This window comes from Medicago sativa, chromosome 7 (genome assembly GCF_051527215.1).
Source record: "Medicago sativa cultivar Bolivia chromosome 7, Bolivia_mono, whole genome shotgun sequence".
In the NCBI taxonomy this organism is placed as follows: Eukaryota; Viridiplantae; Streptophyta; class Magnoliopsida; order Fabales; family Fabaceae; genus Medicago; species Medicago sativa.
The window spans coordinates 65966732-66032339 of record NC_140755.1 but is presented as its reverse complement, the minus strand read 5'-3'; the positions used below and the strand labels follow the sequence as shown (position 1 = coordinate 66032339).

The window sequence follows — 65608 nt, the reverse complement described above, 5'->3', positions numbered from 1 at the left end:
AGGATAACGTTAGTTTTCATGGATCGAACCCGGAACCTCTGACTTCAATCTTCTTTAACTGAAAACCATAACTTTTTTTTTAGCAAAATTGAAAACCATAACTATTATTTCATCTATTTGCATTCCTACATATTTCATATCTTGCTGACCAAATTATTATTTTTGTAGATATATTTAACTCATTTCTTTTTTAGGAATATGTAACTCATTTATCACCCATCAAATTATTTCCCCTAATTTATTAATCATAAAAATGTCTAATAAGCATTCATTTGTGAACTCAACATAACAAATTTTTTTTCGATGGTTAGATCCCAACAAAGACCAAACATGAATGAATTTGAAAAAATATAAAAATTGAAATAATTGTTTATATTTAATAAAAAAATCAAGCAAATGGAATCTAAAAACTAACAAATCAGTTCATTATAAAGTTCAAAGTTCCGAGGCTGTCTACAATGGGTTTGATGATCATATTTGGCTAAGAGAAACCCTCCAAGTGATATTGACACTACATCTTCATCCAAAAACTTAAGACATTTGTTATGTTGGTCATCTCACTTATGTGTTGCTCAATATCCACTGTTGCATCTAATATAGAAGTTTAACTCGCACATTACACATTAACATCTCTTCTTTAAATGTGAGACCCTTTGTGCCTATGATATGGTGTCAGATGTACAAATGGTAAAGGAAAATATGGATTGATGGCGGTTTTAAAAAGGGATGTTTTTGCTCCTTTCTTTCATGAGAAAAGAGAACTTAAATTAGAATATGAAAGAATATGAAAAAGGAACTTGAACTTGAAAGAAATGATAAGAGAAAATATTAAGTTACAGGTAATTTTATGGTTTTGTTGAGGAAGTTGGAGATTATGGGGTAATTATACTACGAATATATTAGAATCATTAAAAGAATGCCACATCAATTTCAAATGTCATGCATTTTGTCAACTCAACATAACACATATTTTGTTAACTTTCAGATTGACACCACATTTCTTTTTAAATTCTTAGGTACAAGTTTATATGGATCATCTCACTTATATGTTATTCAGCATCGACTCTTTCATCCATTGTAGAACTTTAACTCAAATTTGACTCATTAACATCTCTCTCAAGTGTGAGAATCTTTGCGTCTGTAATTATGTGACATAGTCAAATAAGGTGTAACGAAGACAAAACATGGTCTAAAAGGTGATATGATTGTATTTTAATATAGTGGGATTTATGTTCTTTTCTTTCATGAGAAGAGAAAATAAAAACTAGAAAAATAAAGAAGATGAAAAAGAAATTTGAGATTGAGAAATATGTCTAATAAAAAGGAACTTTAAATTGAGAGATCGAGTGAGTTGTCAGCAATTTTATGGGTTTATTGAAGGAGTTGAAGATTTTTTGATGATTAATTTACTAAAAAATTAGACAAAATTAAAAAAAAACCACAACATTTAAAAAATGTCTAATAAGCACATATTTTGTTAACTCAACATAGAACATCAATATTTTTATTTGGTCAAATTCTAACAAAGATCAAAAGTGAATGAATTTAAAATAATAGAGATTGATTAAAAAAATATTGCATTAAAACAAATGACATCCAAAAAAAATTAAATTGAATCATAATGGGTATGCTAATCAATGCAATTATGTTATATTTGATCCTTAACCAGTGTCCCGACGGCATTGGTTATCATTTCCCTAAAAATTAAACTAATGACATTAAAAACTAACCAAATAGTTAATCATAATGTTTTGAGGGAACCTACAATACATTGTATCATCACATTATGCCTATAATACATTGTGTCATTACACTAATATGATCATCCAATCATATTTTAGTAAACAGATAGTTGTGAGTGACTAATATATCACAAAGACATAAAAAAAGACTGAATAAATCAAAAAAAGAAAAATAAGACATATTGACCCATGACATAAACAGATTGGGTCAGACTTTAAAATGTCTGGCCCAATTACAATTAGAATGGGTTATGATAGCTCATTTATGTAGTCAGGCCTCCCGGAACAGGACTGGGTCAAATTAACAAAACACATCTACACTATTTCATTGTCACATCCTACGAAAGACCAAAAGTAAAGCAAATTAAAATAACAGAGGTAGAATATTTTTTTTCCATGAAAGCAAATGATATCCAAAAACTAAAATTTAAGATAAAAATTTAATCTAATGAGACCAAAAAACTAACAAAACAAAATATAATAATTTCGGGACTTCCATAGTAGACTACATTAGGTTGCATAATCATGCTAGGCTAAGAGCAACCACACAAGTGAGATTGACATCACATCATCATCCAAAATCTTAAAACAATAGATATATGGGTCATCTTACTTATATTTTGTTCAATATCTACTCTTGCATACACTGAAATTTTAAGTCACTTGACACATTAACATCTCTCCACTAAGTGTAAGACTCTTTGTGTTCGTGTTCCACTACCAAGAAACACTCCTGCAATGTTAAACCGAGACATCATACAATAGTTAGGCCTTATGGGCAACCAACACGGTTGTGGATTGAGACATTTGAGAAACAGCAACCACACAAGTAAAAATAATACCACATCTTCATCCAAAATTTTAAGACTTAAGTATAAGTTTTGTCACCTATTTGTTGTTCAACATTCACTATTTTATCTAATGTTGGATTTAAATGACATTTGATACATCACAATATCATATCCATTAAATATGACGAATTTCTAGCCCGTGCTTGGCACGGGTGTCCATACTAGTAGAATAGAATTTGAGGACCATGTGGTGACATCAATAACGGGTCAAGATAAAACAAAATACTCTTTTAACCTTTTTTTTTTGGAAAACCTTTTTTTATTTATAAGTCACAATCTATTTCATCATCAAAAAAGAGTGGCAATTCATTTTATAATATTCTCCTTCACATAGCAGATATAAGAAATTTATTGAATTTAATTACTTTGGTTTCTGATACTTTTTAAATTGGTGAAGTTAGATTTTCTAGTCTACACTTCGAGTTGGTCTGTTTTGCTGTGTATAGTTAGTTACCCATATTAATGTAAGCAATATGAATATTTTTTTTGTCATGTAGGCAATATGAAACTTAAATCAATAAGTGACTAGTGACTTATATATTAAGAAAAACGTAAATCAAATAAGAGCTTCAACAAGTTCATTCTTGGACCAGTTTTAATCAAGGTTTAGTAGTTTGGTGGTTCAATAGTGATTTTGTCCCAATTCAAGCGGTTTAAGGAGATTGAATTATGACTCCTTGATCGGTTTGGTCTTCTCCGTAAAACAATGGGAAATATCTCACTCAAGGAAATCACATACATCATATATAACTCCCTGAACAAAATTTTCCTAGCGGACGTGCGATAAGTGAAGAATAAGCATAAAAAATAATTCTCACAAAAAACGAGTATATTAAAAAAAAATTGAGTTGAAGATGTCTGTCATACCCCAATTTTTGACCTAAAGTCCCACTGACACATGTCCTCTGACCCGGAATATTCTCGGTCTTTTCAGTGAAAATTTCGGCAGAGAGGTATTTTAAAATACCTCATATTTTGTTCCGAGTTCAAGCCCACTTCTCCTTTATTTTATTTTATTAGTCTTTTATTTTAATTTCCATCTTTTATATTTTTATTTGATTTTGTCTTTTGTTTGTAGTTTACACCTTTCCATATTTATTATTATTATTTATTTAGTTTTATCATTTCTTTTCCATTTCTATCCTTTTAGTCAAATACGTTTTCTTTAGTTTTGATTTTTGTTTTGTTAACTTTTTAACGAGTCAAAAAAATGTCCAAAAAATATTGTCAGGGGTCCAATTTTCTTGTTCTCTTCCACGCCTCAATTACAGGCAAATTCATAGGAAGTCCACTTTCTTCTTTCCAAATCCAGGCAGTACGCGTTCTTGGCTTTCAATTCCTTTCAATGTCATTCAAGCAAAATTCAATTCCCTTAACATTATTTCCTTTTTTCTAAAATTATGGTGGCCTTAAAAAGAAATGCATTTTCATCAGAAAAGGGGACCCAAAATTTTCGACCTCAAACCTACAGCAATTTCGACACACATCACAACAACACACAGTAGCGCAAGCTGCAATCTTCTTTCTCAAATTTCCAGCAACAAACCCCGCTTCAATTCATCCAGAACCAATTTTCACAAACCCAATCAAAACCATATCACCATTTTTCAGAAGCCAGTGCATTGCAAATCATAAATCCAAGCACACCTAACAGTCACGGATCAGTACCGTAAAACCGCAAGGCTCGCACACAACCACACCATAATCGCTACCAATCCAAAAATTCAACAAACCATCTCAATTCAAAACCTTGCACAAATCTTAACGACCCCAAGCCCAGCAATCGAACCACACAGCTATGAAACACCAAATTCGGAACAGATCCGAATCTTAAGGTAAAAGGGTATATCACTTTCGTTATTGTTCCCCTTTGTACATATAACTCTTTTTTTGTTTTGTGTGTGTGAAAGAATTGTAGGGAGAAGAGGAGATCGAAAACCATAAGAAAAAAGAAAGAAGAGAGAGAAAGATGAAGGGAAAATGAAAGAAAGAAGGACGTTGGGGTTATATGCAATCCTATGATCCAGTGCTTGACGGTGCATGTGTTCCCATGCACCCTCACCCTCCTAGCCCCTTTGATTCCGATCTAACAGCCTGCATCATCTACCTTCTGATCTGATCAGGGCCGTTGATCAAATCAACGGCCCATTTTGAATCTCCAATCTTTTTTACTTCCTTTTTTTATTTTTTTATTTTCTTTATGCATTTTATTTTATCATGCATTTTTATTTTTATTTTTATGCATTCTTATTTTATTGTTTATCATATCATCATGCATATTTATTTTCCATCATTTATTTTTTTATTGCATAGATTTAGAATGTAATTAGGTCAATTGTACAAATATAAATGAGAAAAAGTGTGTGTGTGTGTGTGTGTGTGTCCTTTTATTTCTTTTACTGCTTTATATATCGAAAAATACAAAAAAAATTAGATTAGGATAGGAGATTTTGTGGTGATCCAACGTCACTACAAAATTCTCACGCTTTTATTTTATTGCTACGTTAGTTTATTTTTATTTTTTTATTATTATTCAAAAAAAAACAAAAACATTCAAATAACCAAAAATACAAAAAATATTTTCATAATAAACCTTGATTTCTCAATCAAGTGAGCGTCTTTTTTTATTTTCTTTCTTAATCAAACTTTCAATCAATTTTAATTATATTTTGAGTATATTTTCTTTTAATATAAAAAATACAAACCAATTCTTATTTGCCACTTGGCTTTTTACTTTAAAACTTTTTTTCAAAACCAATAAAAAACACAAAACCAATCAAACGTCAATTTCAACCCCGAACTACGAGGTTTTGATCCCTCACGGGTACGTAGGCAAAGGACACTCGTCCTTCCAAATCAATAAAATGTAGATAATTAGGTTTTCCTTTTTTTTTTTTTTCATTTCAAAATTCCATTTTTTTTTTCAAAAAAAGCAAGCAAGTTTAAGCACAAAAAGTTAAATAAAATCAAGAGGTTCTCGTAGAGTACTACGAATATTTATGGTGCTAATACCTTCCCTAAATATAACCAACCCCCGGACCCCCCAATTTAAATAAATATTCAAAGTCGTGAAATAAAAAGTGAGTCAAAAGCTAATCAAATAGCCTTGATCTCCGAAAAATGACGCGACACAAATGGCGACTTCACTGGGGACTTTCGGTCAACAATGGGCTTTATCCCCAAGAGGCATCAGTTGCTACCTTGTGCCGGGTTTTACACCGCCAACGACTCGATTTGTTCACAATAATATCATCTCCAAGGAAGTTCGCCGAGTGTTTGTACTGCGATATCTATCCCACCTTACCAGTCCTGCCTTATTTCATCGAGTCGTCTGTCATATACAGTTCATACAATCATACAAGTTACATTCATACATCCATACAATCATACATTCACACAATCATACATAAATATTTTCGCTTATTCATACATTCATACATATCATATACGCGATATCAATTCATACATGATTGCATTAGTCACCAAAATCTTGTTTCGGTCATGTCTTTTCAATTTGGTCTCTACTTATCATTGTGTCAAGCCGCAAGTTTCTACACATGAACATCTGACATTTACCTTCTCATCGTCAAAAGTGCCATCGCCAGTGTGTCTGGTCAAGAGTTGTCACCTGTCAGTGTCAAGTGGCAAGTCCTAAATAACGGACAGCTTGAGTCTATCTTTTATCCTGTTTCAAGTGGCAAGTCCTAAACAACGGACAACTTGAGTCTACCTTTATCTTCTTTCAAGTGGCAAGTCCTAAACAGCGGACAACTTGAGTCTACCTTTATCTTGTTTCAAGTGGCAAGTCCTAAACAACGGACAGCTTGAGTCTATCTTGTTTCAAGTGGCAAGTCCTAAACAACGGACAGCTTGAGTCTACATTTTATCTTGTTTCAAGTGGCAAGTCCTAAACAACGGACAGCTTGAGTCTATCTTGATCTTGTTTCAAGTGGCGAGTCCTAAACAACGGACAACTTGAGTCTATCTTTATCTTGTTTCAAGTGGCGAGTCCTAAACAACGGACAGCTTGAGTCTATCTTTATCTTGTTTCAAGTGGCAAGTCCTAAACAACGGACAGCTTGAGTCTATCCTGAGTCTATCTTTATCTTGTTTCAAGTGGCGAGTCCTAAACAACGGACAGCTTGAGTCTACCTTTATCTTGTTTCAAGTGGCGAGTCCTAAACAACGGACAGCTTGAGTCTACCTTTATCTTGTTTCAAGTGGCGAGTCCTAAACAACGGACAGCTTGAGTCTATCTTTATCTTGTTTCAAGTGGCGAGTCCTAAACAACGGACCGCTTGAATCTACCTTTTAGTCTTGTTCAAGCTGCCAGTCCTAAACAACGGACCGCTTGAGTTTCCTTTTTATCCTGTTTCAAGCCGTCAGTCCTAAACAACGGACCGCTTGAGTTTCATTTTGTCTTATTGCAGGGTGTTAGTCCTAAACAACGGACCGCTTGAGTTTCCTTTTTGTCATATTTCAGGCTGCTAGTCCTAAACACGGACCGCTTGAGTCTACATTTTGTCTTATTTCAGGCTGCTAGTCCTAAACAACGGACCGCTTGAGTTTCCTTTTTGTCTTATTTTAAGCTGCCAGTCCTAAACAACGGACCGCTTGAGTTTCCATTTTGTCTTATTTTGAGCTGTCAGTCCTAAACAACGGGCCGCTTGAGTTTACCTTTCGCCAAGTTTCAGTTTGAAATCACATTTTTTTTTCTCTCTCGAGTGTCATCCCCAGTTTATCTGTTCAAGTGATGTCGCTAAAAAGTTTTGTCTTCATTAAGCTATCGTTCCAAACCGATACGGTAGTAGACAATCTCTTCCACAGTAAAACTACATTCCCCAGCAGTGTCAGATCCCTTTCTTTAACGAACATGGGTATCCCGTTGTTGTTTTCCAGTCCTAGTCAAGTCATTTTTGTCGTCCTGCATTCGTACTTGCATCATGAGCATTTCATAGCATCTTAGGTCCAAAATTGGTGTACTTTTATATTTAAGTCTCTTCAGTCCGTCAACTCAAAGATTCCATCTTCAAGTCTTCGGACGAAGAAACTTAAATAGGGGCATCTGTCATACCCCAATTTTTGACCTAAGGTCCCACTGACACATGTCCTCTGACCCGGAATATTCTCGGTCTTTTCAGTGAAAATTTCGGCAGAGAGGTATTTTAAAATACCTCATATTTTGTTCCGAGTTCAAGCCCACTTCTCCTTTATTTTATTTTATTAGTCTTTTATTTTAATTTCCATCTTTTATATTTTTATTTGATTTTGTCTTTTGTTTGTAGTTTACACCTTTCCATATTTATTATTATTATTTATTTAGTTTTATCATTTCTTTTCCATTTCTATCCTTTTAGTCAAATACGTTTTCTTTAGTTTTGATTTTTGTTTTGTTAACTTTTTAACGAGTCAAAAAAATGTCCAAAAAATATTGTCAGGGGTCCAATTTTCTTGTTCTCTTCCACGCCTCAATTACAGGCAAATTCATAGGAAGTCCACTTTCTTCTTTCCAAATCCAGGCAGTACGCGTTCTTGGCTTTCAATTCCTTTCAATGTCATTCAAGCAAAATTCAATTCCCTTAACATTATTTCCTTTTTTCTAAAATTATGGTGGCCTTAAAAAGAAATGCATTTTCATCAGAAAAGGGGACCCAAAATTTTCGACCTCAAACCTACAGCAATTTCGACACACATCACAACAACACACAGTAGCGCAAGCTGCACTCTTCTTTCTCAAATTTCCAGCAACAAACCCCGCTTCAATTCATCCAGAACCAATTTTCACAAACCCAATCAAAACCATATCACCATTTTTCAGAAGCCAGTGCATTGCAAATCATAAATCCAAGCACACCTAACAGTCACGGATCAGTACCGTAAAACCGCAAGGCTCGCACACAACCACACCATAATCGCTACCAATCCAAAAATTCAACAAACCATCTCAATTCAAAACCTTGCACAAATCTTAACGACCCCAAGCCCAGCAATCGAACCACACAGCTATGAAACACCAAATTCGGAACAGATCCGAATCTTAAGGTAAAAGGGTATATCACTTTCGTTATTGTTCCCCTTTGTACATATAACTCTTTTTTTGTTTTGTGTGTGTGAAAGAATTGTAGGGAGAAGAGGAGATCGAAAACCATAAGAAAAAAGAAAGAAGAGAGAGAAAGATGAAGGGAAAATGAAAGAAAGAAGGACGTTGGGGTTATATGCAATCCTATGATCCAGTGCTTGACGGTGCATGTGTTCCCATGCACCCTCACCCTCCTAGCCCCTTTGATTCCGATCTAACAGCTGCATCATCTACCTTCTGATCTGATCAGGGCCGTTGATCAAATCAACGGCCCATTTTGAATCTCCAATCTTTTTTACTTCCTTTTTTTATTTTTTTATTTTCTTTATGCATTTTATTTTATCATGCATTTTTATTTTTATTTTTATGCATTCTTATTTTATTGTTTATCATATCATCATGCATATTTATTTTCCATCATTTATTTTTTATTGCATAGATTTAGAATGTAATTAGGTCAATTGTACAAATATAAATGAGAAAAAGTGTGTGTGTGTGTGTGTGTGTGTGTCCTTTTATTTCTTTTACTGCTTTATATATCGAAAAATACAAAAAAAATTAGATTAGGATAGGAGATTTTGTGGTGATCCAACGTCACTACAAAATTCTCACGCTTTTATTTTATTGCTACGTTAGTTTATTTTTATTTTTTTATTATTATTCAAAAAAAAAACAAAAACATTCAAATAACCAAAAATACAAAAAATATTTTCATAATAAACCTTGATTTCTCAATCAAGTGAGCGTCTTTTTTTATTTTCTTTCTTAATCAAACTTTCAATCAATTTTAATTATATTTTGAGTATATTTTCTTTTAATATAAAAAATACAAACCAATTCTTATTTGCCACTTGGCTTTTTACTTTAAAACTTTTTTTCAAAACCAATAAAAAACACAAAACCAATCAAACGTCAATTTCAACCCCGAACTACGAGGTTTTGATCCCTCACGGGTACGTAGGCAGAGGACACTAGTCCTTCCAAATCAATAAAATGTAGATAATTAGGTTTTCCTTTTTTTTTTTAGTTTTCATTTCAAAATTCCATTTTTTTTTTCAAAAAAAGCAAGCAAGTTTAAGCACAAAAAGTTAAATAAAATCAAGAGGTTCTCGTAGAGTACTACGAATATTTATGGTGCTAATACCTTCCCTAAATATAACCAACCCCCGGACCCCCCAATTTAAATAAATATTCAAAGTCGTGAAATAAAAAGTGAGTCAAAAGCTAATCAAATAGCCTTGATCTCCGAAAAATGACGCGACACAAATGGCGACTTCACTGGGGACTTTCGGTCAACAATGGGCTTTATCCCCAAGAGGCATCAGTTGCTACCTTGTGCCGGGTTTTACACCGCCAACGACTCGATTTGTTCACAATAATATCATCTCCAAGGAAGTTCGCCGAGTGTTTGTACTGCGATATCTATCCCACCTTACCAGTCCTGCCTTATTTCATCGAGTCGTCTGTCATATACAGTTCATACAATCATACAAGTTACATTCATACATCCATACAATCATACATTCACACAATCATACATAAATATTTTCACTTATTCATACATTCATACATATCATATACGCGATATCAATTCATACATGATTGCATTAGTCACCAAAATCTTGTTTCGGTCATGTCTTTTCAATTTGGTCTCTACTTATCATTGTGTCAAGCCGCAAGTTTCTACACATGAACATCTGACATTTACCTTCTCATCGTCAAAAGTGTCATCGCCAGTGTGTCTGGTCAAGAGTTGTCACCTGTCAGTGTCAAGTGGCAAGTCCTAAATAACGGACAGCTTGAGTCTATCTTTTATCCTGTTTCAAGTGGCAAGTCCTAAACAACGGACAACTTGAGTCTACCTTTATCTTCTTTCAAGTGGCAAGTCCTAAACAGCGGACAGCTTGAGTCTACCTTTATCTTGTTTCAAGTGGCAAGTCCTAAACAACGGACAGCTTGAGTCTATCTTGTTTCAAGTGGCAAGTCCTAAACAACGGACAGCTTGAGTCTACATTTTATCTTGTTTCAAGTGGCAAGTCCTAAACAACGGACAGCTTGAGTCTATCTTGATCTTGTTTCAAGTGGCGAGTCCTAAACAACGGACAGCTTGAGTCTATCTTTATCTTGTTTCAAGTGGCGAGTCCTAAACAACGGACAGCATGAGTCTATCTTTATCTTGTTTCAAGTGGCAAGTCCTAAACAACGGACAGCTTGAGTCTATCTTGAGTCTATCTTTATCTTGTTTCAAGTGGCGAGTCCTAAACAACGGACAGCTTGAGTCTACCTTTATCTTGTTTCAAGTGGCGAGTCCTAAACAACGGACAGCTTGAGTCTACCTTTATCTTGTTTCAAGTGGCGAGTCCTAAACAACGGACAGCTTGAGTCTATCTTTATCTTGTTTCAAGTGGCGAGTCCTAAACAACGGACCGCTTGAATCTACCTTTTAGTCTTGTTCAAGCTGCCAGTCCTAAACAACGGACCGCTTGAGTTTCCTTTTTATCCTGTTTCAAGCCGCCAGTCCTAAACAACGGACCGCTTGAGTTTCATTTTGTCTTATTGCAGGCTGTTAGTCCTAAACAACGGACCGCTTGAGTTTCCTTTTTGTCATATTTCAGGCTGCTAGTCCTAAACACGGACCGCTTGAGTCTACATTTTGTCTTATTTCAGGCTGCTAGTCCTAAACAACGGACCGCTTGAGTTTCCTTTTTGTCTTATTTTAAGCTGCCAGTCCTAAACAACGGACCGCTTGAGTTTCCATTTTGTCTTATTTTGAGCTGTCAGTCCTAAACAACGGGCCGCTTGAGTTTACCTTTCGCCAAGTTTCAGTTTGAAATCACATTTTTTTTTCTCTCTCGAGTGTCATCCCCAGTTTATCTGTTCAAGTGATGTCGCTAAAAAGTTTTGTCTTCATTAAGCTATCGTTCCAAACCGATACGGTAGTAGACAATCTCTTCCACAGTAAAACTACATTCCCCAGCAGTGTCAGATCCCTTTCTTTAACGAACATGGGTATCCCGTTGTTGTTTTCCAGTCCTAGTCAAGTCATTTTTGTCGTCCTGCATTCGTACTTGCATCATGAGCATTTCATAGTATCTTAGGTCCAAAATTGGTGTACTTTTATATTTAAGTCTCTTCAGTCCGTCAACTCAAAGATTCCATCTTCAAGTCTCCGGACGAAGAAACTTAAATAGGGGCATCTGTCATACCCCAATTTTTGACCTAAGGTCCCACTGACACATGTCCTCTGACCCGGAATATTCTCGGTCTTTTCAGTGAAAATTTCGGCAGAGAGGTATTTTAAAATACCTCATATTTTGTTCCGAGTTCAAGCCCACTTCTCCTTTATTTTATTTTATTAGTCTTTTATTTTAATTTCCATCTTTTATATTTTTATTTGATTTTGTCTTTTGTTTGTAGTTTACACCTTTCCATATTTATTATTATTATTTATTTAGTTTTATCATTTCTTTTCCATTTCTATCCTTTTAGTCAAATACGTTTTCTTTAGTTTTGATTTTTGTTTTGTTAACTTTTTAACGAGTCAAAAAAATGTCCAAAAAATATTGTCAGGGGTCCAATTTTCTTGTTCTCTTCCACGCCTCAATTACAGGCAAATTCATAGGAAGTCCACTTTCTTCTTTCCAAATCCAGGCAGTACGTGTTCTTGGCTTTCAATTCCTTTCAATGTCATTCAAGCAAAATTCAATTCCCTTAACATTATTTCCTTTTTTCTAAAATTATGGTGGCCTTAAAAAGAAATGCATTTTCATCAGAAAAGGGGACCCAAAATTTTCGACCTCAAACCTACAGCAATTTCGACACACATCACAACAACACACAGTAGCGCAAGCTGCAATCTTCTTTCTCAAATTTCCAGCAACAAACCCCGCTTCAATTCATCCAGAACCAATTTTCACAAACCCAATCAAAACCATATCACCATTTTTCAGAAGCCAGTGCATCGCAAATCATAAATCCAAGCACACCTAACAGTCACGGATCAGTACCGTAAAACCGCAAGGCTCGCACACAACCACACCATAATCGCTACCAATCCAAAAATTCAACAAACCATCTCAATTCAAAACCTTGCACAAATCTTAACGACCCCAAGCCCAGCAATCGAACCACACAGCTATGAAACCCCAAATTCGGAACAGATCCGAATCTTAAGGTAAAAGGGTATATCACTTTCGTTATTGTTCCCCTTTGTACATATAACTCTTTTTTTGTTTTGTGTGTGTGAAAGAATTGTAGGGAGAAGAGGAGATCGAAAACAATAAGAAAAAAGAAAGAAGAGAGAGAAAGATGAAGGGAAAATGAAAGAAAGAAGGACGTTGGGGTTATATGCAATCCTATGATCCAGTGCTTGACGGTGCATGTGTTCCCATGCACCCTCACCCTCCTAGCCCCTTTGATTCCGATCTAACAGCCTGCATCATCTACCTTCTGATCTGATCAGGGCCGTTGATCAAATCAACGGCCCATTTTGAATCTCCAATCTTTTTTACTTCCTTTTTTTATTTTTTTATTTTATCATGCATTTTTATTTTTATTTTTATGCATTCTTATTTTATTGTTTATCATATCATCATGCATATTTATTTTCCATCATTTATTTTTTATTGCATAGAATTAGAATGTAATTAGGTCAATTGTACAAATATAAATGAGAAAAAGTGTGTGTGTGTGTGTGTGTGTGTGTGTGTGTGTGTGTGTGTGTGTGTGTGTGTGTGTGTCCTTTTATTTCTTTTACTGCTTTATATATCGAAAAATACAAAAAAAATTAGATTAGGATAGGAGATTTTGTGGTGATCCAACGTCACTACAAAATTCTCACGCTTTTATTTTATTGCTACGTTAGTTTATTTTTATTTTTTTATTATTATTCAAAAAAAAAAACAAAAACATTCAAATAACCAAAAATACAAAAAATATTTTCATAATAAACCTTGATTTCTCAATCAAGTGAGCGTCTTTTTTTATTTTCTTTCTTAATCAAACTTTCAATCAATTTTAATTATATTTTGAGTATATTTTCTTTTAATATAAAAAATACAAACCAATTCTTATTTGCCACTTGGCTTTTTACTTTAAAACTTTTTTTCAAAACCAATAAAAAACACAAAACCAATCAAACGTCAATTTCAACCCCAAACTACGAGGTTTTGATCCCTCACGGGTACGTAGGCAGAGGACACTAGTCCTTCCAAATCAATAAAATGTAGATAATTAGGTTTTCCTTTTTTTTTTTTTCATTTCAAAATTCCATTTTTTTTTTCAAAAAAAGCAAGCAAGTTTAAGCACAAAAAGTTAAATAAAATCAAGAGGTTCTCGTAGAGTACTACGAATATTTATGGTGCTAATACCTTCCCTAAATATAACCAACCCCCGGACCCCCCAATTTAAATAAATATTCAAAGTCGTGAAATAAAAAGTGAGTCAAAAGCTAATCAAATAGCCTTGATCTCCGAAAAATGACGCGACACAAATGGCGACTTCACTGGGGACTTTCGGTCAACAATGGGCTTTATCCCCAAGAGGCATCAGTTGCTACCTTGTGCCGGGTTTTACACCGCCAACGACTCGATTTGTTCACAATAATATCATCTCCAAGGAAGTTCGCCGAGTGTTTGTACTGCGATATCTATCCCACCTTACCAGTCCTGCCTTATTTCATCGAGTCGTCTGTCATATACAGTTCATACAATCATACAAGTTACATTCATACATCCATACAATCATACATTCACACAATCATACATAAATATTTTCCCTTATTCATACATTCATACATATCATATACGCGATATCAATTCATACATGATTGCATTAGTCACCAAAATCTTGTTTCGGTCATGTCTTTTCAATTTGGTCTCTACTTATCATTGTGTCAAGCCGCAAGTTTCTACACATGAACATCTGACATTTACCTTCTCATCGTCAAAAGTGCCATCGCCAGTGTGTCTGGTCAAGAGTTGTCACCTGTCAGTGTCAAGTGGCAAGTCCTAAATAACGGACAGCTTGAGTCTATCTTTTATCCTGTTTCAAGTGGCAAGTCCTAAACAACGGACAGCTTGAGTCTACCTTTATCTTCTTTCAAGTGGCAAGTCCTAAACAGCGGACAGCTTGAGTCTACCTTTATCTTGTTTCAAGTGGCAAGTCCTAAACAACGGACAACTTGAGTCTATCTTGTTTCAAGTGGCAAGTCCTAAACAACGGACAGCTTGAGTCTACATTTTATCTTGTTTCAAGTGGCAAGTCCTAAACAACGGACAGCTTGAGTCTATCTTGATCTTGTTTCAAGTGGCGAGTCCTAAACAACGGACTGCTTGAGTCTATCTTTATCTTGTTTCAAGTGGCGAGTCCTAAACAACGGACAGCTTGAGTCTATCTTTATCTTGTTTCAAGTGGCAAGTCCTAAACAACGGACAGCTTGAGTCTATCTTGAGTCTATCTTTATCTTGTTTCAAGTGGCGAGTCCTAAACAACGGACAGCTTGAGTCTACCTTTATCTTGTTTCCAGTGGCGAGTCCTAAACAACGGACAGCTTGAGTCTATCTTTATCTTGTTTCAAGTGGCGAGTCCTAAACAACGGACCGCTTGAATCTACCTTTTAGTCTTGTTCAAGCTGCCAGTCCTAAACAACGGACCGCTTGAGTTTCCTTTTTATCCTGTTTCAAGCCGCCAGTCCTAAACAACGGACCGCTTGAGTTTCATTTTGTCTTATTGCAGGCTGTTAGTCCTAAACAACGGACCGCTTGAGTTTCCTTTTTGTCATATTTCAGGCTGCTAGTCCTAAACACGGACCGCTTGAGTCTACATTTTGTCTTATTTCAGGCTGCTAGTCCTAAACAACGGACCGCTTGAGTTTCCTTTTTGTCTTATTTTAAGCTGCCAGTCCTAAACAACGGACCGCTTGAGTTTCCATTTTGTCTTATTTTGAGCTGTCAGTCCTAAACAACGGGCCGCTTGAGTTTACCTTTCGCCAAGTTTCAGTTTGAAATCACATTTTTTTTTCTCTCTCGAGTGTCATCCCCAGTTTATCTGTTCAAGTGATGTCGCTAAAAAGTTTTGTCTTCATTAAGCTATCGTTCCAAACCGATACGGTAGTAGACAATCTCTTCCACAGTAAAACTACATTCCCCAGCAGTGTCAGATCCCTTTCTTTAACGAACATGGGTATCCCGTTGTTGTTTTCCAGTCCTAGTCAAGTCATTTTTGTCGTCCTGCATTCGTACTTGCATCATGAGCATTTGATAGCATCTTAGGTCCAAAATTGGTGTACTTTTATATTTAAGTCTCTTCAGTCCGTCAACTCAAAGATTCCATCTTCAAGTCTCCGGACGAAGAAACTTAAATAGGGGCATCTGTCATACCCCAATTTTTGACCTAAGGTCCCACTGACACATGTCCTCTGACCCGGAATATTCTCGGTCTTTTCAGTGAAAATTTCGGCAGAGAGGTATTTTAAAATACCTCATATTTTGTTCCGAGTTCAAGCCCACTTCTCCTTTATTTTATTTTATTAGTCTTTTATTTTAATTTCCATCTTTTATATTTTTATTTGATTTTGTCTTTTGTTTGTAGTTTACACCTTTCCATATTTATTATTATTATTTATTTAGTTTTATCATTTCTTTTCCATTTCTATCCTTTTAGTCAAATACATTTTCTTTAGTTTTGATTTTTGTTTTGTTAACTTTTTAACGAGTCAAAAAAATGTCCAAAAAATATTGTCAGGGGTCCAATTTTCTTGTTCTCTTCCACGCCTCAATTACAGGCAAATTCATAGGAAGTCCACTTTCTTCATTCCAAATCCAGGCAGTACGCGTTCTTGGCTTTCAATTCCTTTCAATGTCATTCAAGCAAAATTCAATTCCCTTAACATTATTTCCTTTTTTCTAAAATTATGGTGGCCTTAAAAAGAAATGCATTTTCATCAGAAAAGGGGACCCAAAATTTTCGACCTCAAACCTACAGCAATTTCGACACACATCACAACAACACACAGTAGCGCAAGCTGCAATCTTCTTTCTCAAATTTCCAGCAACAAACCCCGCTTCAATTCATCCAAAACCAATTTTCACAAACCCAATCAAAACCATATCACCATTTTTCAGAAGCCAGTGCATCGCAAATCATAAATCCAAGCACACCTAACAGTCACGGATCAGTACCGTAAAACCGCAAGGCTCACACACAACCACACCATAATCGCTACCAATCCAAAAATTCAACAAACCATCTCAATTCAAAACCTTGCACAAATCTTAACGACCCCAAGCCCAGCAATCGAACCACACAGCTATGAAACACCAAATTCGGAACAGATCCGAATCTTAAGGTAAAAGGGTATATCACTTTCGTTATTGTTCCCCTTTGTACATATAACTCTTTTTTTGTTTTGTGTGTGTGAAAGAATTGTAGGGAGAAGAGGAGATCGAAAACCATAAGAAAAAAGAAAGAAGAGAGAGAAAGATGAAGGGAAAATGAAAGAAAGAAGGACGTTGGGGTTATATGCAATCCTATGATCCAGTGCTTGACGGTGCATGTGTTCCCATGCACCCTCACCCTCCTAGCCCCTTTGATTCCGATCTAACAGCCTGCATCATCTACCTTCTGATCTGATCAGGGCCGTTGATCAAATCAACGGCCCATTTTGAATCTCCAATCTTTTTTACTTCCTTTTTTTATTTTTTTATTTTCTTTATGCATTTTATTTTATCATGCATTTTTATTTTTATTTTTATGCATTCTTATTTTATTGTTTATCATATCATCATGCATATTTATTTTCCATCATTTATTTTTTATTGCATAGATTTAGAATGTAATTAGGTCAATTGTACAAATATAAATGAGAAAAAGTGTGTGTGTGTGTGTGTGTGTGTGTGTGTGATTCCTTTTATTTCTTTTACTGCTTTATATATCGAAAAATACAAAAAAAATTAGATTAGGATAGGAGATTTTGTGGTGATCCAACGTCACTACAAAATTCTCACGCTTTTATTTTATTGCTACGTTAGTTTATTTTTATTTTTTTATTATTATTCAAAAAAAAACAAAAACATTCAAATAACCAAAAATACAAAAAATATTTTCATAATAAACCTTGATTTCTCAATCAAGTGAGCGTCTCTTTTTATTTTCTTTCTTAATCAAACTTTCAATCAATTTTAATTATATTTTGAGTATATTTTCTTTTAATATAAAAAATACAAACCAATTCTTATTTGCCACTTGGCTTTTTACTTTAAAACTTTTTTTCAAAACCAATAAAAAACACAAAACCAATCAAACGTCAATTTCAACCCCGAACTACGAGGTTTTGATCCCTCACGGGTACGTAGGCAGAGGACACTCGTCCTTCCAAATCAATAAAATGTAGATAATTAGGTTTTCCTTTTTTTTTTTTTTTTTTCATTTCAAAATTCCATTTTTTTTTTTCAAAAAAAGCAAGCAATTTTAAGCACAAAAAGTTAAATAAAATCAAGAGGTTCTCGTAGAGTACTACGAATATTTATGGTGCTAATACCTTCCCTAAATATAACCAACCCCCGGACCCCCCAATTTAAATAAATATTCAAAGTCGTGAAATAAAAAGTGAGTCAAAAGCTAATCAAATAGCCTTGATCTCCGAAAAATGACGCGACAATGTCAAATTGGTAAAAATAAAAGTTCATTAAAATTTCGAATATAATAAAAACATAAAATTGGGTTTGTCTTGGGAGGCCTCAAGTAATCATAGAAATATACATTTTAATGGAATGAAATGAAAAGTCCAAAAGAAATGGATTTTTCTGATCTCTTCAAAACACTTTTGGAGTTTGTTCGAGCTAAAACATTTCACAATCAACTTGTTTTATCACCCTAAGAGGAGGAGGCAACCTGTCTTATGGAAGCTCTAATTTTTATACACGACGAAGGGTTTCAACGAGTTACTATCAAATCGGATTGGAAAGGGGTTGTAAATAATATCAAAGGACCCCTTTTGGATGTCAATGAATTTGGATATTTCCTTCAATTTTGTAAAGCATTTTACGATTGTTAATCAAAGCTATAAGATTTTTTATTAGAAGACAACCAAACCTTGTTGTTTACACTCTTGCTATCAAAGTCTTCTACTAAGATTGTTCCGTTGGAAAAGAAAAAAGGTTATTTAAAAAAGACCATAGCCACATAGTTATTGGACCACCTTGGCTTTGCAAGGACTTCCCTACTTTTATAATGCTAACAAACTTGGTAGTGAATTTTGGCATTACCACTATTAGAAACTTGGACTTCAAGGATCTTGCACCTCAAGAAACAATTATTAGTTAATTAGTGATAATTATTGTAATAGCCACATATATCATGTAAGTTAGATGATTTCTCAATAGGCTCCTCAAAATTGCTCACATTTCCCAAAAAAGTAGATCGGGAGTTATGACAAGTTGAGCAATTTGAGGGGATTAATGAGCAACCTTATGCAAGTTATGGTCTTATTCTATTTACTTTTTTATTAATGGTATCTGATGTATGCTATTTCTGAGTTCAGCCATTAATTAAGCTTCAGCACATCCCAAATGTGTTACCTATATCTATTGATAGCTGAAACAATTTCCTCACTTTCTCTCCTATTCATTTCCGGCCGAAATCACAGTCCGTTGAGCTTGAGCTGGAAAATAACTTTCAGATGTCACATCAGTGCTTTGATCTAAAAAGTAATTAGATAAAGTGTGGATATTCCGACTACATAAATTTTCAAAAAGGTGTTCCAAACATAACATGCATCCAAGAAACAAATAAATTATTTCCGTTTGTAGCTGTAGAAGTGGGAACGACTTGATATAAAAGTTGGTATAGCATAGATAAACATCAAAGTAATTCAAGATCTCACTTATTGAAATAGTAGCAGTGGCATACATAGATTAGATGCTAAGGTCCCCATAAAATAACATCTAAGAAAATGACAAAATATAAATTAACTACTAGAATGTAAATTAACTGATTGTCTCATCCCATCAACCCCTAAGCAAACTTCCAAATGATTTTCCTGCTTTGTTTATCGGCTTCCTGTGATTTCAAATGCTTTTCCTCTTCATTTCTCCCTGGATTTTCCCACAAAACTTCCAAGTAACATCGATAGTACCCAATGTGCTTGGAGTTGGGGTCGCAGATCTAATATTCAATAAACACCCATTAGAGACTAGAAGTGAGAAACCGAAACACAAAAATAAAATGTAAACACAAATTCAAGCAAAAATGAATTCACTATTCATGATACATATGTAAACAAATAAATTGTGAATCACCCATGAGTGAATCACTATTCATATGTAAACAAATAAATATGCTAGCAACTACAAGGATGACATGAATCCTATTCTAAACTTGTATTCCTGGTACATGTTACTAGCTAAAATAGATTATGTGAAATACAGAAAAATTGAAGAATATGAAATCAGTAGAAGAATTGAAGAATTTAACATGGTCAAGGTCATTTTTTTAGAAAATCAAGAACATCTTTTAAGACTAATATCAATAGCCGAAATGAATTTAACCAAGTTTTCTGATACATGTCCCTTCCCCATTAACCATTTTCCAACTATCCCTTTTCACTCCTGCACCTCAATTCGGAGTAATGTATTGTCCTTACAGATCAAGAACTATTTCTTATCTCAAACAATGAATTCCACTTTATAGGAGAATCAAATTATAGGTAGTAACTGTGAAGAAACTCATAATCTATCTTATATAATAAGTATAAAATAAAAACAAATTCATTCAATCTATTAAGTGGTCAAAACACTATAATTGGCCAATATGTAACCAATTAGCAATACAAACAACCTAAGCAAAGTGAATTTTTTTTCACACAATCTATTAGTACATAAAGACAAGGATACAAAAATAGTGAAATAAAATAAATTCAAATAAGTGAGCATCCAAGAGAAACTTACTCTCAATCATTCAACTGAAACCATACTTTCTACATAATCTTTTGTGAGTTTTTAGTTTGAATTTTCAATTTCCTAATTGCATGTTAGAATTATGCTGACTTGGTTATTTTAAGAACCTAATTGAAAGGTCATATGGATTTAAAGTGTCTGACGTTCACAATGTTCTATATAAGGTATACAGCCTTCCTTCCACTCAATTGCTATTATATATATTGTAGTCTAACTATTATAATTAAAATGGGACACCACAACAAGAGCAATAACTACGACTCCCACCAGAGCGTGGCTGCTACTGTTAAAGAAAAAGAGCAGCCATCATATAACAGTTAACACTAAACTCAACCAAACTATGTTAACAACTACAGAAAAATTGCGTGAAGTGATAGTATCCATTTAAACGCCACACTGTGAAACACAACTGGCCTGCCGCACGCAATCCTCTGCGAAACCAAAACTACAAAAAGCTTATAGAAGAAAAGCTGAAAAAGAGCCGCCCCAAACAGAAGCAAAAAGGATCAGCCCCTAAGATGAAGGTCCTAACTCCTAAGATTTTTGCAATAATAACGGAACAGATATTCACACTCTGCAACCATCAACTATATTGATAACAAATTTGGATGTGAAAACTCACAAAACTGTCTCTAGATGGCCATATGTTATAAAAATATAAAAATACAACAACAAACCGTACAACATGCGGATGTAAGTCTAGTAAACATAAATATAAAACAAATTTATTCAATGAAGTAAATTGTGAAACCATTAACATTTTTCAATATATAATTAATTATCAATAGAATCAACCTAAGCAATCTTCAATATAAAACAAATTTATTCAATGAAGTAAATTGTGAAACCATTAACATTTTTCAATATATAATTAATTATCAATAGAATCAACCTAAGCAATCTTCAAAAAATTGAACACAATCTATTTGTACACAATGACAACGATACAGAGAAATTGCACACAATCTAATCGTACATAATAACAATGATACAGAAACAGTGAATTAAAAAAATATTCAACTAAGTGAACATTACGAGAAACTTACTCTCAATCAACAAACTGAAGCCAGACTTTCTGCATAGTCCATTGAACGATACCACCGTATGCGGTTTACACTTCTCTTTACTGTTGTCTTATCTTTTAAATTATAGATAAATGTCTGGCTGGAGTTTTCTTTTGCAAAAATAACCATATCACCATTTACATAAAGACACACCAATTCAAACGTATCATTAATGTTACGGATGTGAAGATTCTGATAACTAATCTTAAGTAATTGAGACCAAGACTCTTGAACCGCGTACTCCTTCATATGCCATAAAACAAATTCAGTTCTCTTGGAATCATGAAAAAAACAAAGACCGTCCATCACAACCCTAAGAACTGGCTGAAAAAATGGCACCTCATTAAAACCCGGAGGCAGCAGCAACTGCTTGTAGGATTCCGTTGAAAGGTCAAGTGAAACAATAACAAATTGCTCAACGTAAATAATAGGCTGGTTGTACATAGCCAACCAATTAATAGTGCCTCTGAAATGCACACCATCATTAAGGCAGCATGGTCCTCGTCTACGTCTAGGAGGAAACAAATTAAGAGGAAGCACAGGAAAGCTATGAATATCTCTCCAACAATTATTTCCTAGACTGAAAACTTTAACCTCACCTTCGTTATTTTTAACACGAAAAGCTACAACCTTATAAGTTTTCGATAAAGAATCATAACCAAAAGTGAACTTAAAACGGCATAAAAAAGTAAGCATATCAATGTCGTCACGAGGGATACTATAACTTAGCAAACCTAATATTTTAGATCGTATCCTGGTGGCAGGGTTCCAGAAACGAAACCAAGTCTTGAAATGTTTAACAGTTGCTAAAGTTCTTTCAGTATGGTAAAGCAAGCAGATCAATCCGTTACATGAACCAACAACCATGCAATGGCTACTCAGAAGGTAGAGATCGTTGCCATCCACGGTGATGGATGGATTTTTGAGCAAAAGATGCACGGGAACGGGTATGACATTCACACGACTAAATCTGTCCCGATAAATCACCGCGAGGTGTGGGTTTTGTGATGACTTCTTAAGATGCATTTGGACAAAGGTTGGATCGGAGATGAAAGTGTTCCATGACTTGCTCAGACATTTGAATTTTAAGATGTTTTTAATGCTAAGGTGAGATAGGATTTCTGCTATGAGTTCGTCTGGGAGAAACAAAGTCTGCTTGGATAGGTCATGAAGTCGTATCTTTTTATTTGGAGGGGTATCCATCATCATAGAATAGTTCAGTTGAAGAAGTTGAAAAACCCCTAACACATGCAACTCGCAACTCTATCAAAGCAGATCAATTCTCCAAATGCGGCGAGAGAGTTGACAAAACCCTAACACGTACCAAACACAGTTGTGCATTACTATGTATAATAACTACTGTTAATGGGCCAAGGTTGGAATATTGCGGGCCCGGAATAATAGAACTTCTTTTCCTTCGATTACCATTCTTGATACTTTGGTTGTCAATTTGTCGCCATGCTATTTGTCCATTAAGTTATTATTTTTTGATAATTTGTTATCATGATAAGATATCATATATTTTTTTTTGAAAGAAGATATTATATATTATTTTTTCTGCAAAAATATTATATCGTATGTTCAATAACTTTCCTGTTTAACTATTTTGTTGGAATATAGTATGTTTTGTTGCAAAAAAGTAAGCAGCGATTATGACTCTTCAAATCCCCCTTATATATTTTGTTGGAATTAAATAACATTCCTGCCGCGTTTAGTTATCCTAAGTAGACTATACAAGTGATGAGGTCGTTGGGACGTTCTAACCTAGTCGGTTGTCAAACTGCACCTGCTGATCGCACAGTGATCCTTACGTGCGGGGTCTATACTATCTCAGTTGATCTTGGTCTATCCTTCCGATGGCTAACTACACCTGTTGATCGCACGGTGATCCTTACGTGCGGGGTCTTGCTAATTCAAAGGTAATTGAAACATAGACTTAAATTGGCGTTCCTAGATTTCCAAAGGCAATGAAGGCCAATGTTCCCAAAGGTCTTCCCATTTATGAATCTTAGGACACTCTCCTTCTCTTCTTGGTAGTGCTACAAACGGGTAGCCCTATCAGTGTCTACCTTACCAAGGGGTCGAGGAGAATGGTCCTACTAGGATTGTTCACTCCCTAGAGACACTTGTTTCCCTAATTAATAACTAGTTACAACCTAGGTTCAACATATTTTAATCAATATTAGTAATGTCACCTCCTAAGTACTTACTACTAGGGTCAACTTGCTTTCAGTATCTTTCGTCTAGTTATTAACTACTTACTTCCTAGAGCGGTAGATATAAATATTAAGATACAACCTAAATACCTAATATAGGGTTGCGCTACTTTGAAACAAACTAATCCTAATCAAACTTAATATCGAATAGAAAATAAACTATAATAAACGACATTAAATTAAATAATTGTCCAGCAAAACAAATAGAGGTTCATCTTATAACCCTATAAGAGATAAGTAGAAGATAAAATTCCTCTTGAAGCTCCTTGAATCACCTTCTTCTTGAACTGCTCCAGTTCTGAACGAGAATTTATGAATGACGAAGTCGGTGTTTATAGGGAAAGTTTCCACCTGACTTGGGATAAAAACATGGGCGTCTAGGGGCGAAAAATTCACAAAATGAAACTTTTTTCGCAAGCAACCAAGCGTTGGGCGCCTAAGGCCATGAGCTAGGCGCATGTGCCTAACAACTCCAGGCGCCTAGCGCCTCCCTGTGTGTGCCTAGCGTATGAGTGTGTTAACTCAGGGCACCTAGCTCCCCCTTTAGTGCGCCCGGGCACTTCTGAGTGCATCTAGGTGTTGAAATGCATGTTTTCTTCGTCTTTTAAGGTGTTAGCTCAGGGCACCTAGCTCCCCCTTTAGGAACATAATTTCTTCCTCTGAAAAGTATTTTGAGGCCTCTTGAATCGTCATTGGACATGTTCCCATGGGCGACATAAATCTTTGGATGTCTTGGTTTGCCTGATTTGCTTGATTTCTTCGTGAATTACATCATGAACACCCTAAATATGCTATGTTTCGAAAAGAATAAAATTACAGATTCAAATATATAAAACAATACAAATGTCCTAAAATCATAGTAAATTGATCTAATACTCCTTTATTTTGCTGGTAAAACCTACTCAAAATGATTGAAAAGCATGCTAAGAATAACATAAGATCATGACCTGTTATCAACCCCCAAATGTTACACTCATAGTTAACCAATTGACGAAGCATTAATGAATCAGCTTAAGCTAATTTAAATCTTAACACAATCAAAGCATAAACTGAATGAACACTTTATTAAAAAATTCAAACAAATAAGAGTGGTTCATCGTGGAACCCTAATCAAGAGGTTTAGTTGCTCATGGAAACATACATCATAAGAAAATAATAGAAAAACATACCCTACAGAGGACAAAAGAAGGAGAAATCCTGCCTTGGAACTATGATGCTTGACCCTTGACTTCATCGTCAAATGTTTCTGAATGAATATAATATTCGTGCGGGTCTCTATTTACAGCATTAGGTTACTTAGGAATTAAGAGAAGAAAATTGGGTTTTATCCACCGATCCGGCTCGGAAAACAAGCAAAAAATCGTTTTTACCTGGTACCAGGTGGAGGGCGCCTAAGGCAACCCCTCGGGTTCGATTTCTTGTGTTTTGTTCCATTTTCGATCGTTCTTCCGTCTAAAAACTCCTAGGAACTTGAAATGAATTTTCTTCACTTTGTATTGTCTTCAACAACCTTCGAAGAACCTTTGATCTTCAAATCTGCATCCTTGATCCTTCAAGTAATGTTTTGATTTGTTGATTTACATGATTTCGTAGTATAAAACACTCAAAACACCTATGGAGTTGCATGATCTAGGATAAAACTAAATTACAACGACTTAAGTGAAAACAATATAACATGTTCCTCAAACCATTGACAACTCCTCTAACTCTCATTTTATTTGTCTTCAAATGCTTAGAAAAAGACTAAAAATATAGTCAAAATGTCATATGATGCTCTTTCATCAACATCACAAAACATCATGTGCCAAATGCATCTCATCCTATATATTGTTAACAAAAAAAGAATAAAAAAAATGAGGGGGTCAAACCAAACCCAACAAAGCTAAGTAAAACGATATATGGGCATATCAAACATATCTAAAAAAAGCCCTAATAAAACTAGGATATATAGATCACCATTGAGAAGCTACAATTGTTTTACAAAATATATATATAAATATATATAAGCTTCAATTTTATCAGGAAGTCATAAGATTTCGGTTTCTTCAAGCATTTTGAGATGTAAAATTATTTCAAATGTCTTCGATTCTTCAAATCTATTTTTCACAAAAGTAATTGTCATATAAACAACAATAAAAAATAGTTGATTCTTATGAATTATCATCATGTGCCAAATGCATCTCATCCTATATATTGTTAACAAAAAAAGAATAAAAAAAATGAGGGGGTCAAACCAAACCCAACAAAGCTAAGTAAAACGATATATGGGCATATCAAACATATCTAAAAAAAGCCCTAATAAAACTAGGATATATAGATCACCATTGAGAAGCTACAATTGTTTTACAAAATATATATATAAATATATATAAGCTTCAATTTTATCAGGAAGTCATAAGATTTCGGTTTCTTCAAGCATTTTGAGATGTAAAATTATTTCAAATGTCTTCGATTCTTCAAATCTATTTTTCACAAAAGTAATTGTCATATAAACAACAATAAAAAATAGTTGATTCTTATGAATTATTGATCAAATAATTTGTTGTAATAAATATTATGTTAATTTAAATGTATTATGAATTCTTGATCAAATAATAAAATGTGTTCAATTCTTGACAATTTCTATTATGTCTCTTTAAATTGTCATTTTCATTTTAATAATTTATGTCACTGTTTTGAAAAAAAAAAACTAGTTAATCACAATTTGGATTATAAAATCCGAAATATAACAAATAAGCTTCGAATTATAAAATCTAAACGAAAACAATGATCAATTTTAAGGCGCTTGAGAAGTTAGTAGGGTGAAAAAATAAATTCCAAAAAATAAAATTGAAGTTCAGTTGAGCTTATGTCTGTTTTGGTTAGGGGTTTTGAAGTAGTTTTGCAACAAAAAAAAAAATTGGGGCCTTTTTATATGTTTTACTATATACATTCCCATAAAATTCAGCGTTACTATATACACCCTCCCTAAAAAAAAATTGGGCCCCCTACAGAGCTAATCCTTAGGTCGTTGCACCACTGACCTATGCCTTTGGCCAACTCTGAACGTAGATAAGATTTAATTAGAACAATACGCGGAAGGGAATATTCGAAAGAGCCTTGCAAACCCCAAAATTATGAATCCTTTTTCTTATTGATTTACATTATATTAGAAGTCTTGTATATTCAATGACTTTCCCGTTTAAAGGTTCTGCCATTGTTTTGTTTTAGATCTATAAGCTAGCGACGGTTGGTTAAAATTCCATAAAACTTTCTTTAAGTTTTCAGGTTTGGTTTTCTGGAAAACTTGTCAGGGGTGGGACTGGTTTTGTTTCTGAAAAATTCTATCACCTTTCACGTTTAGTTTTGCTTGTGATATTTCAACCGGAACATACATGGTAATGGATGTCGAGAAAAATGCAGACCATTACTTTTTTCAAAATAGTAATGGTCTGCATTTGAGTGGCAATGTTAATTGGTTGGGTATACGCAACAATTTTTGTGATTGTTTCCCTTAATCTTTTCAACGGATACATACACACAATTTTTACTACCTGTTGATTTTGATGAAGACACACACTTTCAACCAACTCATATTTTTTGACGGCTATCTTTGCATTTTCGCAAGATTTCAAGGGAACTAACTGAATTTGTTAATGGCAAATGAAAGAGTTTGAATTTCAAGAGTCTTGGATTAAGTTATTTAGAATTTGACTTCTGTAATCTACAAATGTATAACCTGCCAATCGATTATGACATGGATTTGAATGCAAAAATCTATGAATGTGGTACTCCGTTGTTGTCTTTGTACCTTTCTAAGAAGTAAGAATGGATATACATTGATATTGGCAAATTATGAAGATGACTGAGATATTATCTATAATCGGATAGATAAGAGAGTAGAGAGAATTAGAATTTTCAACAATCTTTGTTGGTTTTCTGCCATGGTAATTCATGTTTGTTGTTTTAAAATATTTTTCTTTTTGAAATAACGTGTGAATATTTCATATGATCCCTTAAAATTATTGTACTAATGATTTCTTGCATACCTAATGATAATAATATTGAAATAAAATTTATTATTTAATGACATGACGTATTTATACAGGCTTGGATTCATGGCATCTTAGTTGAAGCCAATTTCTTTCTTTGTTTACCAACTCATTATGGCTGCACTTTTTTTTTCTTGTGTACGTTTTATTACATCACTTTAAAACTCATGGATATTTTTTGAATTATAGTTCTGGAACCCCGACTCCAAGTACATTCTCTATGCATGAAAGTTTGGCAGGAATTGGAGACATGATTGAAGACTGTAGTGAGGAAGAGAAAGAAGAGCAGGAAGCGCCTTTTTTACCAGACGATTCAGATTTGGATGAACTAAGTGACAGTGATTCTCAGGATGATGATCAAAGGCATTGTTATCAAAAACGCGACTTAAGTCCCAAAATCCTAGTTTTTGCGACTTTCTGTAGCTTCAACGACTCAAATCCATAGCAAAGTCCCAAAAACAGGCAAAATCCTATCAAAGTCGCACAAAATCGCACAAAATCGTGAAATCCATTCAAAATCGCAGGATTTTGATGGATTTTGAAGGATTTTGTTCATTTTTTTGATAAGGGTCAATTTTTGACCCGGTTCGTAAATTGACCCAATTTGAATCCATGACCCGTTCTATAAATACCCAAAAGGCAATTTTTTTTCATTCTTTCACTTCCCCCTACATTTATGTATATGTATTTTGTGGATTTTGAACTTTAGTCATTTATGACTATATGCAATATATAACATATATTTAACATTATTTTTGTGTTGGTAGAATCCTCGATTTTGATTGCGATTTTACGAGTCCCGACTTTGCTATCCTATATCGATTCTGCAAAAGTCCTTGAGTAAAATCCTTCGATTTTGATTGCGATTTTACGAGTCCCGATTTTGCTACTCCCTTTCGACTTGAAGTAAAGTCCCGATTTTGATAACCTTGATCAAAGGCACAAATCATAGGATGATGATCATAATAAGTTTGAACTTTGATGTGCATAGGACGAGAGGAAGCAAACAAAGGCACTCTAACCAACTCTGCTGCTTGGAATGATGGAAAAACAAAACAAAAAAAAAAAAAAATTAAAACTCCACTATTTCATTGTTATGATTCTGGTATGATCTATGCCTTTAGCATTAAATGTATATTGTTTATGATCACTCACAATGGATTGCAAATATTGCAAGTTCAAACTTTGATGTGAAAGACCATATATATACTGGAGAAAAAGAAACTAATTTGTGGATACATTAGCTAATGGTGTGAATTTGGAGGGTCGCTGGATTTGATGGCATGAGGTTCAAAGTATTTGATCTATTCTCATGTTTCCTGATATTTTGTTTCTGGCTAACTCCACATCTGATTACTGTTGGTTGGTTATAATTTTTTAGTTGTCCAGCGCGTGATAGTGTAGGCCCTTTGCAATCCTTCATAGAAGGTTTATAGTGTGTAATGTTGATACTGCACCAGGTACACGTCATTAATAAAACAATTATCGGAAATATAATTAAGAAGAGTACGTGGAATGACTTCATATTTTCTTTCCTGATAACATGTTAAATTATCTAAAAGAAACTAGAGTAGCATGCAAATGTTTCAAGATGTTGCATTTTAAAATCTATTCTGAGTATAAGTGATTATGAGCCAAATCATTCATGCTATGGATTTTGTCATGACTAAGATCAAACCAGATTAACAGAATCATAAAATGAAAATAGAGTAGTATGCAAATGTTTAAAGGTCAAATAAAAGCAATGTTTTAGTTTTTCATTTAGTTGTTCAAGCATTTGGACTAAGCTCAATGCTGCACTTTCACTAGTCAGATTGTCATTGTTTATTTCCTTTACTCCTATTTAGCAGACTGATACAGCTGGTCAAATTTGGTTAAACCAATAGTTGATGACACATGGTGATCGGTTAAATTTTCAAAAAAAATGTGCGATGATGAAATGAATCAGGAGTTCCATGGTAGCTTATTAGCAGATACAACAATTCAGTAATGTAGTCTAAAACTGAATCTGCATTTTTTGTCTGTATCATCGTTATGTGAACAGAAGCAGAAAGACATTGCCACGGTGTTGTGGGATATTTGGACGAGAATGAATGAAAAAGTATGGTAAAATAAGGACACAGGTTCGTTGTAGCAGAACTTATGCAGGCATTATAGCAGGTTAAGAACCTGCAGGTATTGTAAGAGGCCACAGTTCTGGAAAACACTATCGCGGGAGTGCTAAAGAGAAATGTAGATGCAGATTTTTTTCCACATCAAAATGTGTTTTTGGATTTGGTATATATTTATCCGTAACGACAAATTGGATGTATATATCCGTAACGATATATCCGTAACGATTTTGGCATTGCAACCTAGCACACATCATGACAGTGCTAATTTTGACGATTTTCAGATATCTAATTTAACACATATCACATTAGTGCTTTGTTTCTGGAATCGTAGCCCCAGCGCCAGCCCAAATGTGTTCCCTACACATTTTCAAAAGCCATTGAGCTGCAAAAGTAAATAGGTAAAGTTGTAGATGTTCAAAATACATACATTTTTTAAAAAAGTGCTGAAAAACATAACATGCATCCAAAAAACAAATAAATTATCTCTGGTTCAAGAGACTTATTAGAGCATCTCATCGAAAATAACATGCATCACTATAAGTAATTGTCTCATCGATCATCCCCTAACCAACGTTGCTTAGTTTATCCGTCGCTTGTGATATCAAATGTGTTTCCTCTTCTTTTCTCCATGGATTTTCCCACCAAAATTTCCAAGTAACATCGTCTCGAATGTGCTTGGAGTAGGCGTCGCAGGTCTAATATTCAAAAAACATCCATTTGACTGCAAGTGAAAAAGCGAAACACAAAAATAAAATGTAAACACGAACTCAAGAGTAAAAAGGAATTCATAATATTCATAAGTGAATCACTATATTCATATGTAAACAAATAAATATGTTAGTTACAACCAGGATGACATGAATCCAATTCTAAACATGTATTCAAACAAGAAATCACAACAAACATTAAACAAATGCAAATATTTTCTGAGCAATACTAATAATCATTCAAACAAAAATTGAAGAATTTAACATAGTCAAGGTCATAATTTTTAGAGAAAAACAAGAACATGCTTTCAGACTAATATGAAATCAGTAGAAGAATTCTCATTTATCAATCGATGAATAGCCGAGATAAATTTAACCAACTTTTCAGATACATCTCCCTTCCACAATAACCATTTTCCAACTATCACTATTCATTTACCATTATCCATAAAGTTTATCCTGCAACTCAATTTGGAGTACTAATTTAGTAATAATTCATTTATCATTCAATTTTTCTACGAGAATATTTATCGTATAATGAATATAAAAATAAAAACAAATTCATTCAATCTAGTAACCATTATCATTGGACATGCATACAAAATTAGTGAATAAAAACTAATTCAAATAAGTGAACATCTAAGAGAAACTTACTCTGCAATCAATGAACAGAAACCAAACTTTCTACGTAATCCTTTGCATGATTGAACCACTGTATGGAGTTTCTAGTCTTAATTTTCTCTATTGTTTTTTCTTTAAAATTATAGATAAATGCCTGGTTGCGGGTATTTGCTAAAATCACCATATCTCCCGTTACATAAATGCACGCCAATTGATAACCATAAAAAATATTATGCATTTGAAGATTCTGGTACCTAATCTTAAATAATTGAGTCCAAGACTCTTGAACCCCGTACTCCTTCATATGCCATAAAACAAATTCAGTTTCGTCAGAATCATGTGAAAAACAGAGACTGTCCATCAAAACTCGAAGATCTGGCTGCTGAAAAGATGGTACGTAATCAAAATCAGAAGGCAGCAGAAACTGCTTGTATGTCTCTGTTGAAAGGTCAAGTGAAACAATCTGAAATTGCCCAGAATGATTAATAAACTCGTTAGTCAACCAATTAACAGTGCCACTCAAATGCACACCATCATTAAGGCGGATGTCGCTATAATGACTACCGAGCCACTGCCAATTAATAGGAACAGTATTAAAGCTCTGAATATTTCTCCAACTATTATTACCTACACTGAAAACCTTAACCAAACTTTTCCATGAACCTTCGTTTTCATTCTTTTCAGCACGAATAGCTACAACTTTATAAGTTCTTGTTGAAGCATCATAACCAAATGTGAACTTAAAATGAAAAGGACCATCAGGAGGGACGTTAACACATAAAAACCCTAATTTTTTAGATCTTGTTCTGGTGGCAGGGTTCCAGAAACGGACCCAATAATTTAGAGAAATTGTTGCTATAGTTGTTAGAGAATGGAAAAGTAAGCAGAATAATCCGTTACAAGAACCAACAACAATGCAACGTTTCTTCAAACGATGGAAATTGTGGCTGTAAGCGTTGATGGAAGGATTTTTAAGTAAACGATGCACAGGGAAGGATAGCATATTAGAACCGGAACCCTTTTTGTGTTGGTTCCAAAATAAAGTGAGGTGTGGGTTTTGAGACGACTTTTTAAGGTGCTTTTCGATGAAAGTTGGATCTGATATGAGAGCGTTCCATGACTTGCTCACGCACTTGAGTTGCACGATGTTTTTAAGGCTAAGCAAAGATAGGATTACTGCGATGAGTTCATTGGGCACAAACAATGTTGGATTTGGTGCATTGGATCGATCGGATCGACGCCGCGACTTCTTAGTTGGACGGGTATCCACACGCCGCGGCTTCTTAGTTGGACGGGTATCCATCACAGTGTAGAGACGTTGAAGTCGAAAAATGTTTTTTACGTTGAAGTTGAAAACATATTTCAATAGAATAATGTTTTTACAGATATTATACCATATACCCCTCCATTTAATCTTAATATTTCAATAGAATAATGTTTTTACGGATATTATACCATATACCCCTGCATTTAATGTTTTACCTCTACAAATTATGTAAAATGTCAATTTTACCCTTTTATTACTTGACTTCACCCAAAACAATATTCTGGAAAAACAAAGAGTGACGGTTTCTAGGATTTTCCAGATTTATTCTTCTTCACAAAAAAATTTTACTAACATGCACCCCTTCTTTTCATACAATCCAAACAACAATATTTTGTTAAAAGATTTGAGATATACAACCTTTCATATTCACGGCTCCAATTTTTTTTAGATCTAAAGGTAAAGAGGCAAAGCAATTTTTTCTCAACTTTTTCGAAAAGAATTCAAAGAAGAGGTTTCTGCGGTTTTTTAGATCTAAAATTTTCTTAAATCTAAATTTGAATTATTTTATATCTAATCCAAACAAATTACTTAGATCTAAATTTTCGTAAACCTGCTAAAAATCCAATTCATAAACATACTAAAAATCCAAGATAAAGAATTCAAAAAAAAATCCCAACCTTTATAATTAAAACACAGGTTTTTTTATTTGTCAACCTTTGGATCTAAATGTTTTGTGGAATTATAAGACCCTTCATTTTTTAAATCCAAAAAATAATTCGATGAAGAATATGATAAGGTTTGGTATCATGATCTCTACTGTAATTAATTTTATATTCATCGATGCAGGCAGGGGCCTGTACTCTCTTTGCCCTTTCTCACTTCCTCTCAAACCTCGATGTAAGAAGAAAAAATACCAATAGTCATTCTTTAACCAATTGTTACAGTTTAATCTATCAGAAACCTTTAATCTGAGTATTCCGGAAATTTTATGAGGGGTGAAGTTAAGTGATAAAAGGGCAAACTTGGCATTTTATCAATTTGTAAGGGTAAATGATTAAATTTTGGGGTATAAGGTATAACAGTTTTTACGTACCGTGTAATGCTATGTAACTTGTAAATAGGCTGATTATTCAAAAAAAAAAAAAAAACTTGTAAATGGGCCAAGTTTGGGGATGTTATACCCCTACGCCTACATTTATACATTGACCCCAACATTTGACGCAAAGTACCAAATTTTCCCTTTATATAAAATACAACTCAATCAGTCTTTCACTTGTTCAACCCATCTTTTTCTAGAAAACCTTAACCCCACCTTGTTTTGGAAAACGTTAGTGTAAAACCTCGTTTTCCCAACATAAAAATTTCATCATAAATCAGAGTATTTAAATCACAAACGGAATGTCACATACTTCTTTTAAAACATAAAATGGATAATAATAATTATCTCTCAAATTCAACATCAATATCTAAAATCATGCAGCAGAAAATAGTTCATAAAAGAGATACGTAAGGAATAAAAGTAAAAGCAAGCCCCCATCCCGTTACGTATCAGAGCACCTAGACACCAAGTGAGGAGTCCACTCACGAACGCCTCTAATCTTTATTACCTGCACATTACCCACGGTCGAGGCAACATATACGCAGAAGGGGTGAGATTTCATAATCAATACATTAAGCATATAATCCAATAAAATGCATTTAACAAGTTAAACATTAATAACATCTCAACAATTAACACTTAGCATATTTTTCATTTCATAACAAATACAATCATCAAATATTATTACTAATTTTCATCTCAAATCATAATCAATTTAACGCTCAACTTGACGACACAACTCATCTTTGATCATGCAACTCTATCAACTCAACAACAGCTTAACAACTTAGACCATCATGAAACTTCTTGATATGCAAATGCATGTGGTACCAATCAACTACAAAAATGAGCATAATAGGCTCTTCAACGTGTGAGCACAAAGGCTGCCGGGCCTAAAGCCCCAACTTTAATGAGCACAAAGGCTGCCGGGCCTAAAGCCCCCAACTTTAATGAGTATGCAATGAACTCAAACTTCCAACAACTTAGACAACAACATGAACAACTCATACGACTCATAATCATGGACAACTTCTTAAATTCCAACAACATAGACCGACTCATGCAACTTCAAGACACTAACAGTCAATAGCAGGGAACAGCAGCAAGATACAACATTTAATAACACTTGAATTCGTTAACATCATCTAAGGAATGAATTACATCAACATAAGTATCATAAAGCATCATTATAAAATTCATGCAACAACACTACTAATCTCAGTCACCTGAACAACTTCTGGAGCTTATGAAAGTATCCTAAACAGCTCTCTTACTTACTTCTAAGGTCAACTCAAGACTACACGTGCGAAAGGATCGCATCAGGACAATTTTGGGCAACTATCAGCCTAACTCGCAGTGGCGAGTAACTTTGCTCGCAATGGAGAGCAAAGCGTGCATTCTGGGTTCCTAAGTCCTTACTCGCAGTGGCGAGTTATTCTGCTCGCAGTTGCGAGCTCTGGGTTCTAGCTCGCAGTTGCGAATGTCCTTGCTCGCAGATGCGAGCGATGAATGTCAGTACGGCCAGAAACCTAAAAATCACAACTTTTCACCTATATTCATGATTCTTTCATCCAAATAACATCTAATTATCATCTTAAGTAATATCTAAGGTCTGTACACTAACTTTGCATCAATCTAACATCTGTTCATGATTCAATCATCAAAATCGATCTTAAACTTGATTCCCAATTCTCACCAAAACTTAACCTAATCATGCTAAATTCATCCTATAGAATTATACTCTTAATAATATTGAAAATTAGTCTCACCCTTACCTGGTAATAGCAGAATCGCAGCCCTCCCTTGGTTCTTCTCTCTTTCTGACTTTTCTCCCTTTTTCTCCAAAAACGTTTCACGTACGTTGTAAACAAATTCTCACAACCTAAACCTTCTATTTATAATACTTGTATTACTCTTCTCACCACTTAACTTACTCACCTCACAACACAGCCCAAATTCTAATATTTTTATTTTATTTCTCATATCTTATTTTATTTAATAATAAAATAAGTCACACCAACATAACAACTTCACAACATCATATACTCCACACAATTTATTTATAAATCATATAAACCACTCAACCTCATGAATCATATAATTCACACATCTCAATCACTTAAATCATAAATCATATAAGCATATATTTATAAATATACTCTAAACTTCATCGAATTAATTAAATAATTAAGACGGGCGTTACAACTCTCCCCAACTTATAGAATTTTCGTCCTCGAAAATTTACCTCAAGCAAACAACTCTGGATAAGACTCCCGCATCTTATTCTCTAGCTCCCACGTCAAGCTTTCGCCAGTCGTTCCACTCCAAACCACTCTCACTAGAGGTATCTCTTTGCCTCTCAACGTCTTCACCTTGCGATCATCAATCCTCAAAGGTAAAGTCTCCACCGTAAGGTTATCTCTAACTTGCACATCATCACTCTGAATCACATGGGACGGGTCTGGAACATACTTCCTCAGCTGCGACACATGAAACACATCGTGCAAATTCGATAAATGCGGTGGTAAGCCAACTCAATAAGCCACCGTGCCAATTCTCTCAGATATCTGATAAGGACCAATAAACTTTGGAGTCAACTTCTTGGACTTCAATGCACGACCAACACCGGTCGTTGGAGTAACTCTCAAGAACACATGGTATCCCTCTTGAAACTCAAGGTCTTTCTTACGCTTATCATGGTAACTCTTCTGTCGACTCTGCGACGCTTTCATCTTCTCTTGAATCATTTTCACCTTCTCAGTAGTCTGTTGGACAATTTCTGGTCCTAAGACCACACTTTCACCTGTCTCAAACCAACACAACGGAGTCCTACACCTCCGACCATACAAAGCCTCGAAAGGTGCCATCCCAATACTTGAATGATAGCTGTTATTATAAGTGAACTCTATCAACGGAAGATGACTATCCCAAGTTCCACCTTGCTCAAGTACACATACTCTCAACAAATCTTCGAGTGACTGAATCGTTCTTTCCGACTGACCATCTGTTTGGGGATGATAAGCCGAACTCAATCTCAACTTAGAGCCTAAAGCTTCTTGCAAACTCTTCCAAAATCTCGAATTAAATCTTGGATCTCTATCTGACACAATGCTTGAAGGAACACCATGCAACTTCACAATGTTTCGAATATAAATTTCCGCCAACTGAGCTACCGGAAAACGGATATTGATCGGAATGAAGTGTGCCGACTTTGTCAATCTATCAACAATCACCCAAATGGCGTCATTCCCCTTAGGAGTATTCGGCAAACTCGTCACAAAATCCATGGATATACTATCCCATTTCCACTCTGGTACATCTAACGGTGTCATCAATCCAGCAGGTTTATGATGCTCTACCTTCGACTTCTGACAAATCAGACAAGAGTACACAAATCGTGCTACATCGCGTTTCAATCCAGACCACCAAAACAACTTCTTCAAGTCATGATACATCTTTGTAGCTCCCGGATGAATACTTAAGCTACTCCTATGACTCTCTTCAAGAATCATCTTCTTTATCTCATCATTGTTTGGAATACAAATCCTACCTCGAAACCTCAATACACCTTGATCATCTACCTTGAAGTCACTATCTTCAGTTTGATTACTAGCAACCAACAAGTCCACAAACTTAACATTAGCTTTCTGCGCATCTTTAATATCTTTTAAGAAATCAGTATCAATTCTCAGCATTCCTAGCTTAACGCTTCGAGACGACATTTCACAAACTAAGCTCATATCTCTAAACTGTTCAAGCAATTCAAATTCCTTCACCATCATAGCAGACATATGTAAACTCTTCCTACTTAAGGCATCCGCAACAACATTGGCTTTACCCGGATGGTAATTCAAACTAAAGTCATAATCCTTCAACAATTCGAGCCACCGTCGCTGTCGCATATTCAATTCCTTCTGATCAAACAAATACTTCAAGCTCTTGTGATCACTAAACACCTCAAATCTCGAACCATACAAGTAATGTCTCCAAATCTTAAGGACAAATACGACTGCAACTAATTCAAGGTCATGAGTAGGATAGTTTCGTTTATGAGTTCTCAACTGTCTTGATGCATAAGCAACAACTTTACCATCTTGCATAAGCACACCGCCTAAGCCCAATTTGGACGCGTCACAATACACCACAAAAGGTCCATCAGGTTTTGGTAAAATCAAAACTGGAGCCGTCGTCAAACGCTTTTTCAATTCATTGAAAGTGTTCTCACAATGAACATCCCACACAAAGGTTTTACCTTTACACGTCAACTGTGTTAACGGAAGTGCTAACTTAGAAAATCCTTCTATAAATCTTCGGTAATAGCCTGCCAAACCCAAAAAGCTTCTTATCTCTGTAACTGACTTAGGAGTCTCCCATTGTGTTATTGCTTCAACCTTAGATGGATCGACTGCAATACCATTACCAGAAATAACATGGCCAAGAAAACTTACCTCATTCAACCAGAACTCACACTTAGACAATTTAGCATACAACTTCTTCTCTTTCAGCACTTGCAAGACAATCTTCAAATGCTCCGCATGTTCTTCTTCTGTCTTGGAGTAAATCAAAATATCATCGATGAACACAACCACAAAACGATCCAAAAATGCATGGAAAATGCGATTCATATACTCCATAAACACGCCAGGCGCATTACTCACACCAAAAGGCATCACCTTATATTCATAATGACCATATCGCGTCCTAAAAGTCGTCTTCTGCATATCTTCATCTTTTACTTTAATATGATGATAACCCGACCTTAAATCAATCTTGCTGAACACACGTGCACCCACCAGCTGGTCCATCAAATCATCAATTCTAGGAAGTGGATATCTATTCTTTATAGTTACTTTATTCAGTTGTCGATAATCAATGCACAACCTCATACTTCCATCTTTCTTCTTAACCAACAATACTGGCGCTCCCCAAGGTGAAACACTCGGTCTTATGAACTTCTTATCTAGCAAATCTTCCAACTGTTTCTTCAACTCAGCCAACTCAGAAGCTGACATACGGTAAGGTGTCATAGACATAGGCTTCGTTCCCGGAACAAGATCAATAGAAAATTCAACTTCTCTCTCCGGTGGTACATCAGGAATTTCATCAGGGAAAACTTCAGGAAATTCACACACCACTTGCAACCTATCAATCACTGCTTGATTCTCCAAAGATAAGGATGCCATCAGGGAAAACATCAAGATCCCATCGCGTTCTAATTGCTTCAGCTGCTTAGTAGACAAAAATTCTGCTCCACTTTCCTCTTCAGCAGAAGAGAAACGCTCCGACTTACTAAAACAATTAATGAGAACATGGTTGTACTCTAACCAGTTCATACCAAGAATTACATCCATTCCACTCAGAGGCAGACAAACTAAATCATTCTCAAAATCACGATCAAACATAGACAAAGGACATCGTAAACAAACAAGAGAAGTAGTCACCGAACCCTTAGCTGGAATTTCGACAACCATTTCTCCACTCATATCAGACACAGCAAGACCCAACTTAGAAGCACAATCAAAAGCAACAAAACAATGTGTAGCACCAGTATTAATAATAGCAACTAAAGGAGTATTGTTAATATAACAAGTACCTCTGATCAAACGATCCTCATTTTCAGTCTGAGTACCAGTCAAAGCAAACACTTTCCCTCTAGTCTGAGTCTTCTTCGGATTCGTACACTGAGACCCAATATGACCCTCTTCCTTGCAGTTAAAACACACAATGTCCCCATGCTTACACTCCGCAAGTGTATGTCCTTTACTGCCACAACGAAAGCACCGTTTAATATCCTTAGTACAAGCATTACTCTTATGGCCTTTCTCGCCACAAGTGTAACAAACAATCTCAGCACCAGCATCCTTCTTATTTGACCTCCTCTCATCATAAGCTCTTCCTTTTCCTTTGTCAGCAGAAGCACTGTAAGGCTTCGGGCGACTTTGTTGGCCCTTACCCCTCTTCTCACTCATAATCTTATAATGAGCTTTGCTGTCATCTTCATAGATTCTGCATCTGCTCACCAAAGCAGAAAAGTCACGGATCTGTTGGTAACCAATGGCTCGCTTAATATCAGCACGCAAACCATTCTCAAACTTGATACACTTAGAGAACTCAGCATTGTCCCCAGTGTAGTGTGGATAGAACTGAGCCAGCTCCACAAACTTTGCTGCATACTCTGTCACCGACATGTTTCCTTGCTTCAGCTCAAGGAACTCGATCTCTTTTCTTCCGCGAACATCTTCAGGAAAATATCTGTTTAGGAACTCTCTCTTAAACACAGCCCAAGTAATAACTGCATCATCCTGCTCTAGGGTAGGTTGGAGGCTCACCCACCAGTCATCAGCTTCCTCAACCAGCATATGCGTTCTAAAACGCATCTTCTGATCATCAGTACATTGCATAACTCTGAAAATTCTTTCAACCTCTTTGAGCCACGTCTGTGCTCCATCAGGGTCGTACCTTCCTTTGAAAGTAGGAGGATGATTCCTCAGAAAGGTCTCCAACATTCTCACATCAGCATTCCCACCAGCACCAGCATTTGGATGTTGTCCCACAGCTTGGGCTACAACTTCCAAAGCAGCAGCAATCGCAGCATCATTTCTTCCAGCCATTCTAGTCCTCTTATAACAGATAAGGTTGGCAGCCTCCAGGTCTACTCTTCTTCACTACACAACACACAACGTTTAGAATAACATAATAATGGTATTCCAACTACTAAAAAGACACAACTTGACTCACTACTTGGCCGGACGGACCGACCTGCTCTGATGCCAATTGTAACACCCCGTTTTCCCAACATAAAAATTTCATCATAAATCAGAGTATTTAAATCATAAACGGAATGTCACATACTTCTTTTAAAACATAAAATGGATAATAATAATTATCTCTCAAATTCAACATCAATATCTAAAATCATGCAGCGGAAAATAGTTCATAAAAGAGACACGTAACGAATAGAAGTAAAAGCAAGCCCCCATCCCGTTACGTATCAGAGCACCTAGACACCAAGTGAGGAGTCCACTCACGAACGCCTCTAATCTTTATTACCTGCACATTACCCATGGTCGAGGCAACATATACGCAGAAGGGGTGAGATTTCATAATCAATACATTAAGCATATAATCCAATAAAATGCATTTAACAAGTTAAACATTAATAACATCTCAACAATTAACACTTAGCATATTTTTCATTTCATAACAAATACAATCATCAAATACTATTACTAATTTTCATCTCAAATCATAATCAATTTAACGCTCAACTTGACGACACAACTCATCTTTGACCATGCAACTCTATCAACTCAACAACAGCTTAACAACTTAGACCATCATGAAACTTCTTGATATGCAAATGCATGTGGTACCAATCAACTACAAAAATGAGCATAATAGGCTCTTCAACGTGTGAGCACAAAGGCTGCCGGGCCTAAAGCCCCCAACTTTAATGAGCACAAAGGCTGCCGGGCCTAAAGCCCCCAACTTTAATGAGCACAAAGGCTGCCGGGCCTAAAGCCCCCAACTTTAATGAGTATGCAATGAACTCAAACTTCCAACAACTTAGACAACAACATGAACAACTCATACGACTCATAATCATGGACAACTTCTTAAATTCCAACAACATAGACCGACTCATGCAACTTCAAGACACTAACAGTCAATAGCAGGGAACAACAACAAGATACAACATTTAATAACACTTGAATGCGTTAACATCATCTAAGGAATGAATTACATCAACATAAGTATCATAAAGCATCATTATAACATTCACGCAACAACACTACTAATCTCAGTCACCTGAACAACTTCTGGAGCTTATGAAAGTATCCTAAACAGCTCTCTTACTTACTTCTAAGGTCAACTCAAGACTACATGTGCGAAAGGATCGCATCGGGACAATTTTGGGCAACTATCAGCCTAACTCGTAGTGGCGAGTAACTTTGCTCGCAATGGCGAGCAAAGCGTGCATTCTGGGTTCCTAAGTCCTTACTCGCAGTGGCGAGTTATTCTGCTCGCAATGGCGAGCTTACAGGTCACTCGCAGTTGCGAGTTGCATTGCTCGCAGTTGCGAGCTCTGGGTTCTAGCTCGCAGTTGCGAGTGTCCTTGCTCGCAGATGCGAGCGATGAATGTCAGTACGGCCAGAAACCTAAAAATCACAACTTTTCACCTATATTCATGATTCTTTCATCCAAATAGCATCTAATTATCATCTTAATTAATATCTAAGGTTTGTACACTAACTTTGCATCAATCTAACATCTGTTCATGATTCAATCATCAAAATCGATCTTAAACTTGATTCCCAATTCTCACCAAAACATAACCTAATCATGCTAAATTCATCCTATAGAATTATACTCTTAATAATATTGAAAATTAGTCTCACCCTTACCTGGTAATAGCAGAATCGCAGCCCTCCCTTGGTTCTTCTCTCTTTCTGACTTTTCTCCCCTTTTCTCCAAAAATGTTTCACGTACGTTGTAAACTAATTCTCACAACCTAAACCTTCTATTTATAATACTTGTATTACTCTTCTCACCACTTAACTTACTCACCTCACAACACAGCCCAAATTCTAATATTTTTATTTTATTTCTCATATCTTATTTTATTTAATAATAAAATAAGTCACACCAACATAACAACTTCACAACATCATATACTCCACACAATTTATTTATAAATCATATAAACCACTCAACCTCATGGATCATATAATTCACACATCTCAATCACTTAAATCATAAATCATATAAGCATATATTTATAAATATACTCTAAACTTCATCGAATTAATTAAATAATTAAGACGGGCGTTATAGTTAGCAACAGAAAGTAAGCATTATTGGAACCCTTCTCTGCCAAAAACATCAAATACAAACTTGAAAAAATATCATGTGGGGGTGAATTCATATTGAATGGGAAATGTTGGTACCACAAGTATTAATTACATCAATCTCTTAAAAAAAACTATTACATCAATGCTACCTTAAAATAGAATCTATTGGGTTATGAAACTATCATACAAGGATTTCAAGGACATTTTAAAATCTATTCTGAGTATAAGTGATTATGAACCAAATCATTCATGCTATGGATTTTGTCATGTGTTGTTGACTAAGATCAAACCGGATTAACAGAATCATAAAATGAAAATATAGTATATGGAAATGTTTAAAGGTTAAATAAAACCAATGTTTTAGTTTTTCATTTAGTTGTTCAATCATTTAGACTAAGCCTCTATGCTGCATTTTCACTACCAGAGTGATATCAAGCCTCTCCTATGCAGCAGAGTTAGTCAGAGTGCCTTTGTTCAACTCCTTCCTTTACTCCCATTTAGCAGATTTATGCAGCAGATCAAATTTGCCTAAACAGATATTCGATGACACATGGTGATCGGTTAACAGCTTCTGATGATTAAATGAATCAGTAGTTCCATGGTAATAATAGTTTCTAGAGGTACAAGTTCAAGAAGAACTCCGTATTGTAGTCTAAACATGCGTTTTTTAGCCTGTTAGCATTGTTATGTGAACCAAAGAAGAAGGACCTTTCCATAATATTGAAGAAGAATTTATGCATGCACTTTAGCAGGTTGAGACCCTGAAGGTATCGTAAGTTGTAACAGACCACAGTTTTAGAAAACATTATCCGTGGGCATGCTAAAGAGCAATGTAGACGCAGATTTGTTTCCACATCAAAACGCTTTTGGAGTTGGTATGTATATATGCGTAATGACAAATTCGAGTTTATTCCAGAAAAAACATTTCACAATCAATTTGTTTTATCACCAAAAGTGGAGGAGGCAAAAATGTTGATATTGCAAAGACAGATGTCGTGCCCGGGGTTCAAACTCTGGCTCATCCACTTGTGCGTAAGTTTTCAAGTGCTTATTGTCATTTCATTTATCGACCAAAAAAAAACAAAAAGAGGAGGAAGCAACGAGACTTATGTAAACTCTAATTTGGTCACACGGCAAAGGTTTTCAACAGGTCATCGATGAATTGGATTGCAAACCAGTTTTAGATAATTTCAATGGACAGGTTTTTGATGTCATTGAATTTGATTATATTCTTCAATTTTGTAAAGCAGTTCTCATTTTTTAGAGTAAATTACACTCCCCTCCCCTCTAAGATGCTTGAATTACACTTCCCTCCCCTCTTATGATAAAATATACAATCCCCTCCCCTCTTATTCAAAATATTTTAGAAAACTTTTCACCCCCCTCCCCTGAGAAGCTTGAATTACATTCCCCTCCCCTCTTATGTTAAAATCTACACTTTACTCCGTCAATATTTTTTTTATTTCTAATAATCTAGCAAAAATAATAATAATCTAACACACTTCGAAAAAAATTGTATTACAGGTCTATTTTAATATAATATAAAATTAAATACATATTTTTCGCTATTTTTTATTCACAATTTCATTAACATGTAGTTTTAAACCCTATTATACCTCGTTACATTGTAACACTACCAAAAAATAAAAACCCTATTATAAAATATGAAACAACCCAAAATAAAATTAAAATATGTAAAAAATTACTAAAGACAATAAAATAGGGTTATTTAAAAGTTAATTTTATACTCTAAATTATAAAATCAATAGCAAAATATTTAAATTTAATTATCATTGACATTTAAATTATAAAGAAATGAATTATTTTTTCTTAAATGGTGGTTCAAAATTAAAATATATCATAAAAATATTTATTTATGTTAAATAGATTAAAGTGTAAAACATATTTAATTATTTAGGGAGGGGTTGTAATTCAAGCATCTTATAAGGGAGGGGAGTATAAATTTTACTTTGCAAAGGAGAGGAGTGTATATTTTAACATAAAAGGGGAGGGGAGTATAATTCAAGCATCTTTGAGGGGAGGGGAGTGTAATTTACTCCATTTTTTATTTACCTGAGATATAATTATTGGACCACCTTGAACTTCTCTGCTTTCATAATCCTGACAATCTTAGCAGTGGATTTTGGCATTGCCACCTAGCACACATCATGATAGTTATGGTCTTTATCTAATTTAACACATATCACATTAGTGATTTGTTTCTAGAATCATAGAGAGAAAATTTTCATCTAATACATGAGGCCAGCCCCGGCCCAAATGTGTTACCTATACATTTTCAAAAGCCATTGAGCTGCAAAAGAAAATAGGTAAAGTTGTGGATGTATAAAATACATACATTTTTTAAAAAAGTGCTGAAAAACATATCATGCATCCAAAAAACAAATAAATTATCTCTGGTTCAAGAGACTTATTAGAGCATCTCATCGAAAATAACATGCATCACTATAAGTGATTGTCTCATCGATCATCCCCTAACCGAGGTTGCTTAGTTTATCCGCGTCCTGTGATGTCAAATGTTTTTCCTCTTCATTTCTCCTAGACTTTCCCAGAAAACTTTCAAGTAACATCCATAGTCCTTGAAAATCTAATATTGAAAAAAACATCCATTAGACTAGAAGTGTAAAAGCAAAATACAAAAATAAAATTCAACACAAACTCAAAAGTAAAAATGAATTCATAATGTTCATACGTGAATCACTATTCATATGTAAACGAATAAATATGTTAGCAACAACCAGCATTACATGTCATTAGCTAAAATAGATTGTTTGAAATACTGAAACATATTAATCTAGATTAAAAATACTGAAATGTTTAAGAAACTATTTTCTTTGTTAATGAATACTTTGACTAAATTTCAACTCTTGAATGATAAAATTGAAATAATACCACAGTAACCTCCTCCTTATTGCGAACTAAAATTTTAATGCTTAGGCCACCCACAATAATAAACAGCTGTGTGCTATAATCATCTAAATTGAAGACATAACAAAGATTCTTTAAAACTAGTATGAAATCAGTAGAATTCTCATTTATCTATTGATCAATAGCCGAAATGAATCTAACAAATTTATGACACCAAACTTCTCAAGCATTCAAACTTATGCAAAAAAATCAGACCATTAAGAGATTTGAGAAACTTAACCATACATCTGGCCATTCAAAATCTCAGCAACAAAATATATTGTCAATGCAATGCTACTATATAAAATGTAAGTAAAATATGATGGTCACATACCAACAGAAGTTCATTTCCAGATAAAAAAAGAGGGAGATATATGGTTTTCTAATACATATTGTGCTTGGAGTTGGGGTCGCAAATCTATTATACAAAAAACGACCATTAGAGACTAGCTCAAAAGTAAAAATGAATTCATAATGTTCCTAAAATGTATTCCTGGTATACGTTACTAGCTAAAATACATTATTTGAAAAACTGAAATATGTTAATCGATATTATACATACTAAAATGTTTAAGAAACTATTTTCTTAATGAAAACTTAATTTGACTAAATTTCAACTCTTAAATGATAAATTTGAAATACTACAACAGTAAGTCAGGAACCTTATCATTTATGTGCTATACAAATGCAGAATCATTGAATTCCACTTTATAGGAGAATCAAGTTATAGCTAGTAACTTTGAAGAAACTCATCTTCTATCATTCAATCTATTAAGTTGTCAAAACACTATAATTGGCCAATATGTAACCAATTAGCAATACAAACAACCTAAGCAAAGTGATTTTTTTTTCACACAATCTATTAGTACATAATGACAAGGATACAAAAATAGTGAATTAAAATAAATTCAACCAAACTAAGTTAACAACTACAGAAAATTACATGAAGTGATAGTATCCAGTTAAACCCCACACTGTGAAATACAACTGGCCTGCTGCACGCAATCCTCTGCGAAACCAAAATTACAAAAAGCTTACAGAAGTAAAGCTGAAAAAGTGCCGCCCCAAACGGAAGCAAAAAGGATCAGCCCCTAAGATGAAGGTCCTAACTCCTAAGATTTTTGCAATAATAACGGAACAGATATTAAATTTGGATGTGAAAACTCACAAAACTGTCTCTAGATGGCCATATGTTATATCTAATATCTAATACGCATAGTATAACACCGTCAAAAATCATAAAAAATATAAAAATACTAAAACAAACCGTGAAACATGCGGGTGTAAGTCTCTAGTAAACTTAATATGAAACACACTCATTCAATGAAGTAAATTGTGAAACCATTAATATTGTACAATATATAATCAATTAGCAATAGAATCAACCTAAGCAATCTTCAAAAAATTGAACACAATCTATTTGTACAAAACGACAGTGATATAGAAAAATTGCACACAATCTATTCGTACATAATGGCAAGGACACAGAAACAGTGAATTAAAATAAATTCAAATAAGTGAAAATTAAGAGAACCTTACTCTCAATCAACAAACTGAAACCAAACTTTCTGCATAATCTAGTGAACGATACCACCGTATGCGGTTTACACTTTTCTTTACTGTTTTATCTTTTAAATTATAGATAAATATCTGGTTGGTGTTTTCTTTTGCAAAAATAACCACATCACCGTTTACATAAAGACACACCAATTCAAATGTATCATTAATGTTACGGATGTGAAGATTCTGATAACTAATCTGAAGTAATTGAGTCCAAGACTCTTGAACCCCGTACTCCTTCATATGCCATAAAACAAATTCAGTTCTCTTGGAATCATGAGAAAAACAAAGACCGTCCATCAGAACCCTAAGAACTGGCTGAAAAAATGGCACCTCATTAAAACCCGGAGGCGGCAGAAGCTGCGTGTATGATTCCGTTGAAAGGTCAAGTGAAACAATAACAAATTGCTCAACGTAAATAATAGGCTGGTTGTACATAGCCAACCAATTAATAGTGCCTCTGAAATGCACACCATCATTAAGGCAGCATGGTCCTCGTCTACGTCTACTAGGCAACAAATTAACAGGAAGCACAGGAAAGCTCTGAATATTTCTCCAAGAATTATTTCCTAGACTGAAAACTTTAACCTCACCTTCGTTCTTTTTAACACGAAAAGCTACAACCTTGTAAGTTTTCGATACAGATTCATAACCAAACGTGAACTTAAAACGGCATAAAAAAGTGCGCATACCAATGTCGTCATGAGAGATGCTATAGGGTAGCAACCCTAATACTTCAGATCGTATCCTGGTGGCAGGGTTCCAGAAACGAAACCAAGTCTTTAAATTTGTATCTGTTGGTGAAGTTATTTCAGAATAGAAACGCAAGCAGAGCAATCCGTTACATGAACCAACAACCATGCAATGGCTACTCAAACGGTAGAGATCGTTGCTATCAACGGTGATGGAAGGATTTTCGAGCAAAAGATGCACAGGGACAGGTATGACATTTACACGATCGAATCTATCCCGAAAAAAGGCCGTTAGGTGTGAGTTCTGTGATAAATTCTTAAGATGCATTTGGACAAAGGTTGGATCGGAGATGAAAGTGTTCCATGACTTGCTCAGGCATTTGAATTTTAAGATGTTTTTAGCGCTAAGGTGAGATAGGATTTCTGCTATGAGTTCATCTGGGAGGAACAAAGTCTGCTTGCATAGGTCATGAAGTCGTTGATTTTTATTTGCAGGGGTATCCATCATCAAAGTATAGTGAAGTTGAAGAAATTGAAAAACCCTAACACATGCAACTCTATCAACGCAAATCAATTCTGCAAATGCGGCAAGAGAGTTGGAAAAACCCTAACACGTACCAAACTCAGTTGTGCAATGCTATATATAACTATTGTAAATGGGCCAAGGTTGAAGGATTGCGGGCCCAGGTAAGAGGAAATAAGAGAGAGAACTTATTTTTCTTGATATAGATAATAGATATTTTGCACTTATATTGTAACAAATTAAACTTATCTTTTTCAATGATATCAACAGTAAAACAAATATATATAAATTCTTAATCTTTTGGAATGACGCCTACAAAATAATAGTATTCTTATGGTCAGATTTGCTTAATGGTATAATATGAAGCTGCTTTTGTTTATTTACTTTTAATAACTATAACTGTTTTTACAAAAATGAGTTTTAACTTGTACATGTATTACCTCCTAGTTTCTATAAAAAAAATAGATTTTGAGAAAAGTTAATCCTAATAGTTTTTCATTTTCGAGTCAAAATATAGAGTTTTTTGATAAAATGATTTTTTTTAAAATCTTAAACAAACAGTTAAATATGACAATGATCTATTTCCATGTTATGATTCTGGTTTGATCTATGACAATAGGACATAAAAGAATTCGTAAGATGAAATGTATTTGGTGCATAATCACTTATACTAACAATATGTTTTTCTCATTAACATGCAAAATCTTGAGTTTCTTTACTCTGGTTTTTAATATTGACTGGAGGGCAGGCTTTCAAGTAAATTAATCCACATAAATAATTTTTCTGCACTTATTACATCGTACTCAAAGCTTACCTAGGAATTGTTCAAACTTTGATGTGTAAGAGCATTTAACATAAACAATTAGTGTCAAAGGATTGCAAATATTGCAAGTTCAAACTTTGATGTGTGAGACCATGTATATACTGGAGAGAAGGAAACTCATTTGCGAATGCATTAGCTAACTGTGTGAGTTTTGAGGGTCGATGGATTTGGTGGCATGATGTTCAAAGTACATGAGCTTTGCTAGCCTGCAGCCTCCAAGATTTAAATATGCAGAAAGCTAAGTTTTGAATTGAAATCCTCATGTTTCCTGATATTTTGATTCTGGCTAACTCGACTTCTGATTACGGAAGTGAAGGTGTGTGTTCAAGTTGCTCGTGTATGACAATAGAGAATTGGGCTTAATATTTTTTGCTTGTTCCGTTGTCTAGCACATAATAATGTAGCCACTTTGCAATGTGTATAGAGTGGATAAAATTGATACTGTATCGGACACGTCATTAATAAAACTTTTAACATTAGGTTTAAATGTGTCATTAGTCCCTGCAATTTTACCATTTTTTGGTTTTGGTCCCTGCAGTTTTTTTTGTTTGGCTTAAGTCCCTGCACTTTGGAAAAAATTTGCCATTAGTCCTTCTGTTAACTTCAAGTTAAAAAAAATGTTAAAACTAACTGTGTGCCACGTGGACCAATTATTTCACGCCACGTGGCACACTAAAAGACAAAATTTTCACAATTAAAATAAATAAAATAAAATAATTTTTTTTAATAGTTTTTATATTAGTACTATTCATATGAAATAACAAATTAAAAAGAAAATATACTGAAAGAAAGAAATGAAACGCAGAAGCTTTGAGAAAGGGGAAAATGGCTTTTATGGTTTCAACTTGAACCAGCTCACAATGAAGACAACAACTTCCTACGAAAAACACAGCTCATAGCGAACAGAAGTTCAATGAAAACGCGACCAGAAACTGAAACGAGAATGCGAAATTGAATTGATAAATTGTAACTATTAAGTGCTGAAAACAAGCATTTACTGTAAAAATTGATTACATAAATGATGATGGTGATGGAGGTCGAACCCTAATTGATGTATGAAGTCGAAATCGAAATTGAAACATAAGGCAAGCCAACAAATTGAATTGGTTCAAGTTGAAACCCTACAGGCCATTTTCCCTTTTTCTCAAACCTTCTGTTTCTGCGTTTCATGTCTTCTTTCTTTTAATATTTTTTTATTTTTTATTTCTACTTAAATAATAATAGTACTATAAAAACTATTAAAAACAATTATTTTATTTTATTTATTTTAATTATGAAAATTTTGTCTTTTAGTGTGCCACGTGGCGTGAAATAATTGGTCCACGTGGCACACCGTTAGTTTTAACATTTTTTTAACTTGAAGTTAACAGAAGGACTATTGGCAAAATTTTTACAAAGTGCAGGGACTTAAGCCAAACAAAAAAAACTGCAGGGACCAAAGCCAAAAAATGGTGAAACTGCAGGGATCAATTACATATTTAAGCCTTAACATTAATATGAAACCAAATTCTTCATAGAAGGTGTATCATGTGATTTTCACATAGATCAAACCAAATTAGCAGAATTAAAAAATGAAAATACAGTAATATGCAAATGTTTAAAGGTCAAATAAAATACATGTTTCAGTTTAACATTAAGTTGTTCAAGCATTTCTACTAAACCCCTATGGTTCACTTTCACTACCAGTGATCTCAAGCCTCTCCCGTGCAGCAGGGTTGGTCAGAGTGCCCTTGGTCACTTCTTTTCCTCCTATTTAGCAGATTACCGATCAAATTTGCTTAAACCAATAATTGATGACACATGGTGATCACTCAACAGATTTTAACAAGTGTGTGATGTTGAAATGAATCAGGAGTTTATATAAAAGTCTAAACATGAATTTTCGTTTTTTAACCTGTTAGCATCCTTATGTGAACAAAAGAAGGACTTTGCCATGATGTTGTGTGAACTGCTGCATATATGGACACAAGTTCATTGTAGCAGAACTTCTCCAGGCACTGTAGCAAGCTACAGTTCTGGGGACAGTGGCTGGAAAACACGATCCGCGCGCATGCAAAAGAGCAATGTAGTTGCAGATTTGTTTCCACATTAAAACGCTTGGATGGGTAACGCTGGTGCTTTGATCTAAAAAGTAAATAGGTAAGGTTGTGGATGTTTCTAAAATATACATTTTAAAAAAAAAAAAAAATGCTGCAATAGCCATGTCCAAAACATAACATGTATCCAAGAAACAAGTAAATTATATCTGGTTCAGGAGACTTATTTTTCTTACTCTAAAATATGTTTACCGCCACTCATCTTATCTAAAACAATATCATTTCATAACTACTAATCCTACAGTGCTACTCGTTAAATCAAGTGGCTTTAGCAGTGTGAATGAATGGAGCAATGTTCGGACAAAAATGCCTAAATATCAATTATTTGCGTAAACTGATATATAAGCTGATATAGCATATATAATCATCAAAGTAATTCCAAATCCAACTCATTAAAATATTTACAAAGTAGTTACTTCCTTCTCAAATATCAGATCATCCCCTAACCAAGTTTGCTTAGTAGTCCCCACAAAATAACATCTAAGAAAATGGCAAAATGCAAATTACTATTTCCTACTTCCTTTCAAGAAACTCACATTAGTGCTTTGATCTAAAGAGTAAATAGGTAAAGTTGTGGATGTTCAAAATACATACATTTTCAAAAAAGTGCTGCGAAAGCCATGTTCAAAAGATAACATTCATCCAAAAAGCGAATAAATTATCTCGGGTTCAAAATATTTATTAAACCATCTCATCTAAAATAGCATGCATCACTATATATAAGTGATTGTCTCATCAATCATCCCATAACCAAGGTTGCTTAGTTTATCCGCGTCCTCTGATATCAAATGCTTTTCCTCTTCGCTTCCATAGATTTTCCCACCAAAACATCCAAGTAACATTCATAACCCCAATGTGCTTGGAGTAGGGGTCACAGATCTAATATTTAAAAAACACCCATTAGACTAGAAGTGAAAAAGCGAAACACAAAAATAAAATGTAAACATGAACTCAAAAGTAAAAAGGAATTCATAATGTTCAGAAGCGAATAACTATTCATATGTAAATAAATATGTTAGCTAGTGCCAGGATGACATGAATCCAATTCTAAACATGTATTCCTGTTACATGTCACTAGCTAAAATAGATTGTGTGAAATACTGAAATATGTTAATCTAGCTTATAAATACTGAAAGCTTTGACTAAATTTCAACTCTTATTGCAACCTAAAATTTTTATGTTTAGGCCACCCACAATAGGCAACATTTATGAATCATCTAAATTGAAGTCGCCACAAACATTATACAAATACAAATGCAGATATTTTCTGAGCAGTCGCACCAAGGTCATATTTTTTAGAGAAAAACCAGAACATGCTTTAAGACTAATATGAAATCAGTAGAAGAATTTTCATTTATCACCTTTCATTCTATTAATACTAATGTTTCTCCTGCAACACAATTTGGAGTACTGTATATTCCTTACAGATAAAGTACTATTTCATTTATATTTCAATTTATATATGCCATTAATTCTCAGACAAAGAATTTCACTTTAGGAGAATCAGGTTCTAGTTGGTTACTTAGAAGAAAACTCATCTTCAATCTTATAAAATCAAAATAAAAATCAAAACAAATTCATTCAACCTAGTAGGTTTTCAAACCATTATCAATTGCCAATACGTAACGAATTAGAAATGCAAACAACCTAAGGAAACTACAAAAAATTTCACACAATCTATTAGTATATAATGACAAGGATACAAAAGCAGTGAATTAAAATAAATTCAAATAAGTGAGTATCAAAGAAAAACTTACCGTCAATCAATGAAGTGAAACCAAACTTTCTACGTAATCCTTTGCCTCACCAAACCAATGTATGGAGTTTTTTTTAGTTTCAATTCTCTCTACTGTTCTATCTTTTACATTATAGATAAATGCCCGGTTGCGAAAACCATTTGCTAAAATCGCCATATCAGCATTTACATAAATGCACACCAATTCATAACCATCAAGAATATCATCCATTTGAAGATTCTGGTAACTAATCTTAAATAATTGAGTCCAAGACTCTTGAACCCCGTATTCCTTCATGTGCCATAAAACAAATTCAGTATTGTTGGAATCATAAGAAAAACAGAGACTGTCCATCAAAACCCTAAGAACTGGCAGATGAATAAATGGCACCCCAATAAAATCCGAAGGCAGCAGAATCCGCCTGTATGTCTCTGTTGAAAAGTCAAGTGAAACAATCTGAAATTGCTCCGCATGAATAGTAGACATGTGAGTCAACCAATTAATAGTGCCATTCAAATGCACACCATCATTAAGGTGGATGTGTTGATGATGAAATATGAACCAATCAACAGGAACAGTGTTAAAGCCTTGGATTTTTCTCCAACAATTATCGCCTACACTGAAAAGTTTAACTACACTTTTCCACGAAGCTTCATTCTTTTCAGCACGAAGCGCTACAACCTTATAAGTTCTCATTGAAGCATCATAACCAAAAGATAACTTAGAATGGTAGAAATCAAAAGCGTCGGGATCAGGGCAGCTATAAAATTCCAACCCTAATTTTTTAGATCTTGTTCTAGTGGCAGGGTTCCAGAAACGGAACCAATCCTTTATTTCAAGTGTTGGGTATATTAGAGATTGGAAATGCAAGCAGAGTAATCCGTTACAAGAACCAACAATCATGCAATGTTTCTTGAAAGGATGGAAATTGTGGTCGTAAACATTGATGGATGGATTTTTGAGAAGACAATGCACAGGGAAGGGTAGGATATTAACACCCCTTTCGCGTTGGTACCAAAATAATGTTAGGTGTGGATTTTGAGTCGACTTCTTAAGGTGCTTTTCTACGAAGGTCTGATCTGATATGAGAGTATTCCATGACTTGCTCACGCATTTGAGTCGCACGATGTTTTTAACGCTAAGAAAAGATAGGATTTCTGTGATGAGTTCATCGGGGAGGAACAAAGTCGGATATGATGCATTGGATCGATGTTGCTTCATAGTATATGACGTTGAAGTTGAAAAAACCCTAATACATTGAACTCTATTGCCGCAAACCAAACTCAGTTGTGCAATGCTGTATATAATAACGTTATAACTATTGAAAATGGGCCAAGCTTGGCGGTTTGTGGGCCCAAGTGAGTAAGAACTTATTTTTCTTTGATTTCTATCCTTGATTCTTGCTTATTTGTGATAGTTTGATTGTCACGTTATTTTGTTTTTCATTCATTTAAATTCAAATCGATAAAGTACATCCTTCAACATCATTAAAAATGTAAATGATGAATGTTGGAACAAATCATACTTATCATATTGTAACTTTTTGTAAATGATAAAATATATAGAGGCTAAAATATGGTTTTCGCCCGTGCTAATATGCCCCATTTTGGTTTTAGTCCTGTAAAAGAATTTTGTAAATGATAAAATATATAGAGGCTAAAATATGGTTTTCGCCCGTGCTAATACGCCCCATTTTGGTTTTAGTCCTGTAAAAGAATTTGTAGAAAAAAGTCCCTACAAAATATTTTGTTTTTAAAAATAGTCTCTGGCTCCACTTTTGCAATGATTTGTCACCTTTGTGCATGCGTGGAACTTCATGACTGTACCAACTTGTTCAGCTAGCATCCACGTGGCAAGGCCCTTAATTAAAAATTATACTTACCTGTTTTTAATAAAAGGCAATATAATTTTGGATTTTCAAAAAACCAATAATTATTATTTAATTAAAAAATAATAATAAAACGTAACAAAATGGGGGGAAATGCTAGGGTTTCCCATTTTCCCTTTCTTCCTTCGATCCTCCATCGAACTGGTTTTGCTTGCGACGATGTCTGCTTCTTCTTCAAAATCAATCATTCTAGACTTCACCCTCTATTGATTCGACCTGGCTTTGGTTGTTACTCCTTATTGTAAGTTTCGACTCGGTCTTTACCATGTTTGAGATCATTGTTTCATTTCGTTTTCCTAATGTACGGCTTTGATTTGCAGGTTTGCCTGGGTTTTTTGTGAAGCTTCAATCGACGGGTGAAATTGGTTGAGAAAGTTGTACAGTGTAAGTTCACTCAAAAACCCTATATTATTTATGGTTTATAATTGAATTAGTTGTGTGTATATATGTGTTGTTTTTGTCGTTTTCTTAGTGGGGACCACAATGATTGTTATTTGAAATTGTTTTTTTTTCGTGTTTTGCATGTGGTAGTATGTCAATTACTGTTAGGTTTCATCATGGAGGGTCTCTTGTAAGGGACTGGGTTATTTACTACAATGGTGGTCAAGATTCAGTCGTAGAGGTTGATGAAGATAAATGGTGTTATTTTGAAGCTTTTGGATTAGTGAATGACTTAGTCAAAAAGTTTAAGTATGGGAAAGGATTTAGGTTGTGGTGGAAGGTTGAAGAAGAAGTAGGTTTAAGACTGGTTAGGGTGGATGAAGATGCTAGTGATATAAAGGGATACGTAACTAAAAAAAAAAGTTTAAGGTTAACATATATGTTGAGCATGATATGGCTGATGTGAATGGTTTGGTTAGTCTACCCAATTATGTTAATGCATATAAATTGGTTAAAGATACGGGGAATGAAAATATTGTTGCAGAGGACATGGCTAAGGATAATTGGAAGTGGAATGGGAAGGAAAAGGTTGTTGAGTGTGAAGAGGATGAAATGGAATATGTTAACGGAGGTTCAAGCAGTGATGATGATGACATTAGACGTATAACATTTGATGATAGTGAAAATAAAATAGGGTTAGGATTGGATGATGGTTTTGGCTTACAGTTTTCCCCACCTATGAATGGTACACATATAGTGGTGATTAAAGGTAATGAGTATAGGGTGAAAAAGAGAGCATGTAAAATCCCAACCAAAAAGAAGGGCCCAAACAAAAATGAGGCAAGAACCAGAACTGAAGCTGCAATGTTATTAGATGATGTTCAGATTGTAGCTGATTATGTAAGTGATTAGTTGGGTAGTAGTGACCCTAAAGACTCTGATACTGAGAAAGGTCAGGTCTGCATAAAAAATTTCAGTTCAAGATTGACATGGAGTTCAATTCTATAAAATAGTCCAAAGAAGCTATAACTGAGTGGACTGTTATAAATGGGTATGAGTGTAAGTTTGTGAAAAATGAAAATATAAGATGTAGAGTGGTTTGTAAGTCAAATTGTGGGTTTCTAGCTTTATGTAGTCAACTGGATGACCAGCACATGTATATGATTAAAACAGGGTATGGGGACCACACTTGTGCAAGGACATTAAAAATTAGATTTGTTATATCCAAGTGGGTTACAAAAGTTATTGTACCTAAAATGATGTGCACCGAAAGTATGAGGGTCACAGACATTATGACAGACATGAGGAGAAAACATAGTGTTGGAATCACCTTTTGCAGGGCTTGGAAGGCAAAGTTGCAAGCAAGGGAGATCATTGATGGTGATGCTACAAAACAATATTCAAACTTATGGAGATATGCAGCTGAGATTAAGAGGGTCTCTGATGGTAACACAGTGAAAATTAAAAACAAGGCAAAGACCACCATATCATGGAAAGGAAGAACTTGTGATGGATCTCAAACAAAGTCAAATTTAAAGGTGCCAATTTACAACTTTAACAACCTTAGAAGGAGTGGAAGAACCTGCTAATTTGGTCCACAACCCAAAGTAGGTGCACCAGGAACTCAGGAGAACAACCCAATTGAAGTTGGAATAGATGAGGGAGATGGAGAGCCAACTCAGGAGAACCAACCATGAAGAATATTCCTAGTTATTTACATATGTTTCTTTTTGATGTAATGGCTGAAAACAATGTCATTTATTTTGTTGTTATGGCTTAAGCCAATGCCTACTATTTTGATGTTAAGGCTTAAAACAATGCCTGTTATTTTGATGTTAAGGCTTAAAACATTGCTTTTTATTTTGATGTTATGTTAATGCTACAATGTTATGGCTCAAAATAATGTCTTTTATAACAATTTCCTTTATGTTTATATATTGGTTTAATAAAATGCACAATGTTTATGTAATCTTTGTGGGCATAACTTTGTACAACAAACAGCACAATCAATATACATATGCTCCAATCAAACTTTTTTCATTCATTAAACCACAAAGGTGCATTAAGGTTCTTAAAACTCTTAATCATAAACATCAATTAAAAACCAATTATCAAAGACAACCCACTAAACCCAAACACAGACAACCTACTTAACTAGAACAAAGACAACCTACTAACATCAATTCTTAACAAACCAAACAAAGACAATCCAACAAATAAGAATAATCAGTGTAATCCATTTAACTTTCTTCTTCCCATCCTCGTATTTCATCTTCCACTTTGCAATTTCATTCAACTCGAATGTCTGCACGACTTCATCAATGGTTTCGCATATTGTGTAGACTTGTTTTTGGCTTCCATCCACCTTTGAGCTATCCTCCATTGATGTTTCCATTGAAGGAGTAACTTCAATCATTGGTATCACACCAGGTATGATGAAACACCCCTACTAGAAATTTCCTAGGATATCTAGCATGTGTGTTAAACTTGGCATTGGATACATTAAAATTACAATAATAAAAATTTCCTCTGAATAAGATATAGAAAATTCTCCTCATATACCTCTACAATAACACCACTGACGTGAACTTTGTATGGTCCAGCGACTTCTGCATCTTCATCACGAACCATTATGTCGTCTAGTAACCTGAATATCTGAAATAAATAAAAGGGATTGGGGTGAGACAAGATGTCTCAGTGAGTTCCACCTATCCTAGGTTGTAGGCAATCTCAGGGAACCTAAGATCGCCATCCGTTCTAAAGTCAACCGATTTCGGGTTTACACAGTCTTTATTTTACATAACTGAGCGATCGGGAATAACTAGGATCACTACCTAGAATACTATCATAATTCTATCATAATGTCATATTCTTACTCATACAAATACTCATAATTATAATTCTTGACTTAAAGTTCATGTCATTAATTATACATTTCACTGTGTGCATATTTATCTCTTCGTTGTGGTGAACGATAACCATTTCATTTTGTTACTATGAGTCGTACCTCATAGGCTACATTATCTCTTCGTTGTAGCAAACGGAGTTTTTTTTTTCCTTCTATTTTTTTTTTGTTTTTGTTTTTCTTTGAGCATGTTACTAATTTCAATTTTCCTTTCAAATCATTTCTATAAGTATATACATCAATTGCCGTGCTTAGTATTTTATTGTTAGAACTAATTCATATCATCAACACTTTCATAACTTTGATATCATATAAAATTTCATTCACATTATTATAACTTTGCATAACCATTAAAACCTCGTTTGTAATGAGTAAAAGTAAATAACACAATTTCAATGACATGATTCAAAATATCGAAAGGGAGAGTTAACTAACTAAGGAACTCACCTTGGCATTTTCCTGAATTCTCTACATCATTTAAGTCTCAAATAAACTCCTGTCAGCTTCATAATCGCTTTTATGCAAAACAGTTTTATTGCGGCTTTTTACGTCAGCTTCTAACTTTCTGCATTTCAACTTCAAAACAAACACTTATTCAGCCCTTTAAACATACATATTAAGTTCTGGAACCATTCACCCAATTTAAATTCACGTATTAACTTATTTCGGAAAAATCCAAGCCAAACCCGTAGGCAATTTTTCAGCATAAAATTCAAATTTCAAACGTGTTTTCTGAATCCATTCGTAATCCGAAACATACAAAATTTATATCCAAACTGCAGTGAATTAGATGTAGAATCCAAAAATCCAATAATTATTCAATTATGGGTTTTACACAACCAGATATACGACCCAAATACCATAATTCTGTCCTTACAAATTTTAAACTAACATGCCAAAATATTAGTCGTAATCAGTTTAACCATCACACTCAGTTACAACACCACCACTCCATAATACAACAAAACTAATTCATTTCAAGGTGCTCATATAACTATTTTCATTCAATCCCATATCAATTTCTTTAATCCCAATTTATCAACTTCTCTAGTTATCATGAACTCTAATAACATCCACATACAATTTCTACAACCTTTAACAATTTCAGCCATTAGGCAAAATCCTTTCTCTTCCAAAAGCTCCTACAACATCAATTTAAGTAATTTTCATGATCACCCACAACATATATCTCTTTTATGGCTACCAGAGGGAAAGATCAAGGGAAGGAACATTTGATGCTTACCTTGAGCTTATTCCTTTATGGCTACCTCCAAAGACAAGCTTACAAGTGGATTCCCATGAATTGAATTGAAAATGAAGATATGGAAAGAGTATGGGAGAGGGGCGGTTCACTATAAATTGGAGGGAGGGAGAAGTTTTGTAGTATGATTCTTGCTCAAATCTCTACATAGCACTTCCTTAAAACATGTCTTTGATGATTCCATGGTGGATTATTGAATTTTGGTGTGTCTAGGTTGGTGGGGTGAGGACCGAAATTTTGAGAGTGGAGAAGAGAAAAATATTCTAGTGTGATGAGGAAGAATGTGGAAAGTGAAGAAAAAATCTAGCTTTGACCCATTAAAAGAAAATCTTGAATGGCAAGTTTACCATTTTACCCTTGGTTTTAAAAAAAAATCTCAAGTCCCAAGTTACCAAAATGTCCTTCAAGGAAAAGACACAATTATCCTCCGGTAACTCGTAACCATTTAATTCCTCAAATCCGTTTGGATAATGTGTGAGATATTTACCGAATATCTTCGCATTTCTCAATAAATAATTTACCCTACAGAAATTATTTCCATTCTGACATGTTCCACTGATACATTAGTCCATTTAGAATTTAGCGGGATATCACATATGATATCATCGTCCCAGAGGAATAACTCACATGTTGGCATAGTCTGTTGAACAAATACACAATCCACATCACATATTTTAGCAAAAAGGATACAATTCATAAACGCAGTACACTATCAGTTAAAATTGCTAAACTAACCTTGATGTTCCAGTGACGACACTTATAGAAACCATCTACCTTAATTCTCATAAGTGTTAGCAATGTAAACCTTCATGAGCAATCTGCATCCACAAACAGGGAACATAACCAGAAACTGTTCCAGCCCATTTTCTTGAATTCGAACTTGCCAACGACTTCCTCCATTCCTTGAAATCGAATATGCCTGTGACCCTCCTCTACTACCCGAATAGCCTCTGCTACTTGACATTTTTAGGCGTTTCAGTTCTCAAAGTTGAAGAATTGAATAAGATGGCAGAGAACAAAGAAGGATATGCAAAGAAGATGGAAGCAGAGGATAAATTGATTGAAGAAGAAGTAGAAATCGAGTGTGATTGAGGTTTTAGAACTAGTTCGATTGAGTATTGAAGGACGAAAGGGGGAAAATGGGAAGCCCGAACATTTTCCCCCCTATTGTAACATTTTAATCTTTTTTTATTTAATTAATAATTATTGTTTTTTAAAAGTCAAAATAATATTGCCTTTTATTAAAAATAGGTAAATATCATTTTTAATTAAGTGCCTTACTTCATGGATGCCAGTTGGACAAGCTGGTACAACCCTACAGTCATCAAGTGTTACCGATGCACAAAAGTGACAAATCATCACAAAAGTGGGGCCAGAGAATATTTTAAAAAATAAAATATTTTGCTTGGACTTTTTTCTACAAACTTTTTTACAAGGACTAAAAACTAAAACGGGTCATATTTGCAGGGATGAAAACCATATTTTAACCATATGTAAATGATGAATATAGTTTGATTGTCACCATGCATTGATGTTTGCTACTTTTTATAACAAATCATGCTTATATTTTTCATTTACACAACAGTGTAACAAATATAATATAAACTTTTATCATTTTCAATGACACCAACAATATTGCATTATTTAATTTGTTTAAAGGTAAAATTGGAATTTGTTTAAAGGTATAATTGGAATAATGAAAAATCCAACCTAAAATCTCATATTCCCTTTATATATTTTTATTTAAGATAATATTGTTCCGAATGTAATGGGGCAGTTGATGACACAAGGTGATCAGTTCGCAGAATTGCAAGACATGTTGCAATCCATTTGTTGACAACTTTGGCAGCAAGAGATTAGGAGGTTGTCTTCATCCAACTAAATTTATGGATTATAATGACAATCATTTTTCAATTGAAATTCAATCATGTTACCTCATCTCAAATTGTTTGAAACTACTCTCTTATTTTCACTCTTTTATATGGAACAATAAGTGTATTTTTGGATTGGCAGTGAGCTGGTCGGGATCACAACATGATTTTTGTCTACACTTAAAAAGTCCCCACCACACAATCATTGTCCCTTGTTGTACTTGTCAGTGTCTAATGTGAAACTAGGTTGAAAAATAACCTGAGAGAATTTCAACATTCCATATTGAACTGCATCTAGAAAGAAAGAAAAAATCCTTTGTAAGCATAAAAAATGTGGAATGCATGATCAGTCTCCCTTTGTCTCTGATCAGTGCATTTAATGAAAGCCTGCTCTCCAATCAATTTCAAAAAGCAGCATACTAGAGTAGATTTTTCAAAAATTTCTATGTATAAGTGATTATGAACCAAATCATTCATCCTATGGATTCTGTCACATGCTATTGAGACAGATCAAACCAGATTACCAGAATCATAACATGAAAATAGAGCATTATGCACAACAAACCGTTGAGCTTGAGCTTGAAAATAGGTAAGGTTGTGGACGTTCCTAATATATACATTGCAAGTGTCCAAAATATAACATGCATCCAAGAAACAAATAGATTATGTTCAAAAGACTTATTTAATCACCACTTCTACCACAGTACTACAAAATAACATCTAAAGAAAATGGCAAAATGTAAATTCAAGATCCAAGTCAATAAAATAGTTACAAAGCAGTGGCATCCTACTCAATGATCAGATGCTTAAGTCCCCACAAAATAACATCTAAGAAAATGGCAAAATGTAAATTAACTACTAGAATGTAAATTGACTATTGTCTCATCCATCACCCCATAACTAAACTTCCAAATGATTTTCCTGCTTAGTTTATCCGCGTCTTGTTATATCAATTTCTTTTCCTCTTCCTTTCTGCCTAGAATTTCCTACAAAACTTCCATAAATCAGTGAATTATGTAAGAACACAAACTCAAAAGTATAAATGAATTCATAATGTTCATGAGTGAATAAGTATTCATAAGTAAAGTAATAAATATGTGCTAGATTTTAAAGACGAAGTTTCAGAAACTATTTTCATTGTTAATGAAAACTTTAACTAAATTTTAGCTCTTAAATGATAAATTTGAAATAAAACAACAGTAACCCTCCTCCTCGTCATTCATCTATCGATCAATAGCCAAAATAAATCTAACAAGTTTACCGATACATGTCCCTTCCTCGTTAACCATTTTCCAACGATCACTTTTCACTCTATTATCTTTAGTGCTTCTCCGGCACCTCAATTTGGAGTAATGCATTTTTCGTACAGAACAAGTACTATTTTTTTATCATTCAATTCTTCTATGAGAATATTTGTTATACAATGAATTCCACTTTATAGGAGAATCAAGTTCTTGCTGGTTACTTTGAAAAAATCTCAATTTCTATCTTATATAATAATTATAAAAATAAAAACAAATTCATTCAATCTATAAGTTGTCAAACCATTATCATTGGACAATTATACAAAATCAGTGTATTAAAATCAATTCAAATAAGTGAACATCTAAGATAAACTTACTCTCCGATCAATGAACAGAAACCAAACTTTCTACATAATCCTTTGCATGATTGAACCACTGTATGGAGCTTCTAGTGTTAATTTTCTCTGTTGTTCTTTCTTTAATATTATAGATAAATGCCCGGTTGCGAGGATTTGCAAAAATCGCCATATCACCCGTTACATAAATGCACGCCAATGGATAACCATCGTGAATAAAATTATGATGTATTTGAATATTCTGGTAACTAATCTTAAATAATTGAGTCCAAGACTCTTGAACCCCATACTCCTTCATATGCCATAAAACAAGTTCAGTTTGGTCGGAATGATGTGAAAAACAGAGACTGTCCATCAAAACCCTAAGATCTAGCTGCTTAAAAGATTGTACGTAGTCAAAATCAGAAGGCAGCAGAAACTGCTTGTATGTCTCTGTTGAAAGGTCAAGTGAAACAATCTGAAATTTCCCAGATTGATTAATAAACTTGTTAGTCAACCAATTAACAGTGCCGCTCAAATGCACACCATCATTAAGGCGGAGGTCTTTATAATAAGGATAATCGAACCAATCAATAGGAACAGTATCAAAGCTCTGAATATTTCTCCAACAATAATTATTACCTAGACTGAAAACTTTAACCAAACTTTTCCAAGAACCGTCATCTTCATTCTTTTCAGCACGAATAGCTACAACCTTATAAGTTCTTGTTGAAGCATCATAACCAAATGTGAACTTAAAACGGTAAGGACCATCAGGAGGGACAGTTACACATAAAAACCCTAATTTTTTAGATCTTGTTCTGGTGGCAGGGTTCCAGAAACGGAGCCAATAATTTAGAGAAATTGTTGGTGTTGTTATTAGAGAATGGAAAAGTAAGCAGAGTAATCCGTTACAAGAACCAACAACAATGCAACGTTTCTTCAAACGAAGGAAATTGCGATGGTAAACGTTAATGGATGGATTTTTAAGTAAGCGTTGAACAGGGAAGGATAGCATATTACAACCAGAACCCTTTTTGAGTTGGTTCCAGAATAAGGTGAGGTGTGGGTTTTGAGACGACTTCTTAAGGTGTTTTTCGATGAAGTTTGGATCTGATATGAGAGTGTTCCATGACTTGCTCACGCATTTGAGTTGCACGATTTTTTTAATACTTAGCAAAGATAGCAAATATAGGATTTCTATGATGAGTTCGTTGGGAAGGAACGAAGTCGGATATGGTGCATTTGATTGACTGGATCGACGTCGACGTCGTGGCTTCTTAATTGGAGGGGTATCCATCACCGCTGTAGAGATGAAGAAGTTGAAAAAACCCTAACACATGCAACTAGGAAAATTAATTCTGCAAAAGCGGCGAGAGAGTTGTTTCTACGTACCAACTCAGTTGTGCTATATATATTGTAAATGGGCCCGTTCTTGCTTCTTTTTTATGAAAATTGCTTTTCTCACATCAAAAGTTTCCTAAACACTCATTAAAATGACGCAAATACCTCCGATGGTAGTCAAATATCTCTGAGCAAACCGGCAATAGTTAACTAACCGCTAGGTCAGCTACAGTTAACTACCGTTGGATCAGCTACATTTTACTACGTCAAAGCATCAATTGTGATTTTGCGCGATTCGGTCGAAAAACCAAAATAAATTGAGGCTTATTCGGAATGCAACGAAACTTTGCAGACCCTGTATATGTATTTTTATATAGTTGTCTGTAAAGTTTTGTAGCATTTTGACTAAGTCTCGATTTATTTTATTTTTTTCTAGTGCGCATCCGGAAAAATGACCTAGAGGTTTCTTTTTTTCACTATTTTTTGAATGCATGTTTAGGACAAAAAACATCTCCCACAAAAAATAAATTTGGAATCCATCTAAAAAATAACTCAAGCCTTAAGAATAGTTCAAGATTTATCCAATCCTAGGGGTCTCTTAATATTATATAGTTATTGGCTAGCAAATGACACTTCACAATTTTTGTATCTTCTTTTTTTGTAGAAGTAATTGCTCACTGGAAACTAAATTAAATTCCTACGTAAATTAGACTGAGCTGCGTTTATAAAAGTATCATTAGTAAATGCATAAAAATGTGAAACGTTCCCATAAAATAAATGTGAAATGTTGATGATTATTCTACCCTTGTTTATAAGCATTTAGTTGAAGACCTGCTCTCCAATCAATATTAAAAAGAAGCATAAAAAAAACTTAATATTTTGCATTTTAACGGCGTATGTTTAGATTTGCGGCGTATTTGACTAAATCAGGATAGCACCATGATTAAACTACCAAGTTAACAAAAAAGTTCTAAATGGTACACCCTTATTCTTCTGCTGTACGTATTACTATAAGTTTATTAAAGTTAACTCATACAATTGCTTCTAAAAAAATTAACTAATACAATTATTTCTTACTAAAAAAAACTAATACAATAATTTTCTTTATTATTTTTTATAGTACTTACTACCGGTTGAACCCCGGTTGAATCCTTAAACCCCAAACCCATGCTTATTCCGGTTTAATATCCGGTCCGATTTTAATTACCTTGTTCAATATCATTAAAAATGTAAATGATGAATATGCGAACAAATCATACTTATCTTTTTCTAACTTTTTGTAAATGATAAAAATATATAAATGATGAATTCATCAAGACAATAATTATAAATCTATTGTTGAAATACAAGTGAAGAACCATATGATGTTAATATATGCATCAATTTTATTTATTGCAGCGTCTAGACAGAGACTAACTTACATATCT

General features: G+C 34.4%; 4 protein-coding genes across 5 annotated transcripts; all 4 read right to left on the bottom strand.

Annotated features, from left to right (window-relative positions):
* Nucleotides 1-19527: 19527 nt before the first annotated feature.
* LOC146907787 (F-box/kelch-repeat protein At3g23880-like) lies at nt 19528-47132 on the bottom strand. 2 transcript variants are annotated; one of them, XR_015018672.1, is made up of 2 exons: nt 47062-47132; nt 19528-19835 (listed from the first exon to the last, which is right to left on the bottom strand). XR_015018672.1 is itself a non-coding variant. In XM_085725775.1 (2 exons), exon 1 carries the CDS (start codon nt 22897-22899, stop codon nt 21679-21681), a length of 1221 nt encoding a protein of 406 aa, XP_085581901.1. In that variant the 5' UTR covers nt 22900-22951; the 3' UTR covers nt 19528-19835; nt 21673-21678. The 2 variants fall into 2 exon arrangements, 1 of the variants encoding a protein (XP_085581901.1); XM_085725775.1 differs by lacking the exon at nt 47062-47132 and adding an exon at nt 21673-22951.
* A 16-nt stretch (nt 47133-47148) lies between these two features.
* Nucleotides 47149-48279, bottom strand: LOC146907786 (F-box/kelch-repeat protein At3g23880-like; the record flags this gene model as incomplete). Its single annotated transcript, XM_085729162.1, has 1 exon — nt 47149-48279. A coding segment is annotated over exon 1 (1131 nt), but the record flags the coding sequence as incomplete, so codon positions are not given.
* A 4700-nt stretch (nt 48280-52979) lies between these two features.
* Nucleotides 52980-54271, bottom strand: LOC146907785 (F-box/kelch-repeat protein At3g23880-like). The gene has a single exon (XM_085729161.1). It carries the CDS (start codon nt 54171-54173, stop codon nt 52980-52982), a length of 1194 nt encoding a protein of 397 aa, XP_085585287.1. The 5' UTR covers nt 54174-54271.
* An 8614-nt stretch (nt 54272-62885) lies between these two features.
* On the bottom strand, nt 62886-64137 carry LOC146907784 (F-box/kelch-repeat protein At3g23880-like). Its single transcript, XM_085729160.1, has one exon. It carries the CDS (start codon nt 64135-64137, stop codon nt 62887-62889), a length of 1251 nt encoding a protein of 416 aa, XP_085585286.1. The 3' UTR covers nt 62886.
* Nucleotides 64138-65608: the final 1471 nt, after the last annotated feature.

What these genes read in the sequence shown, in the direction of transcription:
- LOC146907787 (XM_085725775.1), bottom strand. Translation starts at nt 22,899, where the DNA reads ATGATGATGGATACCCCTCCAAATAAAAAGATACGACTTCATGACCTA.
- LOC146907784 (XM_085729160.1), bottom strand. Translation starts at nt 64,137, where the DNA reads ATGGATACCCCTCCAATTAAGAAGCCACGACGTCGACGTCGATCCAGT.
- LOC146907785 (XM_085729161.1), bottom strand. Translation starts at nt 54,173, where the DNA reads ATGAAGCAACATCGATCCAATGCATCATATCCGACTTTGTTCCTCCCC.